The sequence below is a fragment of the Phyllobates terribilis genome, unplaced genomic scaffold, assembly GCF_046119375.1.
Source record: "Phyllobates terribilis strain yellow unplaced genomic scaffold, ASM4611937v1 Scaffold_9__5_contigs__length_417890890, whole genome shotgun sequence".
In the NCBI taxonomy this organism is placed as follows: domain Eukaryota; kingdom Metazoa; phylum Chordata; class Amphibia; order Anura; family Dendrobatidae; genus Phyllobates; species Phyllobates terribilis.
In genome coordinates this window covers 410594069-410655687 of record NW_027362769.1, presented here as the reverse complement: position 1 = coordinate 410655687, position 61619 = coordinate 410594069, and the positions used below count along the sequence as shown (strand labels likewise).

The 61619-nt window shown below is 49.4% G+C and overlaps 1 protein-coding gene across 1 annotated transcript; it reads right to left on the bottom strand.

Moving 5' to 3' along the window:
* Nucleotides 1-12271: 12271 nt before the first annotated feature.
* LOC141162667 (uncharacterized) lies at nucleotides 12272-54622 on the bottom strand. Its single transcript, XM_073649013.1, has 4 exons — nucleotides 54210-54622; nucleotides 47316-47442; nucleotides 17403-17476; nucleotides 12272-13824 (listed from the first exon to the last, which is right to left on the bottom strand). Exons 1-4 carry the CDS (start codon nucleotides 54526-54528, stop codon nucleotides 13436-13438), a joined length of 909 nt encoding a protein of 302 aa, XP_073505114.1. The 5' UTR covers nucleotides 54529-54622; the 3' UTR covers nucleotides 12272-13435.
* Nucleotides 54623-61619: the final 6997 nt, after the last annotated feature.

The window sequence follows — 61619 nt, the reverse complement described above, 5'->3', positions numbered from 1 at the left end:
ACATTGTAGCTCTGTGCAGGTGACGGTCAGATCATTGGGGTAAACAGGATCCAACCTTTAAGGCAGCGTGGTGGAGAAGATCATGAACCACTACATTATGAAATCCAGAAATGACTTGGACATATATTTGTAATGCACGAGCAGGAAAATATGGAAATGTCAGCTATACAGGCAGGGTTCCTACTAATATAAGCCATGGTCCGTGTCTGGATGAGACAATCTGGGATTAGTTCTTCTAATCCATAAAACAAACCGGAAAAGGTAATTTTATGAGGGATGTCCAAGAGGTTGCTCCAGGTCAATGGCGGAACCCATTACTGGAAGCGAAGTTGGCAGAGAAAACTAAGAAGTATTGTTTACCTGTCTATTGTTAATCATCATGTAATGTAAAACCTCCGCCACTCACCCAACTGAGCATAGATCTCCCCGGTCTCATCCTTGTTCATCTTCACACATCCTCGGTTATCCACCAGGGTGATGGTCTCCGTCAGCTCATACGCGTTCCTTATCATGGTCTCAGGCTTCTCCTCTGACCCGGCCACCTTAGCGTAGGCCGTGTAGGGTCCACCACATACTTACAGGAGTTGATGAAGGAGGATTTCCCATGACCGGTGTAACCGAAGAGCTGCAGGAGAACCCGGGAGTATCCCTGATTACCCCGAGGACCATTATCCAGGGTGAAATTCCTGATATAATTTCTCATGTATGGAGAATCCATCGCCATAGGTGATTCTTACAAGTTTACAGCATCTAATAAACTGAAAGTGAAAGAGGTCGGAAGGGCTGGAGCCATGATTTAATAGAAGGATTTTAACCATTCATTTAATAGGAGTGAAAACAAACAAGACACCCACTGATGAAACTAATAGTCCCATTTCATACTGTCCCAAGAGACTATTGCTGACCTCAGTTGTGCTGGACCAGAGAGAACATTGTTATAGACTGAATACAAGCTGCTGCTCTCCTATGGTCTCTTCGTAAGAAAGAAACTATTGATCCACTAATAAAACCCTCTGTTCTTGCAACGTTGCTTTTAAGGTCTGTCCCCACATAGTGACACTTGTGATCACTCGCGATGAGGAAAACATGGATGTATCTTGAAAGGATCATTGAGGCTACAACTTCTCCCAACCTTCTTCTCGAAAGGAAGTTTGAACTTAGCCGGTCAAATCTTCAGGTTGAGGTCCTAAGAATTGCTATCAGTTGGTAGTTAGACACAATAGTGATAATGGAGTAAAAGAACAGAACTTCCCATTAGACGATTTCTGGAACAGGACTGCCATACAAAAGAGGCATCCACCACAGCTGGCTATGTCCCGAATGACGTATGGATGTGTAAGGACTTGGGAAGACGTGAAGAACTTCTTAGATTTTTCAAAAGCACAGATTGGTTTGAGGAATAATTCTTTATAAATGAGGAGGGTAAGGGTAGCAACCAAAAAGGAGAAACTCCACTCAACCACAACAGTACAGCATTTATCTGATGAAGGTCCATTCAGACCGAAACGTTTATATCTACTAGCTGTTGATCTACGGACTCATTCATTCTAAATGAATTCACCTTATTTTGCAACATATCCTCTTGAGTACCGAGTTTTATTACTACTACTTGAGTGGACTGGAACCCTACTTAGGCACCTCATCCATCAACACTGGAGGCAGTTTATTATTTTTCTACTTCAGTTACTAGTTTTGCCATAAATGCTTAAGGATAAAGCCCCTAAATGTCCCCATAGACCCTTTTCTGCCAAGTTTCATGTTGTTTTATGCCTTTCCTGCTCCCTATCATAGCGATCACTTCCTCTTTAAAATCCTCTGCTCACTTGTTGCTACAATTCCTATCATTCCTTGTGCTTGGCTGCAAGCCAGCAGTGAGCACAGACCTGCGACACTGCCTAAACCCCTCCCACTCATCCACCAGAGTCATACATCCCCATTAACTCTGCCTACACCCCTCCCACTCTGCTCCCAGAGTCATACACCCCCTTTAACTCTGCCTACACCCCTCCCACTCCTCTCCCAGAGTCATACACCCACTTTAACTCTGCCTACACCCCTCCCACTCCTCTCCCAGAGTCATACACCCCCTTTAACTCTGCCTACATCCCTCCCACTCCTCTCCCAGAGTCATACACCCCCTTTGACTCTGCCTACACCCCTCCCACTCCTCTCCCAGAGTCATACTGTCATGAAAACAACACCCACTCTTGGGTCAGACCTTGCAGCTCTCTGGCGCCCCCTTATCCTGCTGGTCAAAGAGGGTATTGACCGAGGATAAGCACGGGCGCAGCTGCTCTAATTTATGTCGACTATTGTGGCATGTGATGTGACAGGACGTATATATACCACCAGTTCCTTCCAGGAACGTATATATACCACCGTCCAGCCACCCTCAAACCATAATATCACATAAATACTGGTATACTGCCACCACCGATCGCTTAACAGGTGGATCGGGTACCCATTAGGTAACGTGAATTAGTGGGTGAGGAACGTGTTTGCTCGACATAGGACAAGAAGAACGAAATTGGTAAATAATAATGATTTACTCCCAAAGGTGGGCAGTGTTTACAAAATATATACAAGATATTATAAAGGAGACAATTTACATGTATGCATAAACAGTTATTAAAATAAAAGGGATAAGTAATAGCAAAACCTGCTTCACAAGGTGATGGTCTCAGATTCTGTGGGGGGGACGGCTCCCCGGAAATTAGAGGTGATTCTTCTTACGCCGCGTGATGTGCGTGCGTTCGACGTCCCTGAGAAGAATGACCTGAAAATGGCCGATTTGCTTTTTAGTAACAGGGCCAAATTATTAGGAACCACCCATTTTGTCTACCTCACACGGGGGCTCGGTTTTGTGAAACCGCCCAGCTGCATAGAACATAGAAACCTTCAGATTTCATATCTTGGTGTGGGGGGTCCCACATCCAAGATGGAGACATCATGTTGGCCGTCACTAATTTTCATGCAGATGGATATTAAACAGGACCTCTCTATGATGCTCAGAAGCTAAGATACCAATTCCTCGATTTCTGGGGGTATCTCAGTTATGAAAAATATATCATTGTAACCAGGAAAATGTGAACATTCCAAAACTCTGGTCCCTGGGTTAGTGACCGTCATGTGCGTTTTTAAATTCTACATTAACTGTTTGTCCAGCTAAACAATAGAATTTTGGAGGGAATAACTATTTTGAACTAGAAGCTGCTCTGCACTGAGGGTTTACGACGATAATAAAAATTCTTAGGGTGGGGGCCAGCACTGCAGTTCTAGGTCTTCTCTTACAAACGGATAGGGGGTGGGGGGTTTTCTTTTCTAAAACATCTCTCATTTTTAAAATTAGGGAAAAAATACCTTTTGCCTGACACCTCCCCCTTTTAGACTGCGCTATGGAGGTAGGACCTTCTGGTACTACTCCAAGCGTATGTCTGGAGGCTCCCCTCGCCGGGACAACCCATCGGCATTGCCATGCTCGCTGCCCTTGCGGTGTTGAACGGTAAAGTCATACTGCTGGAGGGTGAGGCTCCAGCGTAGCAACCTTCCGTTGGCACCTGACATGGTGTGCAGCCAACTCAGGGGGTTGTGGTCAGTCACGACAGTGAAGGGGCGCCCGTACAAGTAAGGCTGTAAGCGGTTGAGGGCCCATACAATGGCCAGACACTCCTTCTCTATGGTGGAATAGGCCACTTCCCTCGGCAGCAGTTTCCGGCTTAGGTAGAACATGGGGTGTTCTTGGTTCCCCGAGTCGACCTGGCTGAGTACAGCACCAAGGCCAAACTCACTGGCGTCGGTCTGTACTAAGAGTGGCCGTGTGCCGTCGACCGCCTTTAGCACAGGGGATCTGCTCAATGCAGTCTTCAACGCCCTAAAGGCCACCTCGCATTCGTCTGTCCATTTGACGGAATGGGGTAGGCTCTTCCTGGTGAGGTCTGTCAAGGGCTTCGCAAGGCTACTATAGTCCTGTACAAAGCGTCTATAGTACCCTGCGGTGCCCAAGAAGGACTGCACCTGCTTCTTGGTCCTGGGGGTGGGCCAGGACACGATAGCGTCCACCTTTCCAGGCTCTGGCTTCAGAGTACCCCCACCTACCCGGTGCCCCAGGTAGTGGACCTCGTTCATGCCCATCTGGCACTTTCCCGGCTTGATGGTCAAGCCCACCTGGTGAATGCGCCCGAGCACATGCTGCAGATGCTCGAGGTCATCCTCCCAGGTGGGACTGAAGATGACAATGTCATCCAGGTACGCCACTGCGTACCTCTCCAGTCCCTGGAGCAGGTGGTTGACCATTCGCTGGAACGTGGCAGGGGCATTTTTCATGCCGAAGGGCATGACCGTGGATTCATACAATCCGAAGGGGGTGATAAAAGCGGACTTCTCCTAGGCCCCGGGGCTCAAGGGAATCTGCCAATATCCCCGACTCAAATCCATAATGGAGAGATAGCTCGCACTGGCTAACCGCTCCAGCAGCTCCTCAATGCGTGGCATTGGTTGTGCATCAGAGGCTGTGATAGCGTTGAGCCCCCTGTAGTCCACACAGAACCGGGTGGTCCAGTCCTTCTTTGGCACCAGGACTACAGGTGAGGCCCACGCGCTCTTGGACCGCTTAATCACCCTCAACTGCAGCATCTCCTCGACCTCCTGGCGCATGACATGCTGCACCTCGTCGGAGATTCGATAGGCCGTCCGCCGGAGTGGGGCATGATTCCTGGTGTCCACTTCATGGACCGCCACTTCAGTCCTGCCAGGCAGGTTGGTGAACACTGCTTGGAAGGGTTTCAGCACTGCTTGCATCTGAGACCTCTGGTCTGCGGATAGCAAGACGCTTAGCTCTACATCCTCTAGGGACCCGCTGGCCTTCGCTTGGGCGAGCATGTCCAAGAGGGGTCATCCTCCCCATCCTCGGGCAGGTTGCAGACCGGTAGGACGCAGGTTCCACGTTCTTGATGAGCCTTCATCATATTAACGTGAAACGCCTTCCGCCTACCCCGCTCGTGGTCAAGTGTGATCACGTAGGTGACCGGGTTGAGCTGTTGGTGAATGACATACGAGCCTTCCCAGGCCGCCTGAAGCTTGTCCTTTGGTACGGGGACCAGCACCCACACCTTCTGACCCACCTGGTAGGTCCGTTCTCGGGCGTTCTGGTCGTACCAATGCTTCTGGTCAGCCTGGGCTTGCGCCATGTTGTCATGCACCAACTGCGTCAAGGTCTGCATCTTGTCACGGAAGCGCATGACATACTCCACGATGGACACTCCTGGGGAGCTCGGCTCTTCTTCCCAGAATTCCCTTATCAACCCAAGGGGTCCTCGGACACGCCTGCCATACAGGAGCTCAAAGGGGGAGAACCCCGTCGAGGCCTGTGGAACCTCTCTGTAAGCAAATAGCAGGTGTGGGAGGTAACGCTCCCAGTCGCGACCCTGGGTTTCAACCAGCATTTTTAACATCTGTTTGAGGGTACCGTTGAATCGCTCACACAAACCATTGGTCTGTGGGTGATACGCGCTCGATACCAAATGCTGCACCTGCATTTTCTTACATAGAGCCTCCATTAAGCGTGACATGAACTGAGTCCCCTGGTCGGTAAGCATCTCCCTGGGAAATCCTACTCGCGAAAAGATGGCCAAGAGGGCGTCCGCCACCTTATCCGCCCTAATTGAGGACAGGGCTACTGCCTCCAGATACCGGGTAGCATAGTCTACCACGGTAAGGATGAAACGTTTTCCAGAGCTGCTGGGCATGGCCAGTGGTCCCACAATGTCCACAGCAATCCTCTGGAAAGGCTCCTCTATCACTGGCAAAGAGATCAAGGGGGCTTTGGGGGCCGGCCCAGACTTTCCCACTCTTTGACACGTGGTACAGGAGCGACAGTAGTTCACCACATCTGTCCTCATTTTGGGCCAATAAAAGTGATGAGACAGCCGGGCCTTGGTTTTGCTGACCCCCAAGTGTCCAGCGAGTGGAATTTCATGGGCGATCCGCAACAACTCATCCCTGAATTGATAGGGGACGACCAGCTGTCTTTCCCTCAGCCACTCCTGCTAGGGTGTACAGGGAACTGTCTCCTGGTACAACCTCCCTTGGTCCCACAATACCCTCTCCTTATCTGACTCGGAGATGGGTTTCTCAGCGAGGCTCCTTAACGTCTCCAGGCTAGCATCTGAGTGCAGAGCTGCCTGAAACTCCTGGCTGGAGGAAGCCAGAAGTGAGGTTAAGGCCACGTCCTCACTGGGACCCTCTGGGACCGGCTCTGGGTCCATAACTGATTCTGTTATTCCTCTGTCCGAGGAGGGTCCAGAAGGCAGGGCGTTACTTGCGTTCTGGGCACTCTGACTGCGGGTAACAGCGGCTATATAGGCTGTCTCCCCGGGGAATAACACCGTCTCAGTAGCCTGCGAGGCCATGAGAACTACTTCTCCATCATCCTCAATTACCTCAGGCACAGTGCTACGTATGGGGCAGCGACTATCAGCCAGGTCACCATCTGTTGTGACAATGGTCACTGGCACAGCACCACCTGCTTCATGGTCCTCGTGCCTCTCCCCATTACCCTTGGCACTGACCTTTGCTCCTGCTAGGGGATCCTCAGCAACATCACCCCGCAGAGTGACATGGCTGAGTTCTCCTGCACCTTCCAATACTTCATCACCATCATCATCATCATCTTCATCATCATCAGGTAAAGCATTGACATTCACAGTATCAGTATTAACCTTACCAACCGTATCAGATCGGGGAGGGGTGTTTGGGACATAATAAGCAAGCATCCTCCCCAAATCAGTTCCCAACAAAACATTTGCAGGTAGGTTTTTGGATACTCCCACTTCCTTCACCCCACTCCCCGCACCCCAATCAATAAAAACCCGGGCCATGGGCAAGGGGCATCGGACGCCCCCAATCCCGGTGACAGTCAGTGTCTTTCCCGGAATAAGCTCTTCAGTGGACACCAGTTCGGGTCGGATGAGGGTTCGTTCGGCCCCAGTGTCCTTGAGGCCTACAGTGAGAGTGTCCCCCACCCTGACAGACTGAAAGTTTTCACAGGCCCTCCCAACCGGCCCACCCACCAAAAGAACTGAAGCATTAGGCCCTGGGGTCTTGGATGGGGGGTTCTTCCTCTGCTTCTCTGGGCAAGTGGCGCTGAGATGACCAGTCTGGTTGCAGAAATAACACCTGCGGGCATCAGATGAAGGCCGGGCATTGGTAACGGGAAAAAGGCCTCCGGAAGGTCGGCTGGCAGGGGTAGGGATGGTGGTTGATGGCTTACCCCCTTTCCAGCTGGCGACGACCGGCTTCCGCACCTCTGGTCTCCGGTTGGCCTCGTAGGTGTCTGCGATCTGCGCTGCTTTATTGGCATCTGGTGGCTCTCGATCCATCATGAACTGCCGTACCTCAGTCGGACACAGATGCAGGAACTGGTCTTTCACCATCAGGTCCTTTAGCTACTCAAAGGTGGTCGCTGACAGTCCTTGGATCCAATGCTCAAAGTTGGTCCGGAGCCCATGCACCACATCGCTGTAACTGTCGTGCGGTCCACGCTGGAGGCTCCGGAACTTTTTACGGTACACCTCAGGGGTCAGTTGGAACCTCTGGATTAGGGCCTGCTTAATGGCATCATAGGCTTGGAGGAAGAGCCACAAACACATCCAGAGCTTTGCCTCGCAGCCCTGCAGTTAAATATCGCGCCCACTGTTCCTCAGGCAGCTGATACTGCCTGCAAGTCTTTTCAAAACCCCTCAGAAAGGTGTCGAGGTCGCCGTCCTTTTCCATCACAGGGAAATGCTCTGGACGGGGCTTAAACAGGGTTGCATTGTGGGTCTCACCGTTCCGTGGGGTGGATGCTGGGTTCCCGAGTTGGGCCATCTGCAGTTCATGGGCCCTCTGAGCTTGGGCCTCCGCTCGCCGCTCAGCAGCCTCTCGCTCGGCTCTCTCGGCCTCTCCCTCGGCTCTCTCGGCTCGCTCGGCTCTCTCGGCCTCTCGCTGGGCTCTCTCGGCCTCCTGGTGCTGTTGAATTACTCTCAGCCGTCCTTCATGATCCTCTGCAGGAAGTTTCTGTAGAGCCATCTGCAGATAAGGGTCCACGCTGCCCTGGTCGCTGACGCGGCGTGCGTCTACAGGTGGGACCCCTGCAGCAGTACTGTCCATATCTCGGCTGACCCCTGGCCCTGCTGAAGTCTGGAGAAGGGCTTGCTCAGTCTCCAGTTGCGCCAGTGCAGCAGCCATTTGTTCTCTTTTTTTGTCGCGGTGGTCAATGCCTCTGGTTATACATATTCCAATAAGAGTGTCCTTTTTCTGCTGGCGGTACCAGGACTCCCCAACTACGACCATGATCACCAAAATAAAAATAGAAAAGAAAAACCGAAGAAGGGTCGGGGTAACTGCTACACATACAGTATTGTCTCAGATCTAATAAACACTGAGTTCGATCTTCAAAACTTTTGTGCAGGGTCCAGGTAAGAACCGTGCAAGCTTTTAGTGAGAGGAATGATCGCTCAAACCCGATCACTAATGCCCTATGATCCTACCGCTGCCACCAATTTGTCATGAAAACAACACCCACTCTTGGGTCAGACCTTGCAGCTCTCTGGCGTCCCCTTATCCTGCTGGTCAAACAGGGTATTGACCGAGGATAAGCATGGGCGCAGCTGCTCTAATTTATGTCGACTATTGCGGCACGTGATGTGACAGGACGTATATATACCACCAGTTCCTTCCAGGAACGTATATATACCTCCGACCAGCCACCCTCAAACCACAATATCACATAAATACTGGTATACTGCCACCACCGATCGCTTAACAGGTGGATCGGGTACCTGGTAGGTAACGTGAATTAGCGGGTGAGGAACGAGTTTGCTCGACATAGGACAAGAAGAACGAAGCTGGTAAATAATTAATGATTTACTCCCAAAAGGGGGGCAGTGTTTACAAAATATATACAAGATATTATAAAGGAGACAATTTACATGTATGCATCAACAGTTATTAAAATAAAAGGGATAAGTAATAGCAAAACCTGCTTCACAAGGTGATGGTCTCAGATTCTGTGGGGGGGACGGCTCCCCGGAAATTAGAGGTGATTCTTCTTACGCCGCGTGATGTGCGTGTGTTCGACGTCCCTAAGAAGAATGACCTGAAAATGGCCGATTTGCTTTTTAGTAACAGGGCCAAATTATTAGGAACCGCCCATTTTGTCTACCTCACACGGGGGCTCGGATTTGTGAAACCGCCCAGCTGCATAGAACATAGAAACCTTCAGATTTCATATCTTGATGTGGGGGGGTCCCACATCCAAGATGGAGACATCATGTTGGCCGTCACTAATTTTCATGCAGATGGATATTAAACAGGACCTCTCTATGATGCTCAGAAGCTAAGAAACCAATTCCTCGATTTCTGGGGGCATCCCAGTTATGAAAAATATATCATTGTAACCAGGAAAATGTGAACATTCCAAAACTCTGGTCCCTGGGTTAGTGACCGTCATGTGCGTTTTTAAATTCTACATTAACTGTTTGTCCAGCTAAACAATAGAATTTTGGAGGGAATAACTATTTTGAACTAGAAGCTGCTCTGCACTGAGGGTTTACGACGATAATAAAAATTCTTAGGGTGGGGGCCAGCACTGCAGTTCTAGGTCTTCTCTTACAAACGGATAGGGGGTGGGGGGTTTTCTTTTCTAAAACATCTCTCATTTTTAAAATTAGGGAAAAAATACCTTTTGCCTGACACATACACCCCCTTTAACTCTGCCTACACCCCTCCCACTCCTCTCCCAGAGTCATACACCCCCTTTAACTCTGCCTACCCCCCTCCCACTCCTCTCCCAGAGTCATACACACCCTTTAACTCTGCCTACACCCCTCCCACTCCTCTCCCAGAGTCATACACCCCCTTTAACTCTGCCTTCATCCCTCTCACTTCTCTCTCAGAGTCATACACCCCCTTTAACTCTGCCTTCATCCCTCCCACTCCTCTCCCAGAGTCATACACCCCCTTTAACTCTGCCTTCATCCCTCCCACTCCTCTCCCAGAGTCATACACCCCCTTTAACTCTGCCTTCATCCCTCCCACTCCTCTCCCAGAGTAATACACCCCCTTTAACTCTGCCTTCATCCCTCCCACTCCTCTCCTAGAGTCATACACCCCCTTTAACTCTGCCTACACCCCTCCCACTCCTCTCCCAGAGTCATACACCCCCTTTAACTCTGCCTACACGCCTCCCACTCCTCTCCCAGAGTCATACACCCCCTTTAACTCTGCCTACACCCCTCCCACTCCTCTCCCAGAGTCATACACCCCCTTTAACTCTGCCTACACCCCTTCCACTCCTCTCCCAGAGTCATACACCCCCTTTAACTCTGCCTTCATCCCTCCCACTCCTCTCCCAGAGTCATACACCCCCTTTAACTCTGCCTACACCCCTCCCACTCCTCTCCCAGAGTCATACACCCCCTTTAACTCTGCCTTCATCCCTCCCACTCCTCTCCCAGAGTCATACACCCCCTTTAACTCTGCCTTCATCCCTCCCACTCCTCTCCCAGAGTAATACACCCCCTTTAACTCTGCCTTCATCCCTCTCACTCCTCTCCCAGAGTCATACACCCCCTTTAACTCTGCCTACACCCGTCCACTCCTCTCCCAGAGTCATACACCCCCTTTAACTCTGCCTTCATCCCTCCCACTCCTCTCCCAGAGTCATACACCCCCTTTAACTCTGCCTTCATCCCTCCCACTCCTCTCCCAGAGTCATACACCCCCTTTAAGTCTGCCTACACCCCTCCCACTCCTCTCCCAGAGTCACACCCAGCCCCAACACCATCTCCTGTACAGGACACTGCAGGGAATGGAAGTAATACACAAAGCACCAGAACAACTGCCCTGACCATACGGATTATCCTCTGCTCCCCCTCATTGACATGAATAGATGGATGGAGACCTGAATATATTTATATTAAAAAGGAAACTCAGCAGGGTGCATGGACACTTCGCAGGGTATACCGCAGTGTGTGTACATGTGTATACAGTCATGGACGAAAGTGTTGGCACCCTTGAAGTTGTTTCAGAAAATGAAGTATTTTTCCCAGAAAATGATTGCAATTCCACGTTTTGTTAAACACATAATAATAATAATAATAATTTTATTTATAACACCCCGCAGCACTTTACAATTAAGTGGTGACATGTACAAGCAATAAATTCAATACAAGATAAGACAGTTTAATCAGTTGCTCGCAAGCTACAATCTACAATGTTTATTTCCTTTGTATGTTTTGGAACAACACAAAAAACTAAGAAAAAAAGGCAAAGTGGATATAATTTGACACAAAAATGGGCCGGACAAACTTGTTGCCACCCTCAAATTATTATTTGGTTGCACACCCCTTGGAATAGATAATTGCACACATCAGTGCCGCTCACAGCTTCTATCACCGCCGGCAAGTTAGTCATCATCAGGAGGTGGCAATGCGGTCACCGCCTTCAAACTTGTAGCCACCAGGGGGCGGAGATAGAAGTGAGTGACATCAGCTCCGCCCATGATAAGGATTCTTTTGAGGGCAGTCCTAGAAACTGTGGGGTGGGGCTGGTGTCACTCACTGACAGTGTCTTCTTACACAGAAGCTATGGTGGCGGCAGAGACAGAAGCAGAGTGCGGGCGCTGCGCTCACATCTGCCACAGCGTCTATCACTCTGGGTCCAGGACATTTTCAGAAGGGGCAGCAATGCAAGAAACTGGAAAGTAACTGCAGTGCTGCCCCTGGTGACGTCATGTTCCAGGAAGGGTGATGGATGCTGGGGGGAGTGAGTGCAGCCCCGGCTTCCTGTGACGTTACCTCTGAGACTCCTCTCAAACAGAACATCACAGGAAGTGCAGTGAAATAACAAATTTAGGGATTAGCTGGATAGGGAGTAGTGTAGAATATTGTATAATAAAGCAAATTTAAAAAGTGGTTACGGTGTAAGGATAGATATTTAGAAAATACATTTTAGGTGCTGGACCACCCCTTTAATTATTTTCTTGATGTGTGAACGGAGGCTTACATGTTGTAACAAAGATTAAATTAGACAATTGTTTTGGAGTCACATTCATCTCGTCATTATGGTGTTTCTATCCGTATTGTCGATTAGCTTATTGCCTCTCCGTATGGTCCAGCTGGGATATTTGTTATGTATTACATTATTACAGGTTATTTTAGACTCAGTATTAAATATGTCTGTTTCACTGCTATTTCGTTTGACTGACCAGTTCCCCAACAGGAACATATGTAACCACATGTGCAGGACGGCTAGTAATGTAGAATTGGTTGCCATAGGATTTTTTTATATGGGTTGATAATAATTCCTGTTTTTTTTTATCACCAGTCAAAGTAATATCTAAATAGTTAGTACTAATACTATTCAGAATATAAATAAATGTTAAATTCATAAGATTTTTATTAATATAATAGAAGATATCCGTGGCCTGCACCTGATTTCCCCTCCATGTTAGAAGAACGTCATCTATATATCGACAATACCTCCTGATATGGGGAGGAAAGATTATCTTCAGAAAAAAAAATAGTTCTTCCCATTTTATCATAAAAATATTAGCCACAAATGGGGAAAATTTCACCCCATTGAAGCCGTAAAGAAAACAAACACAAAACAATGTGTCACTTGACATCAATGTAGAATGTGTTTTTATACATCAGGAGTTATTAAAAATTTACGAGACTCAATAACATTCCGTGTTACAGATAGCGCAGGGTGCAAATATTTTAACACTCAGATTTGGTCAGAGAAAAAAATAAAAATTCCCTCATCAGCACACCTCCCGTGAAAAACATTGGTCTGGGTGTCCAACTTTTTTACGAACAGCACTCGGATCAAAAATACAGCGTTAGGGAGCCCAAAGGCCGAGAATGAGACGCATTTAAGAATAAGTCAACCGCTTCTCTTCGCCAACAAAAAATGTGACTTTCTGCTTGTTGGACACATTCGAGAGTGTGAAGTTATTAAAATTCGTGTGTATTTTATTACATTTATAGCAAATCGTTTACACTATTTCTGCAGGGTGGAGTAAGACGTAGCCGTATTAGCACATGTGATCCATTAGGTGACATGCAGCCCATTAACAGAAAGGTGGAGAGCAAGAAGGAATAGAAATATTAATTAGAGAAAATAAAATAATTTTTCAAATTGACAAAGTCACAAAACATCCAGGAGACGACTTTACTCTGAATATTCTGCTTACAGGGTCGAGGGCATGGAGCTTGTGAAACGTCACTAGTGTCATAATCGGGGCAATGACGCTGTGCTCAGACTACCTATCTTCTTCCAGACAGCCATATTTACTGATAATGTGGGGGAATGAGGGGCTTCATATATGGGTAACTCCCCCCTGGAATAAGGAGGCTCAGTATGATCTAAGACATGTGCCCAGCTGATCTGCAGTTCAAAAGCCTTTTTTTGAGTAACGTAAAAACCAAGGCAAACTTTGTCTTATTTTCAATTCTCTCTCCAATTCTTCCCTCTTGGCGCGCTCGTTGGCCTCTCTCTCCTTCTCTATTTCTCTCTTGTGGGCAAAATCTAACAGGATTCTCTTCCTCTCGATCTTCTCAGCGATGGGATTTCTTGGCTGCTCCATCCGGAACTCCACATCTCTCACGATCTCATATAGACACTTTAGGATCCCCTCATGTTTTCCCCGGGTTTTCAGATGATCTTCCGCTGTGTAGTTCTCCACGGGGAACATGTTTTCCACCCCCATCCTCCTGAACTTCTCCTGAATGTCTGGGAGATGCTCGCTCAGCTCATGGGTAATGACCACGGTGGGGACGAGTTCTAGATCAGAATGAAGACAATGAGTTATAAAGTATGTGTCTTTGTGATGTCATAGTGAGAGTTAAGCTAAGGGTTGTGTTCTTGTGACCTCATCTTTTACGACAAGTACAGATCTAGCAGACCCTTATTGTCAGGAATATTATAAAATATTAATATCAGGAAAATGTCCCTCCATCTGCGTGACACACATGTTCACCCCCCTCCCTTATTCCCTTTCTGCTCAGCACAAAAGCCCCAATTAACGCACGACTGATAAATAGTTATTCACACACGGCCAGGGAAGAAGTGTGAAAACTTCGTTAGGAAGCAGGCCTCGTGTCCCTGAAAGACGCAGGAGGTACTTAAAATGCAGGCTTCCCTAATTTGTGTGTAACTGTGAAGGGTCTTCCCCGAGCTTCAAAGGGGAATTTGCAGACTCACTGACTCCGATATTAGTTATGAAATAATATGAGTTCCATAGGTCCGACAATAACGAGACCCAAATGGATAGTGACCAAATCAGCCCCAGAATATGCAGGTATTTTTCCACGGCTGTAATCACAATCAGGGAGCTGCAGCGCAAAAACACCCGAATAGTAGACTGCAGCTCTGGGATATGTGATATCAAAAGAAAGATAAAATCATGAGGGAAAATATGGCGTATGCTGCGAGCTTCTGCGATTAACGGGTGATGAGTTATCGCAAAAGTCAGCATTTCTAATAAAAATCTACAGGCTGAAGACCGGCCCACATGATGTCACCGCAAGGGGCGTGTGGCCAGGTCTCTCCTTAGGTATAAAGTAATCTAGGGGGAAGACAGAAGCACTCATTGCTGGGGGGAATACGAATTATACGCAAAGGGTCCTGTTCAATAACAGCAATCTGGAGAACCCCCCCTCCCACTATACTGAATCGTCTCCGTGATCGTGTAGTGTAAGTAATTTTCACTCTTTATCTTGTTTTATTTTATGTATCTGCTTATGTATTTTAATGCCCCCTTTGTAACATCCTTATGTATATATTTTTCCTAAACACTGCCTCCCTTTTGGATTAAATATAAAATTTAATAGTTCTGTTTCTTTTGTTCTGTAATCGTTCTCCTCCCCGAAGCCATAAACGCTACCGGGTTGGTTCCTGACCCGATACAAGTCCATTGACACTGGGCTGTATCAAACCAGAACTGGTGGCAGCATACCATCTGGGGGATTTGAGGAAGGCTGGCAGTGACGGTCGGAGGTGTGGATATATATTACTGGCGCAGGCAGGGAAATATATATATACCGCCCTCACTGCAGAGGGCTTCAAATACCCAGTGGGCTACAGGACAGCCTCTCCGGCGACCACTCGCTCTAGGTGCAGTACCTTGACTGACCTGAGAGGCGAGGGGGCGCCAGAGAGTTGTGCCTGTATTGTGGCGTCACGGATTGGTGACGTGTAAGGGATAACACCCCACAGTGTCTTCCCCCGCTGGTGGCGGCTTCCTGGCACTACTTACTCTAGGTGCAGTACCTTGACTGACCTGAGAGGTAAGAGGGCGCCAGAGAGCGGCACCCACCGGCCGGCAAGTTTTCCTGACACTTATTAACAAGGTTCATGTAAAGGAGACGCGGATATGTTCTACTAGTAGATATTCAATGAAGATATCCAGGAAGATCAGGGTATTGTAGTAAAGGTGCGGTTTATTCTCAAGACGTTTCATTTCAAGCTACAACTATCTTCTTCACGAGGAGAACCCCAGAAAGTATTGTAAGATATCTCCAAGCCGCCCACTCCACCCTGGATATGTTCTCTAGATCCTTACAGATCAATCGGAGCTGAATCTTCCATAAATGAGTGAAACTTTTGATATTCGAATTCACCCCATTCGCCAAATTTTTCCGCAAAATTAAGTTCAAGGTGATTTAACCGTCAATTACCATGTGATGGGGCAGCTGCAAAAGATTATGGGGAAGCTGGACTTGTCTGGTGCCATGTCAGCCCTCTCTGGCTAATGCAATGTATGAAATTTCAGTGGCCATTTTAGGCGATTTTTGCAAATCATAATGTAACTTGTTCAAATTCACTGGATTCAGTGAATTTACAAAACATCGACCCTTATTTGATTTACATCATCTACTGAATTTAGTTATAGCAAGAGAAGGAAGAGAGGAATAGGTTTGCAGCAGTTAATGAATTGTGACCCTTACTATGAGGAATTCTGGGTATTTTGACAACCGCTGTTATTACAACACTGATCTGCAAATTGCCTCTTCAGACAGAAAAAATATAGGAACTCTAGTGCCAACTAATGGGGGTATCAATCCAGAAAGTCGGTACTGAACCTTGCCTCTTTATTTAGGATAAGAAGCTAAACAAAACACTCCATTTTTAGACATTTGTTTTGAGGGTTTTGCCCCTCATCAGCACAAAGCAGTAAATCCCATGTGGCCCTGTAAGATGCCTTTGACAAGGGTCTAAGGGGTAAAATGTCTCCTTTTGGAGAGCACCAAGTCGGTGTAAGGAAACTGTCACGGGTGTGTCAGAGGTTACAAATAGTCACCCTGCAGTGCTTTGCAGGAGATCTCCACATTTGGCAATGCAGACAGCTGCCTAGATATGAGGCTGTCTTTAGGACCCAGCGACTACCTCCCTTTGGCCTGGGTGTATATATACCTGTTTTTTTCCAGGTGGGCGTTGCCAGTTATACTCATTCCTACTTGGAACTTGGCTGAAGTAGCATCACGTCCTCTTTGGAGTCTTGAGGCCGTGTGCCCTGTTGGAGTTTCTTCTAAAGCCAAGTTCTTATTCCCCTGTGTTGTCTTCCCCTTTTGTCTTTAGAGTGCTAACGGAGGTTGACTAGTGCTCATCTCCTTCTACCCCCAGCTATAGCCTTACGCCAGGGATAGCAGGGCGAGGCACATGATCAGCGACAGCTGCGGAGGCTGTATAGGGACATTAGGGGGAGACAGGGTGATGCTAGTCCAGATTAGGAGGTCACCTCTTCCCCCTTTCCGTAGTGTCTGGGTTCCCTTTCTCCTCTGTGTTGCACTCACACCTGGCGTGACAGAAACTTATGGGACATGCAATCACCACAAGGAGAAACATTTATTCCCACTGTCAGAGGCCTCTCACCCAGCCAAATCAGATCTCTTGTTTTTCTCTGCTGAAGGATCAAACACCCCAAATCTTGTTTCTGCAAATGGAGTGTCTGGTTTGGCTTCTTATCTTAGCTCACGTGACAAGTCTCGTTAAAGGGTCAATATTGTCTTTTAGAATTATCACCCCAAGAATTCAAGTTCTCTTCCTCTCTGAAGACACAATTTACATATTTATATTTCTATCAGTCAGCGAAGCCAGTGGTCTAATTTATACCAGGGTCAAATGCAGTAGAGAAAAGAGGAGCCGACGGAGAAGTGTTTTTTTACTTCATATATTTCTTTCAACTTTTTCCCAGCCCTCAATAAGTTAGCAAAATGGGTGCTGACCGATGCCATTTGACTTTATTTTTACAAAGCAAGTCACAAAAAAAAAAAAAATTTGGGGAAAAAAAAATTTGGAGTAAATTTGAAGAATAGTTTAATAATTCGCCTGAAACCAATTCACGCCTCTTGTTTTTGTACCTGTTATATTTCTGGCCTTCAGAATAATATCTCCCAGTTCTTCTGCTTCCTCTGGAGCGATGGTTTTCTTTGCACTGTGAGACAAGTGATACTTAGAAATTTCCGTACAAAATAAGTCACTGAAACTGTAAAACAGATAAGATACTCTCATCGACATTGAAATTACAACACTAAGAAGGAAAAGTGGTAAATGATGGAAATCACAGGATGCAGGCAAGTTACTGATCTGCAAATTATGAAAAATTGGAAACAATATTTTCAACACATCTGGATTTTTTCAGTTCGGAGTCTGAGCCTCGTGCAGAAATCCCGGCACCTCCGGCCTCGGCTGCTGTCACTTGGGTTATTAATGGTCTTCTGAGGAAGGGTCTGTCGCTGATTTCACAAATCACCAAGATCCACTGCTGGCAGCTTCTGTGTAATCACTGACCAATGATGGCCTCGGTGTGCTTGATTGCATTGTTGTGTCGAAAAATAGTTCCTGATACACTTTGGAGAAATGACCACACCACTGTTTCCACCACCAAATCAATGTAACACTGAGCTGTTAATGACCAGGAATGAAGACTAGAGGAGTCTGGTTAAACTAATTTACAAAAAAAGCAGTAAAGCAATCACCTTCAAGTCTTCACAAATATTCCAGTTATATTTTTCATATTGGATTTTTTCTAACAACAGTTTCATATTTTTGTATGTCTATTTCCTATCAGCAGCATCAGGCATTAACAGGAGGTTATTACCATTATGCAAAAGAACAGCCTTCAAGCTAACTATTGATGAGTCTATGAACAATCGCCAATCAAGGGCCACCCAGGGCCTCCATAACAGAACAAACATTATCAAGAAAACGATGTCCTTTTCTTCAGAGAAGTAGTATTTGCAATCACTCTTAAGGCTACGATACCTGCAGATTCTCACATCTTCATAGAGTAGATCTCGGCAAGAATACTGGTAAATTTTCACGACTTTGCGGAGTAGATCTCAGCTACGATACCTGCAGGTTCTCACGTCTTCACAGAGTAGATCTCGGCTACGATACCTGCAGGTTCTCACGTCTTCACAGAGTAGACCTCGGTTATGATAACTGTAGATTCTCACGTCTTTGCGGAGTAGATCTTGGTTACGATACCTGTAGATTGTCACATCTTCACAAAGTAGATCTTGTCTAGGATACGTGCAGATTCTCACGTCTTCGCGGAGTAGATCTCGGCTACGATACCTGCAGGTTCTCACGTCTTCACGGAGTAGACCTCGGCCACGATACCTGCATATTCTCACGTCTTCACGGAGTAGAACTCGGCTACGATACCTGCAGATTCTCACGTCTTCATGGAGTAGATATCGGCTACGATACCTGCAGGTTCTCAAGTCTTCATGGAGTAGATATCGGCTACGATACCTGCAGATTCCCACGTCTTCATGGAGTAGATATCGGCTATGATACCTGCAGATTCTCACGTCTTCATGGAGTAGATATTGGCTACGATACCTGCAGGTTCTCACGTCTTCATGGAGTAGATATCGGCTACGATACCTGCAGATTCTGACGTCTTCATGGAGTTGATATTGGCTACAATACCTACAGATTCTCACGTCTTCATGGAGTAGATATCGGCACGATACCTGCAGGTGCTCACGTCTTCATGGAGTAAATATCGGCTACGATACCTGCAGGTTCTCATGTCTTCATGGAGTAGATCTCGGCTACGATACCTGCAAGTTCTCATGTCTTTGCGGAATAGATATCGGTTACAATACCTGCAGCTTCTCACGTCTTCATGGAGTAGATATCGGCTACGATACCTGCAGGTTCTCACATCTTCATGGAGTAGATATCGGCTACGATACCTGCAGGTTCTCACGTCTTCACAGAGTAGACCTCGGTTATGATAACTGTAGATTCTCACGTCTTTGCGGAGTAGATCTTGGTTACGATACCTGTAGATTGTCACATCTTCACAAAGTAGATCTTGTCTAGGATACGTGCAGATTCTCACGTCTTCGCGGAGTAGATCTCGGCTACGATACCTGCAGGTTCTCACGTCTTCACGGAGTAGACCTCGGCCACGATACCTGCATATTCTCACGTCTTCACGGAGTAGAACTCGGCTACGATACCTGCAGATTCTCACGTCTTCATGGAGTAGATATCGGCTACGATACCTGCAGGTTCTCACGTCTTCATGGAGTAGATATCGGCTACGATACCTGCAGATTCCCACGTCTTCATGGAGTAGATATCGGCTATGATACCTGCAGATTCTCACGTCTTCATGGAGTAGATATTGGCTACGATACCTGCAGGTTCTCACGTCTTCATGGAGTAGATATCGGCTACGATACCTGCAGATTCTGACGTCTTCATGGAGTTGATCTCGGCTACGATACCTGCAAGTTCTCACGTCTTTGCGGAATAGATATCGGTTACAATACCTGCAGCTTCTCACGTCTTCATGGAGTAGATATCGGCTACGATACCTGCAGGTTCTCACATCTTCATGGAGTAGATATCGGCTACGATACCTGCAGGTTCTCACGTCTTCACAGAGTAGATATCGGCTACGATACCTGCAGATTCTCACGTCTTTGCGGAATAGATATCGGTTACAATACCTGCAGGTTCTCACTTCTTCATGGAGTAGATATCGGCTACGATACCTGCAGGTTCTCACGTCTTCATGGAGTAGATATCGACTACGATACCGGCAGGTTCTCACATCTTCATGGAGTAGATATCGGCTATGATACCTGCAGATTCTCACATCTTTGCGGAATAGATATTGTTTATGATACCTGCAGATTCTCACATCTTCACGGAGTAGATCTCGGCTACGATACCTGCAAATTCTTACGTCTTCGCGGAGTAGATCTTGGTTACGATACCTGTAGATTGTCACATCTTCACAAAGTAGATCTTGTCTAGGATACGTGCAGGTTCTCACGTCTTCACGGAGTAGACCTCGGCCACGATACCTGCATATTCTCACGTCTTCGCAGACTAGATCTCGGCTACGATACCTGCATATTCTCACATCTTCACGGAGTAGATATCGGCTACGATACCTGCAGGTTCTCCCATGTTCATGGAGTAGATATCTGCTACGATACCTGCAGGTTCTCACGTCTTCACAGAGTAGATATCGGCTACGATACCTGCAGATTCTCCCATGTTCATGGAGTAGATATCTGCTACGATACCTGCAGGTTCTCATGTCTTCATGGAGTAGATATCGGCTACGATACCTGCATATTCTCACGTCTTCATGGAGTAGATATCCGCTACGATACCTGCAGGTTCTCACGTCTTCATGGAGTAGATATTGGCTACGATACCTGCAGGTTCTCATGTCTTCATGGAGTAGATATCGGCTACGATACCTGCAGGTTCTCACGTCTTCATGGAGTAGATATCGGCTACGATACCTGCAGGTTCTCATGTCTTCATGGAGTAGATATCGGCTACGATACCTGCAGATTCTCACGTCTTCATGGAGTAGATATCGGCTACAATACCTGCAGCTTCTCATGTCTTCATGGAGTAGATATCGGCTACGATACCTGCAGATTCTCACGTCTTCATGGAGTAGATATCGGCTACAATACCTGCAGCTTCTCACGTCTTCATGGAATAGATATCGGTTACAATACCTGCAGGTTCTCACGTCTTCATGGAGTAGATATCGGCTACGATACCTGCAGATTCTCACGTCTTCATGGAGTAGATATCGGCTACGATACCTGCAAATTCTCACGTCTTTGCGGAATAGATATCGGTTACAATACCTGCAGGTTCTCACGTCTTCATGGAGTAGATATCGGCTACAATACCTGCAGATTCTCACATCTTCACGGAGTAGATATCGGCTACGATACCTGTAAATTCTCACGTCGTCGCGGAGTAGATCTTGTTTACGATACCTGTAGATTGTCACATCTTCACAAAGTAGATCTTTAGATCTTGTCTAGGATACCTGCAGGTTCTCACGTCTTCACGGAGTAGACCTCGGCCACGATACCTGCATATTCTCACGTCTTCGCAGACTAGATCTCGGCTATGATACCTGCATATTCTCACGTCTTCACGGAGTAGATATCGGCCACGATACCTGCATATTCTCACGTCTTCGCAGACTAGATCTCGTCTATGATACCTGCATATTCTCACGTCTTCATGGAGTAGATATCGGCTACGATACCTGCAGTTTCTCACGTCTTCCTGGAGTAGATATTGGCTACGATACCTGCAGGTTCTCACGTCTTCATGGAGTAGATATCGGCTACGATACCTGCAGGTTCTCACGTCTTCATGGAGTAGATATTGGCTACGATACCTGCAGATTCTCACGTCTTCATGGAGTAGATATCGGCTACGATACCTGAAAGTTCTCACGTCTTCATGGAGTAGATATCGGCTATGATACCTGCAGATTCTCACGTCTTCATGGAGTAGATATTGGCTACGATACCTGCAGATTCTCACGTCTTCATGGAGTAGATATCGGCTACGATACCTGAAGGTTCTCACGTCTTCATGGAGTAGATATCGGCTATGATACCTGCAGGTTCTCACGTCTTCATGGAGCAGATATCGGCTACGATACCTGCAGGTTCTCATGTCTTCATGGAGTAGATATCGGCTACGATACCTCAAGGTTCTCATGTCTTCATGGAGAAGATATCGGCTACGATACCTGCAGGTTCTCACGTCTTCATGGAGTAGATATTGGCTACGATACCTGCAGATTCTCACGTCTTCATGGAGTAGATATCGGCTACGATACCTGAAGGTTCTCACGTCTTCATGGAGCAGATATCGGCTACGATACCTGCAGGTTCTCATGTCTTCATGGAGTAGATATCGGCTACGATACCTCAAGGTTCTCATGTCTTCATGGAGAAGATATCGGCTACGATACCTGCAGGTTCTCACGTCTTCATGGAGTAGATATCGGCTACGATACCTGCAGATTCTCACGTCTTCATGGAGTAGATATCGGCTACAATACCTGCAGCTTCTCACGTCTTCATGGAGTAGATATCGGCTACGATACCTGCAGGTTCTCACGTCTTCATGGAGTAGATATCGGCTACGATACCTGCAGGTTCTCATGTCTTCATGGAGTAGATCTCAGCTACGATACCTGCAGGTTCTCATGTCTTCATGGAGTAGATCTCGGCTATGATACCTGCAGGTTCTCACGTCTTCATTGAGTAGATATCGGCTACGATACCTGCAGGTTCTCACGTCTTCATGGAGTAGATATCAGCTACGATACCTTCAGGTTCTCACATCTTCATGGAGTAGATATCGGTTACAATACCTGCAGGTTCTCACGTCTTCACAGAGTAGATATCGGCTACGATACCTGCAGATTCTCACGTCTTCATGGAGTAGATATCGGCTACAATACCTGCAGCTTCTCAAGTCTTCATGGAGTAGATATCGGCTACGATACCTGCAGGTTCTCATGTCTTCATGAAGTAGATATCGGCTATGATACCTGCAGGTTCTCATGTCTTCGTGGAGTAGATCTCGGCTACGATACCTGCAGATTCTCACGTCTTTGCGGAATAGATATCGGTTACAATACCTGCAGGTTCTCACGTCTTCATGGAGTAGATATCGGCTACGATACCTGCAGATTCTCACGTCTTCATGGAGTAGATATCGGCTACGATACCTGCAAATTCTCACGTCTTTGCGGAATAGATATCGGTTAAAATACCTGCAGGTTCTCATGTCTTCATGGAGTAGATATCGGCTGCGATACTTGCAGATTCTCACATCTTCACGGAGTAGATATCGGCTACGATACCTGTAAATTCTCACGTCTTCGCGGAGTAGATCTTGTTTACGATACCTGTAGATTGTCACATCTTCACAAAGTAGATCTTGTCTAGGATACCTGCAGGTTCTCACGTCTTCACGGAGTAGACCTCGGCCATGATACCTGCATATTCTCACGTCTTCGCAGACTAGATCTCGGCTATGATACCTGCATATTCTCACGTCTTCACGGAGTAGATATCGGCCACGATAACTGCATATTCTCACGTCTTCGCAGACTAGATCTCGTCTATGATACCTGCATATTCTCACGTCTTCATGGAGTAGATATCGGCTACGATACCTGCAGGTTCTCACGTCTTCATGGAGTAGATATTGGCTACGATACCTGCAGGTTCTCACGTCTTCATGGAGTAGATATCGGCTACGATACCTGCAGGTTCTCACGTCTTCATGGAGTAGATATTGGCTACGATACCTGCAGATTCTCACGTCTTCATGGAGTAGATATCGGCTACGATACCTGAAGGTTCTCACGTCTTCATGGAGTACATATCGGCTACGATACCTGCAGATTCTCACGTCTTCATGGAGTAGATATTGGCTACGATACCTGCAGATTCTCACGTCTTCATGGAGTAGATATCAGCTATGATACTTGCAGGTTCTCATGTCTTCATGGAGTAGATATCGGCTACGATACCTGAAGGTTCTCACGTCTTCATGAAGTAGATATTGGTTACGATACCTGCAGATTCTCACGTCTTTGTGGAATAGATATCGGCTACAATACCTGCAGGTTCTCACGTCTTCATGGAGTAGATATCGGCTACGATACCTGCAGGTTCTTACGTCTTCATGGAGGAGACCTTGGCTACGATACCTGCAGATTCTCACGTCTTCGCGGAGTAGATATCGGCTACTATACCTGCAGATTCTCACGTCTTCGTGGAGTAGATCTGGTTTACGATATCTGCAGATTTTCACGTCTTTGCGGAATAGATCTCAGCTACGATACCTGCAGATTCTCACATCTTCACAGAGTAGACCTTGGCTACGATACCTGCTGATTCTCACATCTTCACGGAGTAGACCTTGGCTACGATACCTGCAGAATCTCACGTCTTCATGGAATAGATCTGGTCTACGATATCTGCAGATTTTCACGTCTTTGCGGAATAGATCTCGGCTACGATACCTGCAGATTCTCATTTCTTCGCAGGGTAGATCTCGGCAAACGGTATTTGTAGACTCTCACATTTTCGTGGAGTAGATTCCATCCTTTGAGCCTGAAACTTACAAGCTCTGATTCTTGTTTTGACAAGTCTAAATCACGGATAAGGTCATTGAAATCTACTAGAGATAAGAGGTGAGGTTCTGATGAACAACTTGCTCGGAAAGTAGGAAACTTCTAACATGGCTGTGTGCCTCCTCTTCAGTGTAAGGTCAGAGCTGTCACTTACAATAACAAAATCTGGACACTTGGGTACAGGAAGGTCTTCGCTATATAAGACGGGCCTCATTGCAGATGGCAAATTGGGGTAATTAGCTGCATATTGTGTTCTAAATGTGATTCCTGTAATGCTTGTTAAGCAGAAATAGCAATCTGTTATATTGTCCTTTGGTTCCCTCCAAACCATCAGAATGGCAGATGGTGAATGATGGAACCATATTTTTTCCAACCAGTAAGAAGCCTAACACATGATGAACAGCATACAGTAAATGTGTCGCCCAGGACCTTTCCGGATCACCAACTTTACACCTGAAATAAAGCTCAATACACTATTTTACAAGTGACGTAATCATGCGATGGCGTACCATAAAAAAAAGCTAAAATGAAAAAAATAAAAAACAATACGGGCAAAAAAAATCCCGCACCTGATGAAAAAAATCTGACATTTGCATTCAGGAGGTGAAATCTTACTAGAATCGCCATTAAATGTTCTTGTGAAACAAATCATGTTGTCCATTAATGACCTCGGTGACAGCCGCCGAGGTCGGAGGTGCCGGGATTTGTTCACGAGGCTCAAACTCCGGACTGGAGAATCCACATGGAACAGAACTTTCAAAACAAGTTTCCCATCATTTCCATATAACTAACAGGTCCGTCCATCCTGTGGTTCCCATAAACCCACAACATTTCCTTCTTAGTGCCGTCATTTCAATGCTGAGGATTGTAGCTCTGCAAACAAACTATGACATAGACGTCTATGAGGGTCTGCAGGTTATCGTGTCCTAAAGTCAATATGTCAATGTCTGGCCTTAATTAGGATATGTTAATATTAGTCATACATTCCCTTTAAGATGAATATTTAATAACATCATACAAGTATTCAATTGTCAGTGCAGCCGTATGTACAAAGGAGTGTAAGACCCTGGTGCTGAATGTAGGGGACCCCATAACAGAGAGGAAATTGCGCCTCCATTATGTCATTGGGTTTGAAAAAATGAAAAAAAGCGACTGTAAATGTATTACCCAATAGCTCCATGGCCTGTCCCTATGGTTTGTGCTCCGTGGTCTGTCACTGTGGTGTGTGCTCTGTGGTCTGTCTCTATGGTGTGAGCTCCATGGCCTGTCCCTATGGTGTGTGCTCCGTGGTCTGTCTCTATGGTGTGAGCTCCGTGGTCTGTCTCTATGGTGTGTGCTCCGTGGTCTGTCTCTATGGTGTGTGCTCTGTGGCCTGTCTCTATGGTGTGTGCACCGTGGTCTGTCTCTATGGTGTGTGCTCAGTGGTCTGTCTCTATGGTGTGTGCTCTGTGATCTGTCTCTATGGTGTGTGCTCCGTGTTCTGTCTCTATGGTTTGTGCTCCGTGGTCTGTATCTATGGTGTGTGCTCCTAAGTCTGTCTCTGGTGTGTTTTGTGTTCTGTCTCTATGGTGTGTGCTCCTTCGTCTGTCTCTATGGTGTGTGCTCCGTGGTCGGTCTCTATGTGTGCTCCGTGGTCTGTCTTTATGATGTGTGCTTCATGGTTGATCACTATGATGTGTGCTTCGTGTTCTGTCTCTATGGTTTGTGCTCCGTAGTCTATCTCTATGGTGTGTGCTCCATGGTCTATCTCTATGGTGTGTGCTCTGTGGTCTGTCTCTATGGTGTGTGCTCTGTGGTCTGTCTCTATGGTGTGTGCTCCATGGTCTATCTCTATGGTGTGTGCTCAGTGGTCTGTCTCTATGGTGTGTGCTCTGTGGTCTGTCTCTATGGTGTGTGCTCTGTGGTCTGTCTCTATGGTGTGTGCTCTGTGGTCTGTCTCTATGGTGTGTGCTCCATGGTCTATCTCTATGGTGTGTGCTCAGTGGTCTGTCTCTATGGTGTGTGCTCAGTGGTCTGTCTCTATGGTGTATGCTCCGTGGTCTGTCTCTGTGGTGTGTGCTCAGTGGTCTGTCTCTATGGTGTGAGCTCAGTGGTCTGTCTCTATGGTGTATGCTCCGTGGTCTGTCACTGTGGTGTGTGCTCTGTGGTCTGTCTCTATGGTGTGAGCTCCATGGCCTGTCCCTATGGTGTGTGCTCCGTGGTCTGTCTCTATGGTGTGAGCTCCGTGGTCTGTCTCTATGGTGTGTGCTCCGTGGTCTGTCTCTATGGTGTGTGCTCTGTGGCCTGTCTCTATGGTGTGTGCACCGTGGTCTGTCTCTATGGTGTGTGCTCAGTGGTCTGTCTCTATGGTGTGTGCTCTGTGATCTGTCTCTATGGTGTGTGCACCGTGGTCTGTCTCTATGGTGTGTGCTCAGTGGTCTGTCTCTATGGTGTGTGCTCTGTGATCTGTCTCTATGGTGTGTGCTCAGTGGTCTGTCTCTATGCTGTGTGCTCTGTGATCTGTCTCTATGGTGGGTGCTCTGTGGTCTGTCTCTATGGTGTGTGCTCCGTGTTCTGTCTCTATGGTTTGTGCTCCGTGGTCTGTATCTATGGTGTGTGCTCCTAAGTCTGTCTCTGGTGTGTTTTGTGTTCTGTCTCTATGGTGTGTGCTCCTTCGTCTGTCTCTATGGTGTGTGCTCCGTGGTCGGTCTCTATGTGTGCTCCGTGGTCTGTCTTTATGATGTGTGCTTCATGGTTGATCACTATGATGTGTGCTTCGTGTTCTGTCTCTATGGTTTGTGCTCCGTAGTCTATCTCTATGGTGTGTGCTCCATGGTCTATCTCTATGGTGTGTGCTCTGTGGTCTGTCTCTATGGTGTGTGCTCTGTGGTCTGTCTCTATGGTGTGTGCTCCATGGTCTATCTCTATGGTGTGTGCTCAGTGGTCTGTCTCTATGGTGTGTGCTCTGTGGTCTGTCTCTATGGTGTGTGCTCTGTGGTCTGTCTCTATGGTGTGTGCTCTGTGGTCTGTCTCTATGGTGTGTGCTCCATGGTCTATCTCTATGGTGTGTGCTCAGTGGTCTGTCTCTATGGTGTGTGCTCAGTGGTCTGTCTCTATGGTGTATGCTCCGTGGTCTGTCTCTGTGGTGTGTGCTCAGTGGTCTGTCTCTGTGGTGTGTGCTCCGTGGTCTTTCTCTATGGTGTGAGCTCTGTGGTCTGTCTCTATGGTGTGTGCTCTGTGGTCTGTCTCTATGGTGTGTGCTCAGTGGTCTGTCTCTATGGTGTGTGCTCAGTGGTCTGTCTTTGTGGTGTGTGCTCCGTGGTCTGTCTCTATGGTGTGTGCTTAGTGGTCTGTCTCTGTGGTGTGTGCTCCGTGGTCTGTCTCTGTGGTGTGTGCTCCATGGTCTGTCTCTATGGTGTGTGCTCTGTGGTCTGTCTCTACGGTGTATGCTCCGTGGTCTGTCTCTATGGTGTGAGCTCTGTAGTCTGTCTCTACGGTGTATGCTCCGTGGTCTGTCTCTATGGTGTGTGCTCAGTGGTCTGTCTCTATTGTGTGTGTTCCATGGTCTGTCTCTATGGTGTGAGCTCAGTGGTCTGTCTCTATGGTGTGAGCTCTGTAGTCTGTCTCTATGGTGTATGCTCCGTGGTCTGTCTCTATGGTGTGTGCTCCGTGGTCTGTCTCTATGGTGTGTGCTCAGTGGTCTGTCTCTATGGTGTGAGCTCTGTGGTCTGTCTCTATGGTATGTCTATATGGTGTGTGCTCCGTGGTCTGTCTCTGGTGTGTGTTTCGTGGTCTGTATCTGGTGTGTGCTCTGTGGTCTGTCTCTATGGTGTGTGCTCCGTGGTCTGTCTCTGGTGTGTGTTTCGTGGTCTGTATCTGGTGTGTGCTCTGTGGTCTGTCTCTATGGTGTGTGCTCTGTGGTCTGTCTCTATGGTGTATGCTCCGTGGTCTGTCTCTGTGGTGTGTGCTCAGTGGTCTGTCTCTGTGGTGTGTGCTCCGTGGTCTTTCTCTATGGTGTGAGCTCTGTGGTCTGTCTCTATGGTGTGTGCTCTGTGGTCTGTCTCTATGGTGTGTGCTCAGTGGTCTGTCTCTATGGTGTGTGCTCAGTGGTCTGTCTTTGTGGTGTGTGCTCCGTGGTCTGTCTCTATGGTGTGTGCTTAGTGGTCTGTCTCTGTGGTGTGTGCTCCGTGGTCTGTCTCTGTGGTGTGTGCTCCATGGTCTGTCTCTATGGTGTGTGCTCTGTGGTCTGTCTCTACGGTGTATGCTCCGTGGTCTGTCTCTATGGTGTGAGCTCTGTAGTCTGTCTCTACGGTGTATGCTCCGTGGTCTGTCTCTATGGTGTGTGCTCAGTGGTCTGTCTCTATTGTGTGTGTTCCATGGTCTGTCTCTATGGTGTGAGCTCAGTGGTCTGTCTCTATGGTGTGAGCTCTGTAGTCTGTCTCTATGGTGTATGCTCCGTGGTCTGTCTCTATGGTGTGTGCTCCGTGGTCTGTCTCTATGGTGTGTGCTCAGTGGTCTGTCTCTATGGTGTGAGCTCTGTGGTCTGTCTCTATGGTATGTCTATATGGTGTGTGCTCCGTGGTCTGTCTCTGGTGTGTGTTTCGTGGTCTGTATCTGGTGTGTGCTCTGTGGTCTGTCTCTATGGTGTGTGCTCCGTGGTCTGTCTCTGGTGTGTGTTTCGTGGTCTGTATCTGGTGTGTGCTCTGTGGTCTGTCTCTATGGTGTGTGCTCTGTGGTGTGTCTCTATGATGTGTGCTCCGTGGTCTGTCACTGTGGTGTGAGCTCCGTGGTCTGTCTCTATGGTGTGTGCTCTTTGGTCAGTCTCTATGGTGTGTGCTCTGTGGTCAGTCTCTATGGCGTGTGCTCCGTGGTATGTCTATATGGTGTGTGCTCCGTGGTCTGTCTCTGGTGTGTGTTTCGTGGTCTGTATCTGGTGTGTGCTCTGTGGTCTGTCTCTATGGTGTGTGCTCCGTGGTCTGTCTCTGGTGTGTGTTTCGTGGTCTGTATCTGGTGTGTGCTCTGTGATCTGTCTCTATGGTGTGTGCTCTGTGGTCTGTCTCTATGGTGTGTGCTCTGTGGTCTGTCTCTATAGTGTGTGCTCCGTGGTCTGTCACTGTGGTGTGAGCTTCGTGGTCTGTCACTGTGGTGTGTGCTCCGTGGTCTGTCTCTATGGTGTGTGCTCTGTGGTCTGTCTCTATGGTGTGTGCTCTGTGGTCTGTCTCTATGGTGTGTGCTCTGTGGTCTGTCACTGTGGTGTGAGCTCCGTGGTCTGTCTCTATGGTGTGTGCTCCGTGGTCTGTCTCTGTGGGGTATGCTCTGTGGCCTGTCTCTATGGTATGTGCTCCGTGGTCTGTCTCTATGGTGTGTGCTCAGTGGTCTGTCTCTATGGTGTGCGCTCTGTGGTCTGTCTCTATGGTGTGTGCTCTGTGGTCTGTCTCTATGGTGTGTGCTCAGTGGTCTGTCTCTATGGTTTGTGCTCAGTGGTCTGTCTCTATGGTGTGTGCTCCGTGGTCTGTCTCTATGGTGTGTGCTCCGTGGTCTGTCTCTATGGTGTGAGCTCTGTAGTCTGTCTCTAAGTTGGGGGCTCCGTGGTCTGTCTCTATGGTGTGTGCTCCGTGGTCTGTCTCTATGGTGTGAGCTCTGTAGTCTGTCTCTAAGTTGGGGGCTCCGTGGTCTGTCTCTATGGTGTGTGCTCCGTGGTCTGTCTCTATGGTGTGTGCTCTGTGGTCTGTCTCTATGTGTGCTCCTTGGTCTGTCTCTATGGTGTGTGCTCCTTGGTCTGTCTCTATGGTGTGTGCTCAGTGTCTATGTGTGCTCCGTGGTCAGTCTCTATGGCGTGTGCTCTGTGATCTGTCTCTATGGTGTGTGCTCCGTGTTCTGTCTCTATGGTGTGTGCTCAGTGGTCTGTCTCTATGGTGTGTGCTCAGTGGTCTGTCTCTATGTGTGCTCCGTGGTCTGTCTCTATGGTGTGTGCTCTGTGGTCTGTCTCTATGGTGTGTGCTCAGTGATCTATCTCTATGGTGTGTGCTCTGTGGTCTGTCTCTATGGTGTGTGCTCTGTGGTCTGTCTCTATGTGTGCTCCGTGGTCTGTCTCTATGGTGTGTGCTCTGTGATCTGTCTCTATGGTGTGTGCTCTGTGGTCTGTCTCTATGGTGTGTGCTCTGTGGTCTATCTCTATGGTGTGTGCTCTGTGGTCTGTTTCTATGGTGTGTGCTCCATGGTCTGTCTCTATGGTGTGTGCTCCGTGTTCTGTCTCTATGGTTTGTGCTCCGTGGTCTGTTTCTATGGTGTGTGCTCCATGGTCTGTCTCTATGGTGTGTACTCCGTGGTCTGTCTCTGGTGTGTTTCGTGCTCTGCCTCTATGGTGTGTGCTCCATGGTCTGTCTCTATGGTGTGTGCTCCGTGTTCTGTCTCTATGGTTTGTGCTCCGTGGTCTGTTTCTATGGTGTGTGCTCCATGGTCTGTCTCTATGGTGTGTGCTCAGTGGTCTGTCTCTGGTGTGTTTCGTGGTCTGTCTCTATGGTGTGTGCTCTGTGGTCTGTCTCTATGTGTGCTCCGTGGTCTGTCTCTATGATGTGTGCTTCATGGTCGATCACTATGATGTGTGCTCCATGTTCTGTCTCTATGGTTTGTGCTCCATGGTCTGTCTCTATGGTGTGTGCTCCGTGGTCTGTCTCTATGGTGTGTACTCCGTGGTCTGTCTCTATGCTGTGTGCTCTGTGGTCTGTCTCTATGGTGTGTGCTCAGTGGTCTGTCTCTATGGTGTGTGCTCAGTGGTCTGTCTCTATGGTGTGTGCTCAGTGGTCTGTCTTTGTGGTGTGTGCTCCGTGGTCTGTCTCTATGGTGTGTGCTCCGTAGTCTGTCTCTATGGTGTGTGCTCTGTGGTCTGTCTCTACGGTGTATGCTCCGTGGTCTGTCTCTATGGTGTGAGCTGTGTAGTCTGTCTCTACGGTGTATGCTCCGTGGTCTTTCTCTATGGTGTGTGATGTGGTCTGTCTCTATGGTGTGTGCTCCGTGGTCTGTCTCTATTGTTTGTGTTCCACGGTCTGTCTCTATGGTGTGAGCTCAGTGGTCTGTCTCTATGGTGTGAGCTCTGTAGTCTGTCTCTATGGTGTATGCTCCGTGGTCTGTCTCTATGGTGTGTGCTCCGTGGTCTGTCTCTATGGTGTGTGCTCTGTAGTCTGTATCTATGGTGTGTGCTCTGTAGTCTGTATCTATGGTGTGTGCTCTGTGGTCTGTCTCTATGGTGTATGCTCCGTGGTATGTCTCTGTGGTGGGTGCTCTGTGGTCTGTCTCTATGGTGTGTGCTCCGTGGTCTGTCTCTATGGTGTGTGCTCCATGGTCTATCTCTATGGTGTGTGCTCCGTGGTCTGTCTTTGTAGTGTGTGCTCCTTCGTCTGTCTCTGTGGTGTGTGCTCTGTGGTCTGTCTCTATGGTTTGTGCTCCGTGGTCTGTCTCTATGGTGTGTGCTCTGTGGTCTGTCTCTATGATGTGTGCTCCATGGTCTATCTCTATGGTTTGTGCTCCATGGTCTGTCTCTATGGTGTGTGCTCCGTGGTCTGTCTTTGTGGTGTGTGCTCCTTGGTCTGTCTCTATGGTGTGTGCTCTGTGGTCTGTCTCTATGGTGTGTGCTCCGTGGTCTGTCTCTATGGTGTGTGCTCTCTGGTCTGTCTCTGTGGTGGGTGCTCTGTGGTCTGTCTCTATGGTGTGTGCTCTGTGGTCTGTCTCTATGGTGTGTGCTCTGTGGTCTGTCTCTATGGTGTGTGCTCTGTGGTCTGTCTCTATGGTGTGAGCTCCGTGGTCTGTCTCTATGGTGTGAGCTCCATGGTCTGTCTCTATGGTGTGTGCTCCGTGGTCTGTCTTTGTGGTGTGTGCTCCTTGGTCTGTCTCTATGGTGTGTGCTCTGTGGTCTGTCTCTATGGTGTGTGCTCCGTGGTCTGTCTCTGTGGTGGGTGCTCTGTGGTCTGTCTCTATGGTGTGTGCTCTGTGGTCTGTCTCTATGGTGTGAGCTCCGTGGTCTGTCTCTATGGTGTGTGCTCTGTGGTCTATCTCTATGGTTTGTGCTCCGTGGTCTGTCTCTATGGTGTGTGCTCCTTGCTCTGTCTCTATGGTGTGTGCTCAGTGGTCTGTCTCTATGTGTGCTCAGTGATCTGTCTCTATGGTGTGTGCTCCGTGGTCTGTCTCTAAGGTGTGTGCTCAGTGGTCTGTCTCTATGGTGTGTGCTCAGTGGTCTGTCTCTATGTGTGCTCCGTGTTCTGTCTCTATGGTTTGTGCTCCGTGGTCTGTCTCTATGGTGTGTGCTCCATGGTCTGTCTCTATGGTGTGTGCTCAGTGGTCTGTCTCTGGTGTGTTTCGTGGTCTGTCTCTATGGTGTGTGCTCTGTGTTCTGTCTCTATGGTTTGTGCTCCGTAGTCTGTCTCTATGGTGTGTGCTCCATGGTCTATCTCTATGGTGTGTGCTCCCTGGTCTGTCTCTATGGTGTGTGCTCAGTGGTCTGTCTCTGGTGTGTTTCGTGGTCTGTCTCTATGGTGTGTGCTTCGTGTTCTGTCTCTATGGTTTGTGCTCCGTAGTCAGTCTCTATGGTGTGTGCTCCATTGTCTATCTCTATGGTTTGCGCTCCATGGTCTGTCTTTGTGGTGTGTGCTCCGTGGTCTGTCTCTGTGGTGTGTGATCAGTGGTCTGTCTCTGTGGTGTGTGCTCCGTGGTCTGTCTCTATGCTGTGTGCTCTGTGGTCTGTCTCTATGGTGTGTGCTCAGTGGTCTGTCTCTATGGTGTGTGCTCTGTGTTCTGTCTCTATGATGTGTGCTCCTTGGTCTGTCTCTATGGTTTGTGCTCCTTGGTCTGTCTCTGTGGTGTGTGCTCAGTGGTCTGTCACTGGTGTGTTTCGTGGCCTGTCTCTATGGTGTGTGCTCCGTGGTCAGTCTCTATGGTGTATGTTCAGTGGTCTGTCTCTATGGTGTGTGCTCCTTGGCCTGTCTATATGGTGTGTGCTCCGTAGTCTGTCTCTATGGTGTGTGCTCCGTGGTCAGTCTCTATGGTATGTGCTCAGTGGTCTGTCTCTATTGTGTATGCTCTGTGGTCTGTCTCTATGTTGTGTGCTCTATGGTGTGTCTCTATGATATGTGCTCCGTGGTCTGTCTCTGTGGGGTATGCTCAGTGGTCTGTCTCTATGGTGTGTGCTCCATGGTCTGTCTCTATGGTGTGTGCTCCGTGGTCTGTCTCTATGGTGTGTGCTCAGTGGTCTGTCTCTGTGGTATGTGCTCTGTGGTCTGTCTCTATGGTGTGAGCTCGGTTGCCTGTCTCTATGGTGTGAGCTCTGTGGCCTGTCTCTACAGTGTATGCTCCGTGGTCTGTCTCTATTGTATTTTCTCTGTGGTTTGTCTCCATGGTCTGTCTCTATGGTTTGTCTCCATGGTCTGTCTCTATGGTGTGTGCTCGGTGGTCTGTTTCTATGTTGTGTGCTTCGTGGTCTGTCTCTATGTTGTGAGCTCTGTGGCCTGTCTCTGTGGGGTATGCTCTGTGGTCTGTCTCTATGTTGTGTGCTCTATGGTGTGTCTCTATGATATGTGCTCCGTGGTCTGTCTCTATGGTGTGTGCTCCATGGTCTGTCTCTATGGTGTGTGCTCCGTGGTCTGTCTCTATGGTGTGTGCTCAGTGGTCTGTCTCTATGGTGTGTGCTCCGTGGTCTGTCTCTATGGTGTGTACTCTGTGGTCTGTCTCTATGGTGTATGCTCTGTGGTCTGTCTCTATGGTGTGTGCTCCGTGGTCTGTCTCTATGGTGTGTGCTCAGTGGTCTGTCTCTATGGTGTGTGCTCCGTGGTCTGTCTCTATGGTGTGTGCTCAGTGGTCTGTCTCTATGGTGTGTGCTCCGTGGTCTGTCTCTATGGTGTGTACTCTGTGGTCTGTCTCTATGGTGTGTGCTCCGTGGTCTGTCTCTATGGTGTGTACTCTGTGGTCTGTCTCTATGGTGTATGCTCTGTGGTCTTTCTCTTTGTTGGGGGCTCTGTGTTCTGTCTCTATGGTGTGTGCTCAGTGGTCTGTCTCTAAGTTGTGTGCTCCGTGGTCTGTCTCTAAGGTGTGTGCTCAGTGGTCTGTCTCTATGGTGTGTGCTCCGTGGTCTGTCTTTGTGGTGTGTGCTCCTTGGTCTGTCTCTATGGTGTGTGCTCTGTGGTCTGTCTCTATGGTGTGTGCTCCGTGATCTGTCTCTGTGGTGGGTGCTCTGTGGTCTGTCTCTATGGTGTGTGCTCTGTGGTCTGTCTCTATGGTGTGTGCTCTGTGGTCTGTCTCTATGGTGTGTGCTCCGTGTTCTGTCTCTATGGTTTGTGCTCCGTGGTCTGTCTCTATGGTGTGTGCTCCATGGTCTGTCTCTATGGTGTGTGCTCAGTGGTCTGTCTCTGGTGTGTTTCGTGGTCTGTCTCTATGGTGTGTGCTCTGTGTTCTGTCTCTATGGTTTGTGCTCCGTAGTCTGTCTCTATGGTGTGTGCTCCATGGTCTATCTCTATGGTGTGTGCTCCCTGGTCTGTCTCTATGGTGTGTGCTCAGTGGTCTGTCTCTGGTGTGTTTCGTGGTCTGTCTCTATGGTGTGTGCTTCGTGTTCTGTCTCTATGGTTTGTGCTCCGTAGTCAGTCTCTATGGTGTGTGCTCCATTGTCTATCTCTATGGTTTGCGCTCCATGGTCTATCTCTATGGTTTGTGCTCCGTGGTCTGTCTTTGTGGTGTGTGCTCCGTGGTCTGTCTCTGTGGTGTGTGATCAGTGGTCTGTCTCTGTGGTGTGTGCTCCGTGGTCTGTCTCTATGCTGTGTGCTCTGTGGTCTGTCTCTATGGTGTGTGCTCAGTGGTCTGTCTCTATGGTGTGTGCTCTGTGTTCTGTCTCTATGATGTGTGCTCCTTGGTCTGTCTCTATGGTTTGTGCTCCTTGGTCTGTCTCTGTGGTGTGTGCTCAGTGGTCTGTCACTGGTGTGTTTCGTGGCCTGTCTCTATGGTGTGTGCTCCGTGGTCAGTCTCTATGGTGTATGTTCAGTGGTCTGTCTCTATGGTGTGTGCTCCTTGGCCTGTCTATATGGTGTGTGCTCCGTAGTCTGTCTCTATGGTGTGTGCTCCGTGGTCAGTCTCTATGGTATGTGCTCAGTGGTCTGTCTCTATTGTGTATGCTCTGTGGTCTGTCTCTATGTTGTGTGCTCTATGGTGTGTCTCTATGATATGTGCTCCGTGGTCTGTCTCTGTGGGGTATGCTCAGTGGTCTGTCTCTATGGTGTGTGCTCCATGGTCTGTCTCTATGGTGTGTGCTCCGTGGTCTGTCTCTATGGTGTGTGCTCAGTGGTCTGTCTCTGTGGTATGTGCTCTGTGGTCTGTCTCTATGGTGTGAGCTCGGTTGCCTGTCTCTATGGTGTGAGCTCTGTGGCCTGTCTCTACAGTGTATGCTCCGTGGTCTGTCTCTATTGTATTTTCTCTGTGGTTTGTCTCCATGGTCTGTCTCTATGGTTTGTCTCCATGGTCTGTCTCTATGGTGTGTGCTCGGTGGTCTGTTTCTATGTTGTGTGCTTCGTGGTCTGTCTCTATGTTGTGAGCTCTGTGGCCTGTCTCTGTGGGGTATGCTCTGTGGTCTGTCTCTATGTTGTGTGCTCTATGGTGTGTCTCTATGATATGTGCTCCGTGGTCTGTCTCTATGGTGTGTGCTCCATGGTCTGTCTCTATGGTGTGTGCTCCGTGGTCTGTCTCTATGGTGTGTGCTCAGTGGTCTGTCTCTATGGTGTGTGCTCCGTGGTCTGTCTCTATGGTGTGTACTCTGTGGTCTGTCTCTATGGTGTATGCTCTGTGGTCTGTCTCTATGGTGTGTGCTCCGTGGTCTGTCTCTATGGTGTGTGCTCAGTGGTCTGTCTCTATGGTGTGTGCTCCGTGGTCTGTCTCTATGGTGTGTGCTCAGTGGTCTGTCTCTATGGTGTGTGCTCCGTGGTCTGTCTCTATGGTGTGTACTCTGTGGTCTGTCTCTATGGTGTATGCTCTGTGGTCTTTCTCTTTGTTGGGGGCTCTGTGTTCTGTCTCTATGGTGTGTGCTCAGTGGTCTGTCTCTAAGTTGTGTGCTCCGTGGTCTGTCTCTATGGTGTGTGCTCTGTGATCTGTCTCTATGGTGTGTGCTCTGTGGTGTGTCTCTATGTTGGGGGCTCCATGGTCTGTCTCTATGTTTTGTGCTCCGGAGTCTGTCTCTGTGGTGTGTGCTCTGTGGTCTGTCTGTATGATGTATGCTCTCTGGTCTCTCTCTGTGTTGGAGGCTCCGTGGTCTGTCTCTATGGTGTGTGCTCCGTGGTCTTTGTCTGTGGTTTGAGCTCTTTTGCCTGTCTCTATGGTGTATGCTGCGTGGTCTGTCTCTATGTTGTGTTCTCAGTGGTCTGTCCCTATGGTATGTTCTCTGTGGTTTGTCTCCATGGTCTGTCTCTGTGGTGTGATCTCCCTGGTCTGTCTCTGTGGTGTATGCTCTGTGGTCTGTCTCTATGGTGTGTGCTCCATGGTCTGTCTCTATGGTGTGTGCTTCGTCGTCTGTCTCTGTGGTGTGTGCTCCATGGTCTGTCTCTGTAGTGTGTCATCCTTGGTCTGTCTCTATGGTGTGTGCTCTGTGGTCTGTCTCTGTGGGGTATGCACTGTGGTATGTCTCTATGGTGTGTGCTCAGTTGTCTGTCTCTGAAGTGTGAGCTCTATGGCCTATCTCTATGGTGTATGCTCCGTAGTCTGTCTCTGGTGTGCGTTTTGTGGTTTGTCTCTATGGTCTGTACTCCGTGGTTTGTCTCCATGGTCCGTCTGTAAGTTGTGTGCTCTGTGGTCTGTCTCTGTCGTGTGCTCTGGGTCTGTCTCCTTGGTGGGTGCTCTGTGGTCTGTCTCTATGCTGTGTGCTCTGTGGTCTCTCTGTGGTGTTCTCTCTGGTGTGTCTCTGTGGTGTGTGCTCCGTGTTCTGTCTCAGTGGTGTGTGCTCCGTGGTCTGTCTCTGTGGTGTGTGCTCTGTGGTCTGTCTCTGTGGTGTGAGCTCTGTGGTCTGTCTCTGTGGTGTGTGCTCCGAGGTCTGTCTCTATGGTGTGTGCTCCGTGGTTTATATCTGTGGTGTGTGCTCAGTGGTCTGTCTCTGTGGTGTGAGCTCCGAGGTCTGTCTCTATGGTGTGTACTCCGTGGTTTATATCTGTGGTGTGTGCTCAGTGGTCTGTCTCTGTGGTGTGTGCTCAGTGGTCTGTCTCTGTGGTGTGTGCTCAGTGGTCTGTCTCTATGGTGTGTGCTCCGTGGTCTGTCTCTATTGTGTGTGCTCCGTCGTCTGTCTCTATGGTGTGTGCTCCGTGGTCTGTCTCTGTGGGGTATGCTCTGTGGCCTGTCTCTATGGTATGTGCTCCGTGGTCTGTCTCTATGGTGTGTGCTCAGTGGTCTGTCTCTATGGTGTGCGCTCTGTGGTCTGTCTCTATGGTGTGTGCTCTGTGGTCTGTCTCTATGGTGTGTGCTCAGTGGTCTGTCTCTATGGTTTGTGCTCAGTGGTCTGTCTCTATGGTGTGTGCTCCGTGGTCTGTCTCTATGGTGTGTGCTCCGTGGTCTGTCTCTATGGTGTGAGCTCTGTAGTCTGTCTCTAAGTTGGGGGCTCCGTGGTCTGTCTCTATGGTGTGTGCTCCGTGGTCTGTCTCTATGGTGTGAGCTCTGTAGTCTGTCTCTAAGTTGGGGGCTCCGTGGTCTGTCTCTATGGTGTGTGTTCCGTGTTCTGTCTCTATGGTGTGTGCTCAGTGGTCTGTCTCTATGTGTGCTCCGTGGTCTGTCTCTATGGTGTGTGCTCCGTGGTCTGTCTCTATGGTGTGAGCTCTGTAGTCTGTCTCTAAGTTGGGGGCTCCGTGGTCTGTCTCTATGGTGTGTGCTCCGTGGTCTGTCTCTATGGTGTGTGCTCTGTGGTCTGTCTCTATGTGTGCTCCTTGGTCTGTCTCTATGGTGTGTGCTCCTTGGTCTGTCTCTATGGTGTGTGCTCAGTGCTCTGTGTCTATGTGTGCTCCGTGGTCAGTCTCTATGGCGTGTGCTCTGTGATCTGTCTCTATGGTGTGTGCTCCGTGTTCTGTCTCTATGGTGTGTGCTCAGTGGTCTGTCTCTATGGTGTGTGCTCAGTGGTCTGTCTCTATGTGTGCTCCGTGGTCTGTCTCTATGGTGTGTGCTCTGTGATCTATCTCTATGGTGTGTGCTCTGTGGTCTGTCTCTATGGTGTGTGCTCTGTGGTCTGTCTCTATGTGTGCTCCGTGGTCTGTCTCTATGGTGTGTGCTCTGTGATCTGTCTCTATGGTGTGTGCTCTGTGATCTATCTCTATGGTGTGTGCTCTGTGGTCTGTCTCTATGGTGTGTGCTCTGTGGTCTGTCTCTATGTGTGCTCCGTGGTCTGTCTCTATGGTGTGTGCTCTGTGATCTGTCTCTATGGTGTGTGCTCTGTGGTCTGTCTCTATGGTGTGTGCTCTGTGGTCTATCTCTATGGTGTGTGCTCCGTGGTCTGTCTCTATGGTGTGTGCTCCATGGTCTGTCTCTATGGTGTGTGCTCCGTGGTCTGTTTCTATGGTTTGTGCTCCGTGGTCTGTTTCTATGGTGTGTGCTCCGTGGTCTGTCTCTATGGTGTGTACTCCGTGGTCTGTCTCTGGTGTGTTTCGTGCTCTGTCTCTATGGTGTGTGCTCCATGGTCTGTCTCTATGGTGTGTGCTCCGTGTTCTGTCTCTATGGTTTGTGCTCCGTGGTCTGTTTCTATGGTGTGTGCTCCATGGTCTGTCTCTATGGTGTGTGCTCAGTGGTCTGTCTCTGGTGTGTTTCGTGGTCTGTCTCTATGGTGTGTGCTCTGTGGTCTGTCTCTATGTGTGCTCCGTGGTCTGTCTCTATGATGTGTGCTTCATGGTCGATCACTATGATGTGTGCTCCATGTTCTGTCTCTATGGTTTGTGCTCCATGGTCTGTCTCTATGGTGTGTGCTCCGTGCTCTGTCTCTATGGTGTGTACTCCGTGGTCTGTCTCTATGCTGTGTGCTCTGTGGTCTGTCTCTATGGTGTGTGCTCAGTGGTCTGTCTCTATGGTGTGTGCTCAGTGGTCTGTCTCTATGGTGTGTGCTCAGTGGTCTGTCTTTGTGGTGTGTGCTCCGTGGTCTGTCTCTATGGTGTGTGCTCCGTAGTCTGTCTCTATGGTGTGTGCTCTGTGGTCTGTCTCTACGGTGTATGCTCCGTGGTCTGTCTCTATGGTGTGAGCTGTGTAGTCTGTCTCTACGGTGTATGCTCCGTGGTCTTTCTCTATGGTGTGTGATGTGGTCTGTCTCTATGGTGTGTGCTCCGTGGTCTGTCTCTATTGTTTGTGTTCCACGGTCTGTCTCTATGGTGTGAGCTCAGTGGTCTGTCTCTATGGTGTGAGCTCTGTAGTCTGTCTCTATGGTGTATGCTCCGTGGTCTGTCTCTATGGTGTGTGCTCCGTGGTCTGTCTCTATGGTGTGTGCTCTGTAGTCTGTATCTATGGTGTGTGCTCTGTAGTCTGTATCTATGGTGTGTGCTCTGTGGTCTGTCTCTATGGTGTATGCTCCGTGGTCTGTCTCTGTGGTGGGTGCTCTGTGGTCTGTCTCTATGGTGTGTGCTCCGTGGTCTGTCTCTATGGTGTGTGCTCCATGGTCTATCTCTATGGTGTGTGCTCCGTGGTCTGTCTTTGTGGTGTGTGCTCCTTCGTCTGTCTCTGTGGTGTGTGCTCTGTGGTCTGTCTCTATGGTTTGTGCTCCGTGGTCTGTCTCTATGGTGTGTGCACTCTGGTCTGTCTCTATGATGTGTGCTCCATGGTCTATCTCTATGGTTTGTGCTCCATTGTCTGTCTCTATGGTGTGTGCTCCGTGGTCTGTCTTTGTGGTGTGTGCTCCTTGGTCTGTCTCTATGGTGTGTGCTCCATGGTCTGTCTCTATGGTGTGTGCTCAGTGGTCTGTCTCTATGGTGTGTGCTCAGTGGTCTGTCTTTGTGGTGTGTGCTCCGTGGTCTGTCTCTATGGTGTGTGCTCTGTGGTCTGTCTCTACGGTGTATGCTCCGTGGTCTGTCTCTATGGTGTGAGCTGTGTAGTCTGTCTCTACGGTGTATGCTCCGTGGTCTTTCTCTATGGTATGTGATGTGGTCTGTCTCTATGGTGTGTGCTCCGTGGTCTGTCTCTATTGTTTGTGTTCCACGGTCTGTCTCTATGGTGTGAGCTCAGTGGTCTGTCTCTATGGTGTGAGCTCTGTAGTCTGTCTCTATGGTGTATGCTCCGTGGTCTGTCTCTATGGTGTGTGCTCCGTGGTCTGTCTCTATGGTGTGTGCTCTGTAGTCTGTATCTATGGTGTGTGCTCTGTAGTCTGTATCTATGGTGTGTGCTCTGTGGTCTGTCTCTATGGTGTATGCTCCGTGGTCTGTCTCTGTGGTGGGTGCTCTGTGGTCTGTCTCTATGGTGTGTGCTCCGTGGTCTGTCTCTATGGTGTGTGCTCCATGGTCTATCTCTATGGTGTGTGCTCCGTGGTCTGTCTCTATGGTGTGTGCTCCGTGGTCTGTCTCTATGGTGTGTGCTCCATGGTCTATCTCTATGGTGTGTGCTCCATGGTCTATCTCTATGGTGTGTGCTCCGTGGTCTGTCTTTGTGGTGTGTGCTCCTTCGTCTGTCTCTGTGGTGTGTGCTCTGTGGTCTGTCTCTATGGTTTGTGCTCCGTGGTCTGTCTCTATGGTGTGTGCTCTCTGGTCTGTCTCTATGATGTGTGCTCCATGGTCTATCTCTATGGTTTGTGCTCCATGGTCTGTCTCTATGGTGTGTGCTCCGTGGTCTGTCTTTGTGGTGTGTGCTCCTTGGTCTGTCTCTATGGTGTGTGCTCTGTGGTCTGTCTCTATGGTGTGTGCTCCGTGGTCTGTCTCTATGGTGTGTGCTCTCTGGTCTGTCTCTGTGGTGGGTGCTCTGTGGTCTGTCTCTATGGTGTGTGCTCTGTGGTCTGTCTCTATGGTGTGTGCTCTGTGGTCTGTCTCTATGGTGTGTGCTCTGTGGTCTGTCTCTATGGTGTGAGCTCTATGGTCTATCTCTATGGTTTGTGCTCCATGGTCTGTCTCTATGGTGTGTGCTCCGTGGTCTGTCTTTGTGGTGTGTGCTCCTTGGTCTGTCTCTATGGTGTGTGCTCTGTGGTCTGTCTCTATGGTGTGTGCTCCGTGGTCTGTCTCTGTGGTGGGTGCTCTGTGGTCTGTCTCTATGGTGTGTGCTCTGTGGTCTGTCTCTATGGTGTGAGCTCCGTGGTCTGTCTCTATGGTGTGTGCTCTGTGGCCTATCTTTATGGTTTGTGCTCCGTGGTCTGTCTCTATGGTGTGTGCTCCTTGCTCTGTCTCTATGGTGTGTGCTCAGTGGTCTGTCTCTATGTGTGCTCAGTGATCTGTCTCTATGGTGTGTGCTCCGTGGTCTGTCTCTAAGGTGTGTGCTCAGTGGTCTGTCTCTATGGTGTGTGCTCAGTGGTCTGTCTCTATGTGTGCTCCGTGTTCTGTCTCTATGGTTTGTGCTCCGTGGTCTGTCTCTATGGTGTGTGCTCCATGGTCTGTCTCTATGGTGTGTGCTCAGTGGTCTGTCTCTGGTGTGTTTCGTGGTCTGTCTCTATGGTGTGTGCTCTGTGTTCTGTCTCTATGGTTTGTGCTCCGTAGTCTGTCTCTATGGTGTGTGCTCCATGGTCTATCTCTATGGTGTGTGCTCCCTGGTCTGTCTCTATGGTGTGTGCTCAGTGGTCTGTCTCTGGTGTGTTTCGTGGTCTGTCTCTATGGTGTGTGCTTCGTGTTCTGTCTCTATGGTTTGTGCTCCGTAGTCAGTCTCTATGGTGTGTGCTCCATTGTCTATCTCTATGGTTTGCGCTCCATGGTCTATCTCTATGGTTTGTGCTCCGTGGTCTGTCTTTGTGGTGTGTGCTCCGTGGTCTGTCTCTGTGGTGTGTGCTCAGTGGTGTGTGCTCCGTGGTCTGTCTCTATGCTGTGTGCTCTGTGGTCTGTCTCTATGGTGTGTGCTCAGTGGTCTGTCTCTATGGTGTGTGCTCTGTGTTCTGTCTCTATGATGTGTGCTCCTTGGTCTGTCTCTATGGTTTGTGCTCCTTGGTCTGTCTCTGTGGTGTGTGCTCAGTGGTCTGTCACTGGTGTGTTTCGTGGCCTGTCTCTATGGTGTGTGCTCCGTGGTCAGTCTCTATGGTGTGTGTTCAGTGGTCTGTCTCTATGGTGTGTGCTCCTTGGCCTGTCTATATGGTGTGTGCTCCGTAGTCTGTCTCTATGGTGTGTGCTCCGTGGTCAGTCTCTATGGTATGTGCTCAGTGGTCTGTCTCTATGGTGTGTGCTCTGTGGTCTGTCTCTATTGTGTGTGCTCCGTGGTCTGTCTCTGTGGTGTATGCTCTGTGGTCTGTCTCTATGGTATGTGCTCCGTGGTCTGTCTCTATGGTGTGAGCTCGGTTGCCTGTCTCTATGGTGTGAGCTCTGTGGCCTGTCTCTACAGTGTATGCTCCGTGGTCTGTCTCTATTGTATTTTCTCTGTGGTTTGTCTCCATGGTCTGTCTCTATGGTTTGTCTCCATGGTCTGTCTCTATGGTGTGTGCTCAGTGGTCTGTTTCTATGTTGTGTGCTTCGTGGTCTGTCTCTATGTTGTGAGCTCTGTGGCCTGTCTCTGTGGGGTATGCTCTGTGGTCTGTCTCTATGTTGTGTGCTCTATGGTGTGTCTCTATGATATGTGCTCCGTGGTCTGTCTCTGTGGGGTATGCTCAGTGGTCTGTCTCTATGGTGTGTGCTCCATGGTCTGTCTCTATGGTGTGTGCTCCGTGGTCTGTCTCTATGGTGTGTGCTCAGTGGTCTGTCTCTGTGGTATGTGCTCTGTGGTCTGTCTCTATGGTGTGAGCTCGGTTGCCTGTCTCTATGGTGTGAGCTCTGTGGCCTGTCTCTACAGTGTATGCTCCGTGGTCTGTCTCTATTGTATTTTCTCTGTGGTTTGTCTCCATGGTCTGTCTCTATGGTTTGTCTCCATGGTCTGTCTCTATGGTGTGTGCTCAGTGGTCTGTTTCTATGTTGTGTGCTTCGTGGTCTGTCTCTATGTTGTGAGCTCTGTGGCCTGTCTCTGTGGGGTATGCTCTGTGGTCTGTCTCTATGTTGTGTGCTCTATGGTGTGTCTCTATGATATGTGCTCCGTGGTCTGTCTCTATGGTGTGTGCTCCATGGTCTGTCTCTATGGTGTGTGCTCCGTGGTCTGTCTCTATGGTGTGTGCTCAGTGGTCTGTCTCTATGGTGTGTGCTCCGTGGTCTGTCTCTATGGTGTGTACTCTGTGGTCTGTCTCTATGGTGTATGCTCTGTGGTCTGTCTCTATGGTGTGTGCTCCGTGGTCTGTCTCTATGGTGTGTGCTCAGTGGTCTGTCTCTATGGTGTGTGCTCCGTGGTCTGTCTCTATGGTGTGTGCTCAGTGGTCTGTCTCTATGGTGTGTGCTCCGTGGTCTGTCTCTATGGTGTGTACTCTGTGATCTGTCTCTATGGTGTATGCTCTGTGGTCTTTCTCTTTGTTGGGGGCTCTGTGTTCTGTCTCTATGGTGTGTGCTCAGTGGTCTGTCTCTAAGTTGTGTGCTCCGTGGTCTGTCTCTATGGTGTGTGCTCTGTGATCTGTCTCTATGGTGTGTGCTCTGTGGTGTGTCTCTATGTTGGGGGCTCCATGGTCTGTCTCTATGTTTTGTGCTCCGGAGTCTGTCTCTGTGGTGTGTGCTCTGTGGTCTGTCTGTATGATGTATGCTCTCTGGTCTCTCTCTGTGTTGGAGGCTCCGTGGTCTGTCTCTATGGTGTGTGCTCCGTGGTCTTTGTCTGTGGTTTGAGCTCTTTTGCCTGTCTCTATGGTGTATGCTGCGTGGTCTGTCTCTATGTTGTGTTCTCAGTGGTCTGTCCCTATGGTATGTTCTCTGTGGTTTGTCTCCATGGTCTGTCTCTGTGGTGTGATCTCCCTGGTCTGTCTCTGTGGTGTATGCTCTGTGGTCTGTCTCTATGGTGTGTGCTCCATGGTCTGTCTCTATGGTGTGTGCTTCGTCGTCTGTCTCTGTGGTGTGTGCTCCATGGTCTGTCTCTGTAGTGTGTCATCCTTGGTCTGTCTCTATGGTGTGTGCTCTGTGGTCTGTCTCTGTGGGGTATGCACTGTGGTATGTCTCTATGGTGTGTGCTCAGTTGTCTGTCTCTGAAGTGTGAGCTCTATGGCCTATCTCTATGGTGTATGCTCCGTAGTCTGTCTCTGGTGTGCGTTTTGTGGTTTGTCTCTATGGTCTGTACTCCGTGGTTTGTCTCCATGGTCCGTCTGTAAGTTGTGTGCTCTGTGGTCTGTCTCTGTCGTGTGCTCTGGGTCTGTCTCCTTGGTGGGTGCTCTGTGGTCTGTCTCTATGCTGTGTGCTCTGTGGTCTCTCTGTGGTGTTCTCTCTGGTGTGTCTCTGTGGTGTGTGCTCCGTGTTCTGTCTCAGTGGTGTGTGCTCCGTGGTCTGTCTCTGTGGTGTGTGCTCTGTGGTCTGTCTCTGTGGTGTGAGCTCTGTGGTCTGTCTCTGTGGTGTGTGCTCCGAGGTCTGTCTCTATGGTGTGTGCTCCGTGGTTTGTTTCTATGGTGCATGCTCCGTGGTCTGTCTCCGTGGTGTGAGCTCCGAGGTCTGTCTCTATGGTGTGTACTCCGTGGTTTATATCTGTGGTGTGTGCTCAGTGGTCTGTCTCTGTGGTGTGTGCTCAGTGGTCTGTCTCTGTGGTGTGTGCTCAGTGGTCTGTCTCTGTGGTGTGTGATCCGAGGTCTGTCTCTATGGTGTGTCCTCCGTGGTCTGTCTCTGTGGTGTGTTCTCCGTGGTCTGTCTCTGTGTTGTGAGCTCTGTGGCCTGTCTCTATGCTTTGTGCTCCATGGTCGGTCTCTATGGTGTGTCCTCCGTGGTCTGTCTCTGTAGTGTGTCATCCGTGGTCTGTCTCTGTGGTGTGTGCTCCGTGTTCTGTCTCTGTGGTGTGTGCTCCGTGGTCTGTCTCTGTGGTGTGTGCTCTGTGGTCTGTCTCTGTGGTGTGAGCTCTGTGGTCTGTCTCTGTGGTGTGTGCTCCGAGGTCTGTCTCTATGGTGTGTGCTCCGTGGTTTGTCTCTATGGTGCATGCTCCGTGGTCTGTCTCTGTGTTGTGAGTTCCGAGGTCTGTCTCTATGGTGTGTACTCCGTGGTTTGTCTCTGTGGTGTGTGCTCAGTGGTCTGTCTCTGTGGTGTGTGCTCAGTGGTCTGTCTCTGTGGTGTGTGATCCGAGGTCTGCCTCTATGGTGTGTCCTCCGTGGTCTGTCTCTGTGGTGTGTGCTCCGTGGTCTGTCTCTGTGTTGTGAGCTCTGTGGCCTGTCTCTATGCTGTGTGCTCCATGGTCTATCTCTATGGTGTGTCCTCCGTGGTCTGTCTCAGTAGTGTGTCTTCCGTGGTCTGTCTCTGTGGTGTGTGTTCTGTGGTCTGACTCTATGGGGTATGCTCTGTGGTCTGTCTCTATGGAGTGTGCTCAGTGGTCTGTCTCGGAGGTGTGAGCTCTGTGGCCTGTCTCTACAATGTATGCTCCCTAGTCTGTCTCTGGTGTGTGCTCTGTGGTCTGTCTCTGTGGTGTGTGCCGGGTCCGTCTCCTTGGTGGGTGCTCTGTGGTCTGTCTCTATGCTGTGAACTCCATGGTCTGTCTCTGTGGTGTGCTCCGTGGTGTGTCTCTGTGGTCTTTCTCTGTGGTGTGAGCTCTGTGGTCTGTCTCTCTGGTGTGTGCTCCGAGGTCTGTCTCTATGGTGTGTGCTCCGTGGTTTGTATCTATGGTGCGTGCTCCATTGTCTGTCTCTGTGGTGTAAGCTCCAAGGTCTGTCTCTATGGTGTGTGCTCCGAAGTCTGTCTCTGTGGTGTGTTCTCCGTGGTCTGTCTCTGTGGTGTGAGCTCGGTGGCCTGTCTCTACAGTGTATGCTCCGTAGTCTGTCTCTGGTGTGTGTTTTGTGGTCTGTCTCTATGGAATGTGCTCCGTGGTTTGTCTCTATGGTCTGTCTCGGTGGTGTGTTCTCTGTCTCTTTGGTGTATGCTCTGTGGTCTGGCTCTATGGTGTGTGCTCCAGGTCTGTCTCCTTGGTGGGTGCTCTGTGGTCTGTCTCTATGGTGTGTGCTCTGTGGTCTGTCTCTGTGGTGGGTGCTCTGTGGTCTGTCTCTATGCTGTGTGCTCTGTGGTCTGTCTCTGTGTTCTGTCTTGATGGTCTGTCTCTATGGTGTGTGCTTCGTGGTCTTTCTTATTGGTCTCTCTCCGTGGTCTATCTGTATGGTGTGTGCTCCCTGGTCTGTCTATATGGTGTGCGCTCTGTGATTTGTCTTTGTCATCTCTGTCTATGATCTCTCTCTGTGGTCTGTCTTTATGGTATGTCTATATGGTGTGTGCTTTGTGGTCTTTCTTATTGGTCTATCTCTGTGTTCTGTCTCTGTGGTGTGTGCTCTGTGGTCTGTCTCTGCTGTCTCTCTATCCGTGGTCTGTCTCTGTGGTGTGTGATCCGTGGTCTGACTCTGTGGTGTATGATCCGTGGTCTGTCTTTATAGTGTGTGCTCCATGGTCTGTTTCCTTAGTCTGTCTCCCTTGTCTCCCTCCGTGGTCTGTCTCCCTTGTCTCTGTCCGTGGTCACTCTCCGTGGTCTCCCTCCGTGGTCTCTCTCCCTTGTCTATCTCCGTGGTCGCTCTCCGTGGTCTCCCTCTGTGTTCTGTCCCCTTTGTCTCTCCCCGTGGTCTCCCTCCATGGTCTCTCTCCGTGGTCTCCCTCCGTGGTCTCTCTCCGTGGTCTGCCTCCGTGGTCTGTCTCTATGATTTCTTCCCCCTTTCTAGGCGTTTTACCTGTAGATGAGCACTGGGACTATCAGCTCCACGTTCTGCTCCTGCGTCTCTGACTTCAGCACGATCTCCATCATGTCCTTGAAGTCCTTCTGCCATTCTACTTCAGTCTCCAGAGGGAGGAAGTTTCCTAAATCACAAGAAATTAATTCAAATAGCAGTGATTGCGGCGCCCCCTGTGGATGGTTGTTTCCTGGGAACTTCTGCTTCATATTTCTATAACCAGTAATTGAGTTGTCGCAGCACAACTCTCATCATTCTTCTTCACTGGCTGATATCAGCGGACACGATAGCAGTATGTCTGATATCAGTACGGAGCACAAGGCAAAGCTTCTGATACTTACTCGCCTCGTGCAGGAATGTGCTGACACCTCCCCCCGCAGGCGGCTCACAGCCACTACATCACTGTAACAGCCACTGTTTGTTAAGGCTGAGTGTAACAGACACTGAAATATATCACAAAAAAGGGAAACAAACCCCAAAAGGTGATTTTATGGATAAAGGGAATCAGTCAGTTATCGTCCCTCCTGAGCCATCTATAGGGGCAGCAGGTGATATGAAGCTGAATAAAATGATACCTTCTGTCAGGAAAAACACTTGGGTCAGACCTTGCAGCCCTCTGGCGCCCCCTTATCCTGCTGGTCAAACACGGTATTGACCGAGGATAAGCACGGGTGCAGCTGCTCTAATTTATGTCGACTATTGCGGCACGTGATGTGACAGGACGTATATATACCACCAGTTCCTTCCAGGAACATATATATACCTCCGACCAGCCACCCTCAAACCACAATATCACATAAATACTGGTATACTGCCAACACCGATCGCTTAACAGGTGGATCGGGTACCGGTTATGTAACGTGAATTAGCGGGTGAGGAACGTGTTTGCTCGACATAGGACAAGAAGAACGAAGCTGGTAAATAATAATGATTTACTCCCGAAAGTGGGCAGTGTTTACAAAAGATATACAAGATATTATAAAGGAGACAATTTACATGTATGCATAAAACAGTTATTAAAATAAAAGGGGAAAATAATAGCAAAACCTGCGCCACGAGGTGATGGTCTCAGATTCTGTGGGGGGGGCGGCTCCCCGGAAATTAAATGTGATTCTTCCACGCAGCGAGGAGTGCATGCGTCTGACGTCCCGGGTAAGAATGAAGTAAAATGGCCGTTCTGGTTTTTAGTAAGGGGCCAAAACTCTAGGAGACACCCATGTTGTTTACCTCACATGGGGGCTCGGTTTCGTGAACCCACCCAGCTGCATAAGACATAAAAATCCTTCAGATTTCATATCTTGGTATGGGGGTCTCCCACATCCAAGATGGAGACATCATGTTTTCCGTCACCCATATTCATGAAGATGGATATCAAATATGATATCTCTATGACGCTCAGAAGCTCAGAACCCATTTCCCAGGTTCCTGGTGGTCTCCCAGCCACGAAAACCACACCATCACAATTGGAAAAAGGTGAACATCTCAAAAATGTGGTTCCTGTGTTTGGGACAGTCATGGGCATTAATCAAATCGACATTAAAAGTTTGTACAGTTAGACAATAGGATTTTGGAGGGAGAATCCAGGGTATACCAGTATGCTTGCTGACGTTTTATGGCGGTAATAAAAATTCCTTGTTAGGGGGAAAGCAAGAGTGAGTTCTATGTAGCCTCTTCCAAATGAGCAGGGGGTGGAGATTTAAGACATCTCACATTTTTAAAACTAGGACAAAAATAAATTTTGCCTGACACCTTCATATCTACGATCCGATGTCTTATTCCAGAGAAATCCACATTTTCCTTTTATGTAAATGAGCTGTTAAGATCTATGTGAGTGGCATAGGTCTCCCTGAGACTCCGCCTCCAGAGCTTATTGTAAATGACAGGGGGCGTTACCAGTGTGAGACATGTAGATCAGGAGAGCAGACTGTCAGTCATTATAGGTCTCACACTGGTAATGCCTCCTTTCATAAAACACAAACTCTGGAGGCAGAATCTCAGAGAGATCTATGCCCCGCCCATAGATCTTAACAGCTGATTTAAATATGAGAAAAACGTTGGATATCTCTGGAATAAGACATCGGATCGCAGACATCAAGGTGTCATTTTATTCAGCTTCCAATGACCAGCATGACTATATAGACTGTAGCGTCGGCGTCCCTGCCTCCTGCTAGGCAGGGACGCTGTTCCCCTCACCTCTCCGCTCCGTGCCTGGCGTCTTCCTCCCACTCTGCTGGCAGCGCGCGCTCCTCCCCGGTCACTGTTCTTAGGGCGCGCGCGCGCTCCCCCTCTCTTAAAGGGCCCGCGCGCGCCGCCCTAAGGAGTCCCCGGCCAATGGCCGGAGGATCTCTCCATATATTATTATTATTATTATTTATTATTATAGCGCCATTTATTCCATGGCGCTTTACATGTGAAAAAGGGGGTATAATACAAGAACAATTTCAATAATCTTGAACACAATGTGACAGCGACTGGTACAGGCGGAGCGAGGACCCTGCCCGCGAGGGCTCACAATCTACGAGGGATGGGTGAGGATACAGTAGGTGAGGGTAGAGCTGGTCGTGCAGCGGTATGGTGGAGCGGTGGTTACTGCAGGTTGTAGGCTTGTCGGAAGAGGTGGGTCTTCAGGTTCCTTTTGAAGGTTTCCACGGTAGGCGAGAGTCTGATACGTTGGGGTAGAGAGTTCCAGAGTAGGGCGGAAGCACGGGAGAAATCTTGTATACGGTTGTGGGAGGAGGAGATAAGAGGGGAGTAGAGCAGGAGATCTTGTGAGGATCGGAGGTTGCGTGCAGGTATGTAACGGGAGACTAGGTCGGAGATATATGGAGGAGACAGGTTGTGGATGGCTTTGTATGTCATGGTTAGGGTTTTGAACTGGAGTCTCTGGGCAATGGGGAGCCAGTGAAGAGATTGACAGAGAGGAGAGGCCGGGGAATAGCGGGGGGACAGGTTGATTAGTCGAGCAGCAGAGTTTATGATAGATTGGAGGGGTGCGAGAGTGTTAGAGGGGAGGCCACAGAGCAGGAGGTTGCAGTAGTCAAGGCGGGAGATGATGAGGGCGTGCATTAGTGTTTTTGCAGATTCATGGTTTAGGAATGTGCGGATCCGGGAGATATTTTTAAGTTGGAGTCGGCAGGAAGTGGAAAGGGCTTGGATATGTGGTTTGAAGGAGAGTTCCGAGTCCAGGGTTACCCCGAGGCAGCGAGCTTGAGGGACTGGGGAGAGTGGCAGCCATTGACTATGATGGATAGGTCAGTTGGGAGGGTTGAATGAGATGGCGGAAAGATGATGAATTCTGTTTTGTCCATGTTAAGTTTTAGAAATCTAGCAGAGAAGAAGGATGAAATAGCAGACAGACATTGTGGGATTTTGGTTAATACGGAGGTGATATCGGGTCCAGAGAGGTAGATCTGTGTGTCATCAGCATAGAGGTGATAATGAAAGCCATGAGACTCTATGAGCTGTCCCAGGCCTAAGGTGTAGATGGAGAAGAGCAGGGGTCCTAGAACTGAACCTTGGGGGACACCGACAGATAGGGGGCGAGATGAAGAGGTGGTGTGTGAGTGGGAGACACTGAATGTCCGGTCTGTTAGGTATGAGGAGATCCAGGATAGGGCCAAGTCTGTGATGCCAAGAGATGAGAGAGTCTGTAGTAAGAGGGAATGGTCCACTGTGTCAAAGGCAGATGACAGGTCTAGGAGGAGGAGGACAGAGTAGTGTCGCTTAGATTTGGCGGTTAGTAGGTCGTTTGTGACTTTAGTCAGTGCAGTTTCAGTAGAATGGTGCGGTCGGAAACCAGATTGTAGGCGGTCAAAGAGGGAGCAGGAGGAGAGGTGGGAGGACAGTTCAGAATGGACATGTTGTTCCAGTAGTTTTGAGGCATAGGGGAGAAGTGATATGGGGCGATAGCTAGACACAGAGGATGGGTCAAGGGAGGGCTTTTTGAGGATGGGTGTGATTGAGGCATGTTTGAAACATGAGGGGAAGACACCAGTTGTTAGTGACAGGTTGAAGAGGTGGGCTAGGGCTGGGATGAAGATAGTGGTAAGGTTTGGGATGAGGTGGGACGGGATTGGGTCAAGTTTACAGGTGGTGAGGTGTGATTTGGAGAGTAAGGAGGAAAGTTGATCTTCAGAAATGGTGGAGAATGTAGTTTTGGAGGAGGAGGGTTGAGTAGGTGTGGGGAGGGGCTGTGGGGGCTTTAGGCAAAAGCTTTGTCTGATGGTGTCAATCTTCTGCTTGAAGAATGAGGCAAAGTCTTCGGCTGAAATAAGAGGAGAGGGAGGAGGCACTGGGGGACGGAGGAGAGAATTGAAGGTGTTGAATAGTTGTTTGGGGTTGTGGGACAGGGAGGATATGAGAGATGTGAAGTATGTTTGTTTTGCTGCAGTGAGTGTGGACTTGAAGGTACTGTGGGACTGTTTGAATGCGATGAAGTGCTCATGGGAGTGGGACCTTTTCCATCTACGTTCAGCAGCCCTGGAGGCCCGTCGCAGTTCTTTAGTTAGGCTGGTGTGCCAGGGTTGTCTGTTGATTGTGCGAGTCTTGGTATGCATGAGGGGGGCGACCGAATCGAGAGCTGCAGCTGTTGTGGTGTTGTATAAAGTGGCAGCAGCATCTGCATCATGTAAGGAACTAATGTCTGTAAGAGGGAGGAGGGATTCAGAGAGAGAGTGTAGGTCAAGGTGTTTGAGATTTCTACGAGGGTATTCAAGTTTGTGGAGTGGGGATTGTTGCCCCGGGGAGGAGAGAGAAGAGAATGTGAGTAGGTTGTGGTCAGAGAGAGGGAGAGGTGAGTTAGAGAGGTTAGATAGGGAACAGAGGCGGGTGAAGATGAGGTCCAGCGTGTGGCCGTCTTTGTGGGTGGGTGTGGAAGACCACTGGGTAAGACCAAAGGAGGAAGTGAGGGCTAGAAGCTTAGAGGCAGCTGAGAGGGAAGTATCAATGGGGATGTTAAAGTCGCCCATGAGGATAGTGGGGATGTCAACAGAGAGGAAATGAAGTAGCCAGGTGGTGAAGTGGTCAAAGAAAGTGGTGGCTGATCCTGGGGGGCGGTAGATGACAGCCAGTTGGAGGTTGGAGGGGGAGTAGATGCGCACACAGTGCACTTCAAAAGACAGGAGAGTAATTGCGGGCGGCAGTGGGATCTGGGTGAAGGAGCAGTTTTCTGAGAGGAGGAAACCTATTCCTCCACCGTGCTTGCCGTTGGGGCGGGGGGTATGAGAGAGGTGGAATCCGCCATACGAAAGTGCAGCAGGAGAGGTTGTGTCGGAGGGGGTGAGCCAGGTTTCAGTGATTCCGAGGAAGGAAAGCTTGATAGCGATGAAGAGATCGTGTATGTAGGAAAGTTTATTGCAGACAGAGCGAGCGTTCCATAGAGCTCCTGTTAGTGGAACTGGGGAAGCGGGGGCTGGGCGGATGGGTGTAAGGTTAGAAGGGTTACGAGAGTTTGGGATAGATCGTGGGTAGGAGGTGGAAGTGAATGTAGGGATGTGGTGAGGAGGGCCAGGATTTGGAGAGATGTCGCCGGCAGTAAGGAGGAGCAGAGAAAGCGTTATTAGGTGGGAGCAGGAGAGGGCATGAGGTGGCTGTCTGTGTTTGGAGACAAAGGATTGTATGTTGTGGAATAGCTCTGAGGAAGAGGTGAGATGGGTGGGGAGAATGGAGGGAGAGATGAAGAGTTCCTTTCCAGGTGTAGGGATTAGGGGTGGTTGAAAGAAGTGAAGGATTAAGGGGGTGAGAGTGAAAACAAAAACAAACATTGTTTACTGTGACTTAGTATCCAGGTACCTTCAGTTCACTTCAGGTTCAATTCAGGATTCATTCAAATTTCTCAATACTTCAGCTCATGGACACTTAAGCTGAGGGACACAGACTTCAGTCTGACACAGACTCCTAGTTCTCAATATATGGCCTACAAAATGCATTCAGCTGTGAACCAGAGGGGAGTGGTCTGTGCTCATCTTGATCAGCTGAAGGCTGAACCAGATGTAGGATACTCAAAGGTTCAGTAAACAAGGTCATAAATGAAAGTGGGGGGTGGGTAGTGTAACTTGGGTCACGTACCATTAGTATATAGTAGGAGCAGAGAGATATAGGGAAGGCTGCATGGAAATCAGGATGGAAAAGTTGGGTCACGTACCATTAGTATATAAGGCAAAGCCTCTCAACTCTGCTTCAGCCCTCAGGTCCCGTTACCAGATACCTGCCAGTTACCTGCCAGATTCCTGCCTGATTCCTGACTAATCTGTGTGCTTTCCTGCGGTCCAACAGTCTGCCTACCATCACCTGCCAGTCTGTCTATGGACCAGTCTGCCCGCTCACCTGGGAGCGCTCACCTGTTACCTGCCTGCTAGCCTACCTGGAGGCTCCGCCGTCACGTGCTGTGACCACCTGCCTGTCCAGAGACTCTTGCCCGCTCACCTGGGAGCGCTCACCTGTTACCTGCCTGCTAGCCTACCTGGAGGCTCCGCCGTCACGTGCTGTGACCACCTGCCTGTCCAGAAACTCTTGTCCGCTCACCTGGGAGCGCACATCTGCTACCTGCCTGCTAGCCTACCTGGAGGCTCTGCCGTCACTTGCTGTGTCCTCCTGCCCTTCAGCCCAGAGACTGTCCCTGTCATTTGCCGTATCCTCCTGCCCTTCTACCCAGACACTGTCCCTGTCACTTGCCGTGACTACCTGCCCATCTTTCCTGGGAGCCACCTGCTTCCTTACAAGGACTGCCCCTTTGTATAGTAGCTCAGAGGTTCCACCTCCCAGACCCGTTACATAGACATCTTAGCAGGGTGGATCCTACTGACAGATTCCGTTTAATGATAGATCTCCACTTCAGTTGATTTAAATAATTTGCTACAAAATGTTACCAGAGTTAATTAAAGCTCCTGGACTCACCCAGCTGAGCGTAGATCTCCCCGGTCTCATCCTTGTTCATCTTCACACATCCTCGGTTGTCCACCAGGGTGATGGTCTCCGTCAGCTCATACGCGTTCCTTATCATGGTCTCAGGCTTCTCCTCTGACCCGGCCACCTTAGCGTAGGCTGTATAGGGTCCATCGTCCACCACGTACTTACAGGAGTTGATGAAGGAGGATTTCCCATGACCGGTGTAACCGAAGAGCTGCAGGAGAACCCGGGAGTATCCCTGATTACCACGGACGCAGTTTTCCAGCCTGAAATTCTTGATAAAATCTCTCATGGACCGAGAATCCATAGCTGCTTTCTACAAGATCTCAATATCTAACAGAATGAAAGTGAAAGGGATTTCTTGCAGCTCTGCTGTATACGTGGTATGATATGAGGAGGACTTTAACCCTTCCTCTAGTAAGATTGAAAACAAACTTGACACCCACTGGTGCAGCAGATCATTGACTTGGTTCAGGAATAGTCCTACTTCTGGTCAAAGACTTGTTAATCTTCAGTTGTGCTTGGACAGAAAGAACATTGTTATAGGCAGAATACCAGCTGCTGCTCTCCTGTGGTCTGTTTGTAGGTAACTATTGCCTGATTTTCAGATTAAACCCTCTTTTCTTGCAATAAAGGGTCTGCAAAGAACATGAGTGTATCTTTAAAGTGGAACCTTTAGACTACAACTTCTCTGATACAGATTCTAAGGGGTCCTCCAATCCTTCATCAGGGATCCTCAGAAGGAAGCTTGGATTTGGTCAAATTGTCAGGTTGTGACCCTTAAAATAGTCACATAGCTGCGATTATGTAAGACAAGAACAGAGCTTCTCATTAGACAACTTCTGGGACTGGACTGCTCCCACTTTCCTGAATGGAGCATCGGTAGTAGTAAGTGTATTCCAAAAGGCACCACCATTTACATTGACCCACAAGACAAGACCAATATAGACCGGTGAGTTAAATGCTATCTAGGTCAATCTTCAAATCTTGAGAAGAAAGGATCTATCCATGGAATGGGAGCTCAGACATTTCACTTTTCATAATGTTACACGTACGCCGCTAGGTTCAGATAGGGGCGAGACAGGTTACATGAATTCTTTGGAATCCTGGGGGAACCATTACTCAGGGCGACCATAGACCATGTGCTGCAGCTTCTCTCAGGCATACAGGGGTATTGACCCTCAGGCACAGACACGTAGGTTGTTTCACTTGCTGACCAGATACACTTGACAAGAGTCCTCATAAACGGTAGAACAGTAGCATTTAATAAGAAGCCACACAGCCAGTGCAAGTTAAGTCTTATGAGCAACAGGCTCCAGTGACAAACAGTACAGTTTCCTTAGCCGCACAGCAGTTCACAGTCTTCCCAGTAGTACAGGACAGCACAGATCTAATGCAAAGGCACATTAATGAACACAGCATTCTTTACAGCACAGTGAGATGGAGGGGGGGGTTTGCTGAGGGAGATAATCCCTGCGACACCATTTCTTCCAGTGCTTATCTTTCTGCCTGACAATACTCTGCACTCCTAGTTCGGGAACTCTACCTGACCTGTGCTTTGTTTCACTCCTGACTTGAATCCTTTTTACTTGCAGGGGCGCTTCTGTGAGATACAGAACACATATACCACCTTTCTCTTTGGCTCCAGCCAGACAGTAAACAACTTCCCCACAATCCCCCTGGGGCTCTGCTAAAACACTCCCCTTCTCCGGTGACTGTGTTAACCCCTCTAGTTGCTGGATGTTTCTGGAGTACAACACTTCCTGTCTACTGTGCTTGTGTTACTTCTAATAGTTGCTGAATGTTTTTAAAGCAACAGCACTACTTCTGCATGTCAAACTCTGCAACAGCACTACTTCTGCATGTCACACTCTGCAACAGCACTACTTCTGCATGTCACAATAGCCCTGCATAAAGCTATTTTTGGGTAAAACATTGTGTTACGCTCACGCCTGGATCTTACGTGTGAACGTGGTTAGTGGTCCCACTAGGCCACGAACTGAGGAGTGCCTGGAGTGGCTTGACTAGGGGCCTCGCCAGATCCGACTCTGGATCATACGGCAGTTTGGTCGACTCCGTGAACCAAGGAGGGACGAGGGAGGTGGCCCAGGTGCTACTCCAGGGCAGACCCCAGTCACACAGCTGTTGATCCACTCCGGGGTATGCAGGAACGGTCAGGTACTGGCGGGCATGGCTGGTATTCAGGCAGGCAGGTAGATAGGCTGGATAGGGACCAGTACAGACTGGAATACAGGAGCAGAGTCGCAGGTGCGGACGGGAAGTGGAGCAGAGCAGGGCAGAGCAGCAGGTGTGGACGGGAAGTGGAGGAGAGCAGGGCAGAGCCGCAGGTGCGGACAGGAAGCAGAGCAGGGCAGAGCAGAGCTGCAGGTGCGGCCAGGCAGGAATGCCGCAGGAGCGGCCAGATGGGAATGCCACAGGAGCGGCCAGGCGGGAATGATGCAGGAGCGACCAGGCGGGAATGCCGCAGGAGCAGCCAGGCGGGACAGGGCTCTGTTCACATGGAACAGACAGGGTCAGGAAAGCACAGGAAGGTAGCTAGATCCCAGAAGGTAGATACAGGGGCAGGAAAACGGGACAAGCAGAGCCAGATACACACAAGGTACTTGCTATGAAGTAGCGAGTGGACACACTCACAAACTGGAGTACAGAGACAACAGGAAGGAGATAGGCTCTGGTACAGACACTGCAGGCAAAGGGAAAGATCGGACATAGAGACAAACAGGTAATGGGCTAGGACACAGTTCAGACAGGAACTGACACAGGAGCGAGATACAGATATGAGCCTGGGAATTCAGCCCCCAGGGTGGCGGAAATAGACTAGTAGTTACGGTTATTGAAAGTTTCGATCCCAGCAGTTCGCCCCCAGCAATTTGCCCCCAGCAGTTCGCCCCCATTAGTTCGCCCCCAGGTACATTAGATGGAAACAGTTGATTTAACATGTCACAAAAGTGCAGCACTCTGTGCAGTACTTTGGTGACATATGGATTGATGACAGATGGGAATTTATGAACCACAAGGACGAAGTGGCAAAACATCCAAACACAAAATTCTGGGGGTAAAACAGGGTACAAACATCCAGGGGCAAACTGCTGGTGGCGAAACATCCGGGGGCGAACTGCTGGTGGTGAAACATCCAGGCGAACTGCTGGTGGCGAAACATCCAGGGGGCCAAATGCTGGGACGAAATGTGCTGGGGCGAAATGTACCCGGGGGCGAATTGCTGGGGGCGAACTGCTGGGGGTGAACTGCTGGGGGCGAAACATCCATTTCCCAGTAGTTACAGGTAACGGGCCTGGGTACTCAGCCCCCAGGGTGGCCGAACAGGAAAGATACAGGACACAGGTACAGGCCTGGGTACTCAGCCCCCAGGGTGGCAGAAACAGGATAGCTGGACAGGACCTGGCAATTCATTGGTTGCACACTGAGAGAAAGTGTTGCTCAGGCACCTCCCATTGGGCGGGGGTGCCTTAAGTATCTAGTGCCTCACAGTAATAGGCTGGGGACACATTAGGAATGCGCGCACTGTACCTTTAAGACTCAGGAAGTTCCAGCTCCGCTGCCCTAAGCCTGCAAACAAGAGACATGCACCCAGCAAGTAGAGGAGCACAGTGCACAGCTGGGACTGGTAGGTAAGTTTGTGGTCTTGCATGGTGGGAGATGGTAAGCCATGCCAGAACACTGCCAGGGATGTTACAGTACCCCCCCCCCCTTTACACCCCCTCTTCTTTAAGTCCGCAAGGATTTTCTGCAGAGAAGTTGGAGGCCGATCCTTCTCAATGGACTCCCAAGACTTCTCTTCAAGAAGACTACCTCTTCTGTCCACTAGAGGGAATGAGACAGGTCTCATCATCTTGGTGACTAGGATGCTTCCTCCCATCGAGCCGTCTTCAGCATCAGATGAAGTGGGCGAAGTACTAGGAACAGGGGATAGGAAAGTCTCTCTCCATTTGTTAATATCGGGTAGCACCCCGGAGGATTCAAGGGACAACTGGAGGTCCTCCACCTGGTTGGAGGGGTGTAGAGACTTGGGGTAACCACCGCCTTGATGTACACTTTGCCAAGCTTAATAGATGAAGTGGGCGAAGTACCAGGAACAGGGTGTAGGAAAGTCTCTCTCCATTTGTTAACATCAGGTAGCACCCCGGAGGATTCAAGAGACAACTAGAGGTTTTCCACCTGGTTGGAGGGGTGCAGAGACTTTGGGGTAGCCATCGCCTTGATGGACTTATTGACAGATCCTTGCTTCGGGACCGTCTTCAGTCTGGTCTCCAAGATGACACATGTACGAGGTGGGGTGGTACCTGAAGCCAGATCATTGGTTATCGTCGAGACTGTGTGGGAACAATGCCTCCACTTCTCTTCCTTCGGAGACTTCAGCACACAGCGAGTCAGCGACTAGCAGATCTGGTGAAGAAGAAGAAGAAACTGCTGACTGTCCTGAAGATATGGGGACTGGAATCCCCTTGTACCTTAGCAGTCCCCCAGGAAACACCATGTAGGATCCCCAGACCTGAGCGGGCACTAGATCTCTCAGCTCTGAACGACCTGTGGGTAAACCAGACAGCACCTGGAATGTGATCTTCTTCATGTATAATGCTCCAATCTGGAGCTTAATTTGTACAGACATATTTTGACTGTTTCTGAGTAGGGCACATCCCTCCCCTGACAATGCCCAAACCAGATTCTGGAGTTGTTGGACGTGGATCAGACACCGACTCTTCATGGCTTTCAGCCCGAAACTTCTGGCTAAACCGAGGCCTCCACTTGCTACAGTGAGAGCCATCTGTGGAGAGGAAACACTAACACCAAGGGCAGCCTCTCCTACTGGTCTGAGGCTTTGGGACTCCTCAAACTTCACAGAACAAAGACCATTAGGGTGTTCCTTACAACGGCAGCGATACTGCAATCCGATTTCATGACTGAGTTCTGGCTTCTGCTTTGCCTGACGAACACGGTCAACCTTCATGGATTCTGCCCGGGAAGCTGTCTCTACAGGCTGGGAAACGGGGTATTTGGAAGGACAGAACCTGACGTGACGTCTTTCCTCTACGTCTTGCTCGTCTGGACTGCCTCTTGAGTTGGGAAGGGAAGTATTCTGCCTTGTCTGCTGAACACTGTTATTCTCCGTGGATTCTGCGTGGGTAGCTGCCTTTTAAGGCTGGGGAACAGGTGGGATTACTTCACGCGTCACCCATCTAGACTGCTCCAGGATATTGGAAGAGGAAGTATTCGCAGAAGGGTCTGGGTCATCAAAGACCATAATAAAAGCCACCAGGAAGGCCTCTAGGTCAGAGATGATAGGATCCCTTGCTTCCCATAGGGGGGTGATCCAATTCAAGGCATCATCCACTAGGTAGGACATCAGAAATGCCACTTTAACCCAATCGGTGGGAAAATAGTGACCATAGAATTTGAAATGCAGCATGCATTGCTCCACAAACGCACGGCTTTCTTTTGGATTCCCATGGTACCGTGGTGGTTCCGCGGGAACGAATGCAGATAGTTCCATTTGGGTAGGTGCAAATATCGCTTGGACTTCAGCTCGGGAAAAAAAAAATTTCTTGGCGCGTGTCTTTGAAAGCGAAGGACCAAGGGGCTCAACGGGGACCATGGTCGGAGCAAACTGTTATGCTCACGCCTGGATCTTCTGGCGTGAGCGTGGTTAGTGGTCCCACTGGGCCACAAACTGAGAATGAGCATAAAGGAGAAAACCGAGCTTAAATTGTAAAAATGTCAAAGTTTTATTAAATAGCAAAAATAAGTATCAAAGCATTAAATAGACCTATATCTATGACAATGCAGGTGCCAGGTGCCAAGAGCCACGGCACATTAAAGCATCAATCCGTGATGGTCATTTAACAAAATGAGACTATGAAAACAATGCAGTGTGTTATACATAAGTACAGGCACTAGTAGACCAAATAACAACATTCGGATATAAGTACTGTTTTCAAAGCGACCTCACCAAAGACAAAACAGGAGGGCGATAGTGCGCTGTGAGAAATGTGGATAAAACAATACACCTCAGTGGTGGCAGAATAACGCCTCAACGCACGTTTTGCTAGGAAATGTTAGGCTTTCTCAAGAGGCTGGTGTAAATATCTCTGCAAGGACCTTTAAATACACCCCCGGCAGGTCAAGCTGTATATCCGGCCTTGATGCTATAACGGCGCTTGCGCGCGGGGATGCTGACATCACCAACCAGGCAGGCCCAGGCCGTCACGCCAACTGTGCGGGAGCAGGAGCGTGGTGAAGCCACAACTCCCGGGATTGCGTAGCAGGTGCCGAGATAGTGGGACGCGGACGGGGCGAGGGAAATCCCTCACACGCAAGCACACCGCATTAACAATGGAAATTGCAAGTGATGTATGTAACGGGTCTGGGAGGCGGAACCTCTGAGCTACTATACAAGGGGGCGGTCCTTGTAAGGGAGCGGGTGGCAACCAGGGTAGACGGGCAGGCAGTCACAGCAGGTGACTGGGACAGTCTCTGAATGAACGGACAGGAGGTCACGGCAAGTGACCGGGGCAGTCTCTGGATGAACGGGCAGGAGATCACGGCAAGTGACCGGTGCAGTCTCTGGATGAACGGGCAGGAGGTCATGGCAAGTGACCGGGGCAGTCTCTGAATGAACGGGCAGGAGGTCACGGCAAGTGACCGGGGCAGTCTCTGGATGAACGGGCAGGAGGTCACGGCAAGTGACCGGGGCAGTCTCTGGATGAACGGGCAGGAGGTCACGGCAAGTGACCGGGGCAGTCTCTGGGTAAAGGATTGGTACGACCTGTGGCGGCAGATGATAGACGTGAGCTCCCAGGTGAGCAGGCGAGAGTCTCTGGATAATCGGGTGGTCACAGCATGTGACGGCAGAGCCTCCAGGAAGACCAACAGGCAGGCAGATGAGCGCTCCCAGGTGAGCGGGCAGGAGTCACTGGACAGGCAGGTGGTCACAGCACGTGACGGCAGAGCCTCCAGGTAGGCTAGCAGGCAGGTAGCAGATGTGCGCTCCCAGGTGAGCGGGCAAGCTGGTCCATAGACAGACTGACAAGAGTTGGAAGGCAGACCGTCGGACCTCAGGCAAGCAGGCAGGTAGTTGATGTGCGCTCCCAGGTGAGCGGGCAAGCTGGTCCTTAGACAGACTGACAGGAGTAGTAAGGCAGACCGTCGGACCTCAGGCAAGCAGGCAGGTAGTTGATGTGCGCTCCCAGGTGAGCGGGCAAGCTGGTCCTTAGACAGACTGACAGGAGTAGTAAGGCAGACCGTCGGACCTCAGGCTAGCAGGCAGGTAGCAGGAATATCAGGCAGGAAACAGACAGCAAACTGGCAGGACTCTGACAGGAATCAGGCAGGTAACTGGCAACGGGACCTGAGGGCTGAAGC

Bases quoted from the DNA above. Each gene is read 5' to 3' on its own strand.
- LOC141162667 (XM_073649013.1), bottom strand. From the start codon at position 54,528: ATGGATTCTCGGTCCATGAGAGATTTTATCAAGAATTTCAGGCTGGAA. The intron at 47,443-54,209 runs GTGAGTCCAGGA...CTTGTGATTTAG, and splicing joins GGAGATCTACGCTCAGCTGG to GAAACTTCCTCCCTCTGGAG. The intron at 17,477-47,315 runs GTAAAACGCCTA...CTTGTCTCACAG, and splicing joins GTCCCAGTGCTCATCTACAG to TGCAAAGAAAACCATCGCTC.